We start from the raw sequence: 72,089 nt of genomic DNA, 5'->3' as shown, positions 1-72,089 counted from the left end.
CCATACAACTTCAGAGGCACGCGACACAGACCCAATACAACCGCACAGCTCCCTCGCCCAGCCAGAGAAGGGTGCCAAATCACAGCCATATGCAGGGGTCTGAAGGAATTATTTCAGATGAAAGACTGGTGTTTTGTCCACTCTGATTTTGGTTTTGTTGCCATTAGGCTCATGCCATGGAAGTCCTTTGGGGGAAGAATTAAATCTATTGTTATTCTAACAGTAGGTGAATTTATAGAGAAAATCATGAGACTGTTCCCCATTCCAGCTCACACTGCTTTTACAGTGTCGACTTCTTGCTCAAAGAGCAATATATCAAATTTCAGAAAAAAACTGAATAATCTAAGCCTCAGCCTAGGAAAGCAAGCACAAGTAAAAAGACTTGATATTTTAGGTATTCATCAGGTGCTTGCTATTATTTTTCGCTGATTTTTTTTTTTTTTTTGCTTCCCAGCAAAAGAGGATTGTGGGTGGGGGGGATTCAACAAACGCCAAGAGATCACTTTTCCATATGCTTAAGGAGTATCTCCTAATGTGAAGAAGCAAAGAACAAGCAGAAGCCTCAAAGTGTTTGGACAAATACAAGAAATGGGCAACCTACTGAACAGCAGAGCTGCCCGAAAAGAGGGAGAGATTGTTGATTAACAGCTAAGAGCTGTGATGAAGGATGAACAGCTGAGTTTTAGCTTTCTTGAACTGGAGCTGGGGATGACACATCAAGAGGAAATGCCAGACAGACCGGCTGAGATTTCATTTGGACACAAGCAGATGGGTTTGGAACAGAGAGATTGGTCTGAGGCTTGTCCATATAAAGATAGTAATTAACTTTGTACTTACAGATGAGTCAGGTACATGAGAAAAGAGAATGAAACCACAGGCAGACTGCTCTACCAGACTCCAAATGTGAGCTAATATTTTCCTCCTGTCTTTCTATGCCCATGTAATAATGTGTGCAGTTTCATGTCACTTGCTTCAGTGATTTCTTATTTTAACACAGCAATCAGATTTTCCACAGCCCTAAGCCTTCAGAGGTGTCTTGCAATACAGAAATGTGGTACTGACAACAGCACACATTTTCAGAAAAACAAGATGTACTTCAGTTTTGGGGAACCTGAAGGGCTACTGACATATGCACAGACAGTGCATTATGTATTAAATACTGCACGAGTGAGAAACATTTTATGTAACACTTTGAGAGGAGAAAAATGAAGTCTCACTGGTGTACCCTGCTGACAGACTGGGAGACTGAAGCTACCAATCTTCCTTTTTTCTGACCAGATCTGCAATATGGCTTGAAAGTTTTCTCTAGAGCTTGCCAAGAGGGCATCAAGCTGATTTAGATGACAGAGAGTAATTTCTTTCAACATAGGACTTGTGCATGGGACAGGTTCTTTGTGAAGGTTCTTTGGCTCCTGCAGATGCTCAAGGAATTCTGTGTTCCATCACAAGACGGGGCTGGACTGCTCCACGGTCAGGTCATCTTCAGAAAAACACACCTGTGTCAGTTTAGTTCCCAACAGGACATGAAAGATGTGGGATGACTCTTCATACTACCAGGAGTAGGACACCTTGACTGTTACTTGAGCCAAGGCCAACAACCTGTTCAGTGATGTTTCAACATCCCACACTTAACTCACTCGCTGGTCAAAATCAGTGCTGCAGAAGCCCTTCTTCAACAGCTTGGAGACGAAACCTGCCTTTAGGTCGGTGCTTGGAAATGCAGTCTAGTTACAGTGCCTCTAAAGATCAGCCCTTTGTCAGAAAGGGGCCCATCCATGCTGACTCCCATCATTTCATTGTAAGCTTCTGGCTGTTGCCTGGTTGTTTGGGGTTTTTTTTGCCTGAGCCCCAGTATCCACCAACAAGTAGCAACCCTCAGCTGACTTCAGCAGCTGCAGTCCTCGGTAGCCACCAACTAGTCACCAACAGTGAATATTCTCATTGCTATTAACCTTCTGCCCACCTGCTTTGGTGCCTCTTCCATCTGCAACATCTTCAGGTACAGGTAAAGCTGGTGCATGGGTTCAGTGCCCTGACCCCTGTGCAGAGATGCACCGCGCACATGCACTTGCTGTTATCCAGGCAGTACCACAGCAGCCACGATGGCTGTACGACAGGTAAGGGTATAGGTGTACGGGTGCACCTGTATAGACAGCCTGAAAGGGAGATTCTGTTGCATGTGAATTTTTCAGTGCAGGGTTGTATCTTCTAAATCAGTTTGACCAGATCCAAATTAAGCATTTACTGCTAATTTAGTTTACCATCAAGCATATTTTTACAGTAATCTTTACTAGGATATGAAACGTTATTAGAACTCTGTTGGCTAAATGTAGCCATTTTCACTCAAGTACCAGAATTTTCTTCAGCTTCTTTGTCTCATCTTTTCTCTTCAGGTCATTTGATGATTGACAGCTCAATGTACTGCAAGAACACTGGAGGGTAAGAGATTACTGTGTGCTGCCGTCAGAAAGTCCATGCCGCATAAAAATGTATTCTCTCCATTATTACCTATTTGACAAAGATTTAGGAGGGTTTTGCAGCTGAGGGCCAATGTAAAAAGACTACAGATCATTTCCAAAAGACAAATTGCAAAAAGCCTGGGTAATTTGCAGTGAGATATACTCACCTACATTAAGAAGTTGATGAAAGCACATCTTCAGGGTACGCCATTGGTGCACACCACATCACAGGAAGGAAAATGGAAATAGCGGGCAGCAGCACAGCTGGTTGAAAATTCTCAGAATTGCATATTCTTCCACTGGAAAATGGGATTTTGTTGAATTGGGAAATAGTTAAATCTCCAAAGTTTGTTTGTTTCCTTGTTCATTTTACTACTAGCAAAAGGAAAGGCATACGTTGTATCTGCAGTTGTGTGAAAAGGAAAATCTGGTGCTTTTGAGCTGCTGCAGAGCACTGCCGGAGCCATAGTTTATTTCCCCATTGCTCTCACTTTCCCTGTGCGTCCTGGGCCCCATCTGGATCAGGCATCCCTAGAGTCATGTCAGCCTTCCCAGAGATGCCTCAGATATAACATCCACCGCATCATGTCTCTCCGCAGTGACATGAGGGAGAAAACATAGCATTGGAGGCACAGAGCATCTGTCACTGGTGCCAGGAGTGAAACACAACCTCCCGCCCTGCTCTCCTCCTCTGTCCTCACTTTCATACCCTGATGGTGGGCTTGAGCACATGTAATTCATGATCCTACACGGCACAGCCTGAGAACCAGCACTTGGCCAGAGCTGGGGAATGGCAGAGAGGAGGTCCAGGGAGCTGCAAGTCCCATGAGGGTAGTTCAGGCAGATGGAGAAACTAATGACAGCTCAAAATGCGCAAAGCACTCAGAGAGAAAGCCAGCTTTACATTCTTGTGTGTTGATCCAGATTATGGGAACCCACATTAATCTCTTATTTAATGCTTGACTGCTCTGCAATACAAGCCATCAGGAGCCTCATATGCTCCCTGGTTCATCTGTATAATCCAAAGATGACAGTAGTGATCTCTGATGTCTTGAAAGGACAAGGAGATACTAACCTACAATGCAGTAAATCACCTTATATTTTACAAAAAAAAAGCAAAGTTAGCTAGTCAGTGAATGGCCAGATAAGAGAGGCAAGAAGGCATTATCAACAAGCTTTTGAATTCAAGTTGATCCCAGTGATACACACATTCTAGTCTGTGGGCTCCTTCGGAGGGCATTCCTGTGTTTCAATAACACACCAAACACAACTCTGCTCTATTAAACCAAACTTGCCTTTGCAGGGAGCTGTGCCACAGCTGCATTACTTTAGCCCATGCTGGCTTTGCTTTTAATGTTTGGTTTTGAACAGCATTGTAAATGCATCCTTCCTCTTTGTCACTTTGCAACATCAAAACAAAAATAACTGTTACAATCAATATTATAAATAAATGCAGAAGAAAATATGCAAGTAATTAGAAAATTCCCTCTCTTGCCTAAATGACAATGATTCCCCCCTAAAAGTAATTCCAATGAACAGGGTTTCCATCATCTCATTCCCTTAGTGGCTCTCTGATGTCTGTGTAGCACAAGCTTACTGCCTCTTCCCTGTGGATGCATTGTTCTCCTCCCCCCAGACACTCACTTTCATAAACCTTGTAGGAAATTTTGATCTTTCAGACAGATACAATCTGAAAGAGACCGTCTGTCAGGTATGACTGATGTTGGCAAAGGGTTTGTAGGTAGGTGGGCACGTACTCTTACAGTGTGATCTCATTTCCATAGGGAACCAAACTGAAGAGGTCAAACCCTCGAGATGCGAGGCACTTGCAGCCAGACCACGATGCCACCCCATCAGGCTACATACTTGAAGAAGGTAAGCCACTTGGGGAACCTACAAAATACGTGATAAAGGGCCAGAAAAATGCTGAGAAGACAGAATGAGCAACAATTTGGTTGTTTGCTTTGGCACATGAAAGGAAATCCACAAACTCTCCTTGCTCACAACACTGCCAGTGCCTGCACCTACAGCAAATTTGCCTCCTAGACCTTAGCTAACCGATGTTCATCTCAAAGCAGAAAAAGGACAGGTACATTCACTGCCTGATCCCATAGCACAGCTTTCCCCACTGTCCTGAGTAGCCAGACCCTGTCCAGAAGAGGGACAGTGAAAAGCTGTCAGAGATGACAACACTCCTCTCCCTCCCTGCTTTGCCGTGCCAGTGATCTTCCCCAACCCCAGCTAACAAACTGGGAAGGGAACATCTGCCAGGGGACCAATGATGAGAGCGTGATGGGCGCAGCGCAGCTGCGAGGCTACAGACCAGCAGGGAGGACTGGTGTGACAAGCAAGACAAGCTGTCAGACAGCAGCTGGCACGGCCACCAGCTCCAGGGGCTGCACAGGAGGCTCGCGTGCAGGTACCGCCTTGCACATAGATTTGTGCAAGGAATTTGCTTGCCTGGGACCTGGCGCTGTGTTTCTGTTGATCTCTGATGGAAAAAAAGAAAGTACATGAAGAGAGAAAGAAGCCGGGAAAGAAAAACACCTCTAGTGCAAAGCAACCACTGAGTAACTTGGGTGTCCTTATCCTAAGACAGAAGACCCATTCAACTCCCTCCCAAGTCACAGAAAAGGCTCTCATGATCTGATCCCCTTCTCCCTGGCTTAGCAAGCTACAGCTCTACAGCTTTCCATTCTGCAGTTTCTAGAAACTTCTCTATCACCCGGAAGTCAAATCAGCAAGAAATGAGGTATTCAGACCTTCTAAAAGCATTACCCCACAACTCTATGGCCTTAGGACAGGCAAACATCTATAGGGTACACTAAGAAGGTACTTTAACTTTCTCACATTGCCTGTGTATTTATGCCTAAGAATGCAATCCTGTCCTGCCCTTTCCCCCTCCCAAAGAGGTGCAAGTAAACAAAAACACAGAGTGGTTGTTTCCTTGGCAGGAAAGCAAGCACATGTTTTCTGTGAACCACCAAACCAAACAAAGTTGTCCAAGAAAATCCCAACAAGTCTAAATTTAGTAAGTGTCAGAACATTGCTTATGTGGTGCTCGGCTGATGGATGGCATGCTGAAAGCAGACCAGACCTCAGTGCCACTCTGATTACCATCTGCTGAATAAACCACCCATGTCATCAGCATCACTAGGCAGCTGCTTTAATGACAGCACCTTGCCTCACTGAAATCAGGGCCAAGCTTTAGTCAAATAGACAGAAAGAGAGATTATGGCCTGCAGGTGCTACAGGTAGGAGCCAGAGCCCAACACAATAGCCTTACAACACAATGAAGCAGTGTGGAGGTAATACCTCCTTGCTTCATCCCAATGCATGCTCTAAATTCAAATTATATGGTCCTAGGCTAATCTTGACAGGACTGTTTCAGCCAGGCAAAGGGCCACACTAAGACAGCGATACTTGCTCCATTATTGGAGCATGTATATAAGTGCTATGTAGAAGCAACCTCATCTTAAACAGGCTTGAGTACTCCATCGCTGCAATCGAAGGAAATCTGGAGTTTTCTCTGCACCCACATTACTGTTTCTCCTTCCGTCTTAACCCAGAATTTGGTAATAAAATGTAGAAAGACATTGAGTTAGGTCCAGTTAAAAAAATATTGAGACTTACTAACCTTTTATTGTTCCTTCTCCACCATCTTTGCTGGATTTTGAGTTCCGTGGCATACTGTGGACTCATTGTCCTAATGGTTTCCTCTGGATAGGTCTCAGAATTTCCTTTTCCAGTGTCCAAATTAGTCTCCTGAGTCGGTGTCCCAAGGGTTTCAGATGCTTCACAAGAGAAAGGTAAGTCTGAATTTATGTCTCTGGTAGGAGTAAGTGAAACAGCAATGCTATGTAGGACCATGCAGACAGGCTGAAAGGGTGAAACAGAGGCTCAGACATTGTTAGTGCAACAACTGATGTCATGTCTGTGTTGTTGCATATTGTCACGTACTCTTCTGGTTCTACAGGCCAGTCACTCGAGTGGTTTCTGATATCATCACAAAAACAAAAGGGAATCTTGTAAAACTTAGAGCTTTGCCAGAGAATAGGAGTAAAATAAATGAGTATTACAGAAGAGTCCTACTGACAATCTCAACAGAGGGTGGAGAGTAGGAATTCAAGTCAGTCAAGCAGTGAATTAGGGTGGGCTGGTGGGAAAGCATAGGCAGCTCACTTTACTGCTGATGGTGCCAAAATTGTCAGAGCATGTGCTTGACCAAACATCTGTGTCTAGGGCTTTGCTGGACCACTCTGTTCACACATGGAAAAAAAGTGAAGAGCTGGAATAAGACCAGACAAGTACCAGAAGATTAACTTAGAAGAGAAATAAAGAGCACAAACATCACCACAGCAGTGCTCTCCATTGCCTAGAAAACAGAAAAGAGATTCTTAGCAAGAGAAGTGGAGAGTTTTAAAATTATGTCAGAGAGTGTGAATGTCACGTTCTGTTTGTTAGAAGCCTTCAAGTCTCATCAGGAAACAGTTCATTAGAAATTCCTCTGCAACTAGTACAAAATGTCTGCTCCAAATGACTTAAATATTCTTTAACTTTATTAATGATCTGCAATATAAGCATAGTGTGCCTAGAGTTGCAGTGGCAGACATTATAATAGTTATTACCGTGCAAGTATGTTCTGCTTTATGACAGGCATTGTAATATTAGTAATTAACCAGGGTGCTACTAGTGATATAATTCAGACAATGTGATAGTTTGGATTCTGCTACTTCTAGAGAGCAATTCACCCTTTGATAGATAACTAGGATACCACCATCAAAACAATACACCAGCTAAAAACATCACTGTAAGTGAAATGGTAGTTGTTTTTAACCTTCTTTTTCTTGGTACCCAGTACCAGATTCTGCAGTCAGGATAATTCTCTCACTCAAGTCTCTGACAGTGCGAATGAGATCTTAACCTTCTTGCATCCAGAGGAAGGATGTGGACAGTAGCCAGTTAAGTAGTCCACATTCCCAGACACACAGGGGTCAGCCCCATACACCAGGAAGTCTGCTTTGCCAGCTCATCCTTTCATCTTCCGTCCATTCGGCTGTGAAGGACCCAAGACTCACTGCTTAACATCCTGGTACCTACCTCCACAGAGCAGCTTTATCCCCTTCTTTAGCTCTGCTGGAATCTGCCAGATGCTTCTGCTGCATCACCAGTAGGAACCTCCAGGACTGCAGCTGGCCTAACTGTGGACTCATGCATCTTTGACCTTCCTAGATAGTGCAGAAAAACAGATCTCTATTTTTTATTTGATCTTGGGCAATGAAAGTAGTGGGGAGTAACCTTCATAGGATACCGTTGATTTAATGCTTCTCTAGATTAACTTCTGTCTTACCATATTTTGGGGTTTTTTTTTTCAGTAAAATGCAGCACAAGGACTCCCACACAGACATGTTCATGCATTAGAGCTCACAAAATCAGATCCTGTTGTCATTCTTTCTATCTTTTTTTTTTTTTTTTCCCCAAAGGGAAAATACAAGCAACAACTTGCTATAGTTAAGGGGAGAATGGATTGCTATGCCTCGTAAAAAACAATTTTTACACTGCATTCAGACTTCTGTCTGCTGCAGTTTCATTAATAGCAAATACCCGTGTTATCAATGGAGGTTCATCTCATCAGCCACCAGAAAATTAAATGCATACTTACTGCTCAAAGATACAGGCCACAGAGTCAAACATCTCCTTTGCTCTAGGTAGTCATCACCTGACAATCAGAAGCCGTAGCATCAAATTTGAGGCTAACACTTTCCACACACTTGGAACACACAATGTTTATATCTCCTCCCTGTAGACAGACCACAGGGCAACAGCAACATCACAGCCTTAGCAGCCTTCACATCTTACCAGCCTCCATGCCCCAGGGTTCAATGAGCTCTGGAACAGGTTGGCACCTATGCAATGGGGCATCAGACGTCCCTTTTTTTTTTTATATATATATATATTTTAAGTGTATTCATCCTCCATTTCAAATTATCTCTAAATACAAGCATTGCATATTTTACCATCATCACTCGTCACTATCCAATTAGATTAATAGAGCAGGGGTAAATCCACCATCGTTCCTGTAACCTCTATGGAGGCTGCTGGCCAAGTTTTGCTCCCAGGTGCAAGAATTACCACACCCAACACTGGAAAATCCAGGAAATAGAATAAAACTCCTGTGAATGGCAGCTACATGACAACTATTTAGACCAAGACATGCAGAGGAAATTGGATACAGATGGAGCTCCGGGGGACGTTAAATATGGATGGGGTACCTTGAAAGAGAAAGAGACAAGATGATGTGTCACAGTCTTAAAAAATGCACTGGGTTGAAAGATTCACTGCCACAAAAGTCCTTTACAATCAGAGACCTGCTGCCATGCCTTGTGAAACCTAGCTTGACATCCTTTGACAGATTTCAGGCAAGACCTATTAGTTCTGAAAGGGTGAGGCCAAAAAACGGAGGGGAAAAAAAGCCACCCCAACCTGGAGAGCTTTTTTTAGTGCTTGCCATTTCAGAATGATGACAGCTAATTATAGCAACTGCTCTCATTATGGGTGACCTCTGCTCACAATGAGCAGTACCTTGTTACTGTAGCAAGTCAGGGAAATTAATTAAATCACTCAGTGTAAGTCCTCACCCCTTCAAAGCATGGCAGAATCTGGCCCTAGTCAGCTATACAGCCATCCTGCCCCCCAAAATTTCCACTAGAAAAGATTCATTGCACGTAAAACACTGCAGCGGCACATCTTTGTGTGGGCTATAAGTGACTTACCCGAGCCTAGAAAGCTACCAAAAAAAAAAAATCCTACCCAAAGAGAAGAGATAATCAACATATATCTACGGTCTTACTTCATGTTACTGTCAGGGATACACTCAAGGCTGGTTTTCTGCTAATGTGCTAATGCTTAAAGGAACATCTGTATTCCTGAATTGTTTTTGTCTCCATGAATAAATTCATGTCACGGGCGGCTTGGTTAGCTGGCTACTCACAGACATCAAAGGAAACATGAAACTTTGAAGGGGGGTGTGGGGAGACATCACTATGAAAGGTGGGCAAGAGACAGTTCTCTTGCATCTTTGCTAAATGGTCATGGGAATAAAATTAAAGCAAGTTACCTCTTTTCTGGACAGAGGAGGAGAGTTGTTCCTACCTTTCAGTGAGCTAAGGGATCCGAACCCTTCTATCACGATGCTGTTTGCACATTCAAACATTTCATAAGAAAAGAAAACAAAAAAACACCAAACTTTTAAACCCCAAAATATATTTTTTCTTAAAGAAATGTTTAAAAATTTATTTAGACAACGTGACATTTCTTTCTTGATTTTTTTTTCCCCATATAGAAATTTTTCATCTTGGCTGCAATTTTTCTACAGTCCATTTTGGCCTCCACTTTTTTCCCCATAAGAATCTCCATGGAGCTCAAGGCCTTACTTGCTTATTCTAAGTTAAATTAATTGAATCATATTGCAGACCTCTAACTCTTCTTCAATATGGCAAAAGAACTATGATCAAGCTAAAGCAATTTGAATCCCATCCTACTGTACACCAAATTACTTTGTTAGCAGAGAGAGGAGTTCAAAGGCTGTACAAATACGGACTTTGTTTTTTATTACAATTAATGAAATTCCTAAGAAGCTTTTTGCAATGTTCAATATCTGTATACAGTGATAAAATAGTCAAATATACTCAGACAGGAACTTCAAAAGTAGTTTCAAAGCTCAGATGGAACTCTTCCCACTTAAAAGACTTTGTGTGCAAGGAATGCAAAGGGTTAAAAGCTCTACCACTTTGACCAAAAAGGGGAACAAGAACGCTTTTGTATTTATTGTGCTGTACGGCAGCACGTCTTCTTTTCTAGAAAGGCTGGGAGTAACATGTTCAGAAAATATTAGGAATGCTATCACCACAAAAGGTTAAGAGAAGGATTTACTTATCTGTAATGATTTATGGAACTGACAAGACAGTGTACAAATGGGGCTAGGAAATGCACAGGCAGAAAATCTTAGAAGGAAATCATTGTGTCAGGGCACTGAGCAGATAGACCCCTTCAGTAATGAAACAAGGGTTCTGATTCATAAATCACACTTGTCAGGAATAAATAAAAACAGAATCAAAGTTGGTACCTTCTGTCTTTACCACACACTGAGCAACAAGGTTCTCTCCCTGGAGCATAACAGAGAAGGAAGCGTTATTTGTAGATCCACTCCAACAAGGCATGTCTGAGTGATGTTTTCCACCCTTCGTGTGGTGTTTGTGCTGTATATTATCAGCATTAGCGGCTGATGCCAAGGTCTCAGTTGTCAGCAGGTGCTCTGCTGTGACTTGGGTTTTAAGCAGTAAATTGTCAATGTCCCTCCAAGAGATGGACACTGCAGTAAAACCTGTCATTTACTTTAATGGCCCAGATGTCAGAGAAAAGTTTTGTCATGGCAAATGAAGCTGGCTGTTAATCCTCCCCCTCCGCAGTGAGACCAACGGGATTGCCATGCTTACCCATCTAGCAAAGGTCCCCACATAAATTAGCCCAAGCAATTTCCCAAAGTGTAATAAATAAGCATTAACCTCTCACTGACGTTCACTGGATGGCATCCCAGATGAGAGGTACCCAAGGACATATTATTTTGGTTCAGCAAATTTCAACCTTGGGGTGAGAGCAATACTTGACACAATGCAAGAACTGACCAGAAGAACTTCCCAGATACACCCAGGATAACCATGAACTGAGTGGCATACTTTTTACTTATTGTAAGCTATATCATCAGTACAGCTTAGATCTTGGACCAGTACTAGAACTTCCCCTGACATTAAAAAAGAGGAGCTGATAAACGACACCACAAAAAGGTATTGTCTCTCCTAACTTTTATGATCTAAAATTTAGGCACCTATGTCAAGGCAGTTGTCTGGTCACCCTCCATAGCTGACAGAGTCATCTCCATATAGCAGTTCAGGTCACCTGTTTTAGATACTTACCCCAGAGGTGCCTCCCTTTTACCTTTAAGGAGGAAAAAATTCACCCATGGTGTATGGGAGGATTTAAAATAACAATGTAATTGTGCACTTGAGCAACAGACACATTTTGTTTCTCTGAGACTAGAAGTCTTCTTCAAACAAGTGCAAAACAACTGTGCTAAAGCTGTTAAAAGCAAAAGAACAAAGATACTGGGCCAGACCAAAAGTCTAGCTAACATAATATCCTGAATCTAACAGTGCCCCCAGGAGACAGTCAGGGAGATATATAAAAAAAGACAGGACTTGGTTTAATATTTCCCTGTTTTGTTCAGCCAACATCTAGCATCATTGTACCCTCAGTACAATCTTACCTCTCCATATATGCTTTGTGTCATCAGAATTAAACCAGTGAAGTTTTAATCAAAGCATATGCAAATATTCTGTACATCTAATTCAGCAATAATATAAATTTTTTGTCTGTACAGGCAGCCTGCACCAGACCCTCAGTTACACATTCAGGTAGGACTGAATGGTGTATAGAAGTTTCTAAAGGTCCTTGCTTATGGAATAGGATTTTATTCACCTCCATGTCGTGACACAAAGCAGAGGTTAAAAAGACCACCTATACACCAGCCCACAGGGCGTTATCATGATCTCCATACATTCAGCATAATCGGCAGCGTGAAAATGGAAAACTAGTCCTGATGGAAAACATCCAAAAATGCCGCTGTCCTGCAGTGTACCTTGTTTTGGAGCAAATGTAGAGTCAAAGGCGAAGACGTTCGCTGTTTGTCAGTGTCTCAGGTGGGCTTGTTTACTAGAGAGAACAAAAAAAAATATGTCATTCAAAGTGAATCTCAGATTCCAATTAGGAAAATGATTGCATATCATGTGAGCCGTAAGTAATGGTGGAAAGGCAGGTTTGTGTCATCAAGAATGACTCTTTTGTAAACTCTGTGCCTTCGTTGGACCTGCTGTCCTTTAAAACCATAACTTTGCAGGCTTGGGCATCTATTTCATGCATTTCTGTGTGAGACAAGAGTGAGAAAACAGAGGCAATGTTTCCCTTCATTAAAGGAATACTTCACATTGACTCCTATTAGCTTTACGACAAGTCTGTCTGAGGAGTCACAGAAAATATGTGAGCACGTATGGATGTAGACCTAGCTTGAGCTGAAGGTGATGGTGCATCCCATCTTTGCTCAGGACAGGAATGTGCAGAAAAAGGGCACAGGTTTGTGGAATCACAGGGACAGCAACAAACGCCCGGAGCTGAACGACAAGACTTGCTAAGGATTGGCAATTTTACATGCAAGAGACAGTAGACAAAGGAGAAACCAGCTCCTCGTAGAGGTGGAGGTGTCCTTGGCCTAGACAGAGGAAAGGTTTGTAAATCAGGGCACCGTCTGTGTGCTGTTTCAGTCTGCTTCTTCCAGCAGCAGTGACGCAGTTCACAGATTCCCTGATGAAGCTCCCATGGATGTTTTACGGAGCTGCTGGCAGAGAGTACCAACACGCATGCATTACACTTGTCAGTGCAGGACCAACAGAGCCATCACAGAGCCATAACTGTCATCCTTCTGCAAGGCACACAGCGTTCAGCATTTGCAGTGAGCAGGTGAGAGAAGTGAGGCTTTTATTCTTTTCCTTCTTATCCTCAGGAACTTTCAGTATTTAGCAAAGCCTGTGAAAACTCACCAGGGCTAATACTAGGAAGCAGAAATCCTTTTGGTTGACAGTGAGTGGGGATGCTCCGTATTAGTCCTGTCACTAAGGTGTCACTTCCAGTTTTTCCAGCTAAAAAATAATGAGCCAGAAAACTTTTAAACCATTCTAAAAACCTGCCCTTTCCCCAGGGCCCCCAATCACACATTAGCTCAGACCATAGATCACCATCTCTCACTGGTTACACTTTTCCAAAGAGCACAGGCCAGATGCAAGAATGACTCGGCCATTAAAAATTTGGCTCAGGCTTAAAGCTATTACAATACTATATGTTTCATAGGCATTTTAGAGCAAACTAATTTAATCGATGGGGGAAAAGAAAGATTTGTCTAAAGTATAATAGTGTCTCTCTTCTACATTTCTTACATTTCATACAATACGTAGTTGTCTAGAGAACTCAAACTGCTTTTTAGATGTTAATCAATGATCTTCATTAATCCTAAATAACATAACTTTCCTCATTTCACAAAGGCATGAAAACATCAAATAAGCTTGCCCGATTTCCACTTCTGAAAGAACAAACTTGGACTATTCCAGTTCTCAATCCCATCCTTGGGCCACATGGAAATATTTTTGAACCAGAGTACAATACATGGTTAACTACCCTATATTACATCAGATCAAAACAAATCCGTCCCTGCATGTGAGGAGTAGCCTGGAAGATTATTTTGTTCCTTCCTCTCTATCTCACATGAAAAGATAAAGGAAGGCTAGGAATTGCTTTGTCTAGCCTCAAGAAAATAGTGCCAGTTCCTCAGGCTCAAGCACATGCTGACAACAATGGAGAGAAGAAACTCTCTAGGTGCTAGATTTTTATTTCCCTAATTTTGCTCCTATCCATGTACGTGTTACGTGTACAAGCAGAAAGGGGGGAAAAAGGGAATAAAACTGGTAAAATGAAAAAAAATAAAACCAAACCCAAACCTATTTTTAATATAAAGAATTGAAAGCTTTAGAATTCAATTCATAATTCTCAACTCACATTCGTTCTCAGTTTAGGCATGGTAATTCATCCATTTCTAATCCTGCCCTGTGGACTAGAAGTGGCAGAACTTGCTACTTTCCGTTTGTGGAAAGCAGGAATCAAAGCAACAGCTGGCACTTTAAAACTTGTATGTGCTCTCCTTCCATTTTATACATGAACAATGGTACATATATCATTTTTATGCATGGTTCATCAGCAAAAATAATCATTTCTTTGTTTACCTGCTCCCAAACTAATTGAATAATTAGTTTTCCAATCACAAATCCAGTTCTGGTAGATACAAAAAAGTACAGACTGAAAAAATACTAAGATGTCTCCAAATCTCCCTCTTTGGCAGGTGAATAGGGACCCTTTTCCTTCTGTAGAGACTTTTGGAGTCTTCACTAGAGGAAAATTATATTGAATAAGGCTGGAAGATACTCATAGCTCATTTTTCCCTGATATCTTTGTCATCCTTTGGCAAACACAAAGTTCTAGATGTATATTTTTATGACTCAGTCAAGGTAGTGCTCTGCTAGTACCTCCATAGAGACCCCACTCATAGTGCTGGGATAAAACAACATACCCATTAACTACACCAAAAAAAAACAACCCCACACTACCACAAAACAAACAAAACATGACAAAAACAAAACCAAACACACACAAAAAAAAAAAAAAAGAAAGAGAGGCAAAATAAACACAAAACCAAACCAAAAAAAAGCCCCTAAAAATGTAAACAGCAAATACATTTTACTATTTGCATCTCTTTGTGGACAGCTCTAAGAACTCTAAGAACACAATTCTGGTATTATTGCAAAATACTAAGGAAACTACCATTTCTGTCAGAAATTTGGTCACCCCACTTATGGCCAAATGCCTTGATGATTTTACATCTGATTTCACTTCCCAGCCTGCTGAGGACCAGTCACCAGTTGTCTCTGTCTATTGTTGAACTTAATAGCCACCAGTACAGATTTGCCTAATTAAAAAGGACAAAAGCACAAATGATGCACACACTTCAAAAGAACATTCTGTCAGTAAGTACCCTGAGAGCTGCTTTTACACATAAACTATGGATTAGTTGTCCTCAAAGACAAATCCTTGGAATGTTCTTCTAACTGAACACATTTCATACCCACCTCATCTCAGAGTTTGCTCTCTCCCTTTGGTACCCTCCACTGGAAAACCCACAAAAAGGAAAGAAGGTAAAGTAACCAGCCAAACCAAACTTTCAAGACACGTTGTACTGATTGGCGATGCACATGTGTTGGCAAAAATATACCTGGAAGATAAATAACCTCTGTAAGGACTGGTAGCATGGGGGAGCTCAAGGCAGCAGCTACCTGGGACAACTTTTTGGGAAGCTCGAGCGACTGCCACAGCTCCATTGCACCTCCTTCTGAGAAATAAAGCCCAGCATGCAACAACCACCTACAGCCTCACAGTCCCAAAGAGGCTTGACTGCCAGCAAGGTGTGTATGTGATCCATACATGTGTTGATCTCTAAGCCAACACTGGGTGAGATGTCAGAGGTGATCAGCCACAGCATCAGCCTGTTGCTTCTGGATCCTCAATTTCCTAAAACCTTCTTGTGCACCAGCTTGTGCAGCACCTCCCCAGCAATCCTCACTTCCCTAGAGGGTGCACCTGTCTTCATTTCCACGAGTAAGGGAGGTTGGGATTTAACCCTTCACATCATCCATTGCAAGCTTAGCTCCTCACATCTGGCAATAACGTATCCTTGCTTATCAATATGACTGACTCCTACCTGCTTCCCACACAAGGAATCCCAGATCAGAGACTTGGAAAGTGCTGAGTTGTGCAGAAGGGGCAAGTTTCTACTATAAGAAAATGTTAAAAAAGTATTAATGTTAAGGTATGGCAGAAGGTGGAAGGAGGAGGTTGTGGGGTTTAGTTTTGTGGCTTTTAAATCACCAACTGAAATACCACACATTGCCTAGGAGTTGCACTTCAGATGCTTTGCATCCTTATTTTCTCCCAGAGCCTGTGCTGTCTGGATTAAGCTGCAGCTCCCGTGGCTCACTACAGTATCTCTTGCTGGTCTAGAGGGACCTGAGATCATAGCAATTATACAGCATCTTTGGGAACCAGAGAACTACCGTGGTGCTAGCAAGGATTTTGGAGGGATTGCAGCTCTAATGTAGCAGAAGAGTGACATTTCACAAATGCTTTGAGTTTAGGCTGAAGCATTTTGGTTTGGAAACAGAAAGTGCACATGCATGACTTTTAACTTTCAGTTGCTCCGTTTTCTGAGTAAATAAAAGGTATTGAATGATATACATGGAACATTTCAGTCCAGCAGACAGAAATATGGAAACAAATCAATATATTTTAATAATGCGCTTTCAGCAGCTGCTGTTCTGCAACAAAAACAAAAAAAAAAAGAGAGGGCAGAGCAGGGCTGCCTTGCGGAACTCTTTCGTCAAGAGGATCATGCCCTTCCTCCTCCCTACTGCATTCCATTGCATCAGGAAACTACAACTGCTGTTGGCTTTAGAGCATCACAGCCATCACACTGAAGAAGGCAAAAGAGGGAGATACTTTCCTGAGCCTGATCCCTTCAGAGCTACTGCTGTGTCTGAGCAAACACCGGGTTCTCCCACAGCTAATCCCTGGGAAGGCTAATCCTGCCGGTGAAGTTTTACCCAGGAAGGCTGTCAGTCAGTGGCGGTGCCCTCCCGTGCGGCTGCATGGGCAGCACCATCCTGCTCTGCCCTCCGCACAGCCCACGGGGACCACCGGCTTTATTTCAGGAGCACGGCTCACCACAGTTTGAGAGGCACATGCTGCGAACCATAATCATTGATGATACATGAGCACAACTACCTCATTCGGTGTTTACACGACAGATCAGGGGTAAACCTGGGATTAAAACCCTGGAGTCCTGATACCCATTTCCCAGGCACCTGCAGTAACGCTGCTCATCCCCAATGCCAAGCACACCCATAAAATGAGACAGTACAATTCCCCATAGTTTTCATGACTCATGCAGTAAGATTACATTTAACAGCGAGTTTTCATTCATAAATCGTTGAAATCACGTACAGATCTTCTAAAGAGATGTTGCATCAGCCATGTATATATCTGTTATTACTGCACAGTTATAAGGCAAGTTTACAAGCAGCCCAGAGTGTTACTAACTTCTGTGCCAACTGACAAACTCCTGTTAAACTATCACTTACTGACACTTTAGCAATAGGGCTTTCTATGAAGTGATGAAAAATGACCTGTGGGACACACGGTTTATCTGGGAGAATTCTGGAAAATTCAGTTGCACAAAATGAACAATAACGGTTTAGAAATATTGATAAAATAATTCTGGTTTGGGGAAAGTTATGTTGCCATCCCGAGGCTTCAGTACTTAATATTTTCAAGGAATATTTCATTGAAATTGGGGTTTTTTTTAGGCAATCTAATGGCCCTTCTGGCCTCCTAATCCATGAATCAGAACTGATAGTTAGAAACTCATTGGAAAGCAAGAGGAAACATTTCAAATTAACAAAATTGTGCAGCAGATTAGAAAGCACTAGTCTCAATTAAGGTTTTGAATGGTGATGTTGTCATCTCACATTTTTCCAACTGGCTAGGATGCTAACATTTCAAAACATTTCTAACCATTAATGCACACAGTAAAATTAAAACTGAACTGTCAGGAAATATCCAGGACACCAGAGGGAACGCTGTGTTTGAAGCAAGTGGCTGTGGTCCTCCTGCGATTCCTGTGAAGGCACAGAAGCCATCAGACAAAACAAAGACTAAAAATAAAGAGGCCCAGCTCAGATTCAACAGAGCAGAGATGATTCTCTTGCCGAGCTCAGATATTACAAGCACAGCAAACCATCCTCTTTTAGAGGGTCATGCTGCTTGTGGGCCATGGGTAGCGTCACTGGACCGATCTCGCCCCTTAAGACCTTTGGATGCCCCGTGTTGCACCAAGAGTAGTGGAAGGGGACTGAAGCACACTCACTTGTGAGAACTACTTTACTCTTCTTGCTCGAGCCATTTTTCACCCCTTCTCTCCTCTTTTATGCATGGTCAGACCCTTTTCACTTCCCCTCCCACAGGGCTGTGCCAGCCACTTCCAACTCAAGGCATCCAGGATAACACACCATCACTGCCTTCCATTGGGCAAACTTTGATGGTCACACGTTGGAGCAACCCTGGGACCTGCCCCAGTGGTCTGACTGTGTTGGTGTGTTCAGATTTCTGCCTAGCAGAGCCAGGAGCAGCCAAGGAAAACCCAGGGCTGAAGAAACGCCAGCAAGGAAGCAATGATTGGAAATTTTTTCTAAACTTCAACAGAAATGCATCAGCTTCTTAAGCATTTAGGGAGACTTTGTTGCTCTGCAGCCCATGAGGTAAATACAATTTTGCTGTTTAATGCACATGTAGATAACTTGCTGAGAACAGCACCTCTTCTGCTAGGCATGAATTAGGTTCTTCCAGAGTTTTTCTTTGCAATGTTTTGTGTTCGTTCAAATAATGGAAAAGGTTATAGCCTTCATAATAATTATCTCAAACAGAGACATTAATGAATCATTCATCAAATGAAAGGGAACAAGTGTTATATAAAATGCTTTAGAACACTTGCCTTTGTTCCAGTAATTTAGCAGCTGGCAGCTGCCTCATCTTCACGCACACACACACACAGGGACTAAAACAACAGAAGAATTGGGCTTAAAGCTACCATGGCCAAAGGCTAGAGGGTAACATTTTCAAAAGATCCTGTGTGATTTATGCACTTGCATCCCACTGGAGCACAAGTTTTGAATTTCCATGACACTGTCACGAAAGGAGTGGTAGGTCAGGTCGCTTAGAGTTACCACAAAAGAGTTTAAGTGAAATAGGTTAAATGTAAATATTTGCAAATGTGACTACACAAGATTCGATGGCAGGATTCACTCTGTTACTTATTATGTGGAGGAAATGCACAGAGGTAAATCACACTGAAATCAAATCAAAATACAGGTAGAAGCAGTTTATAAAGGGCAAAGGTATTAAAGGGTAAAGATCTTCCTGCTGAGTTGCAAGGTTTAGAGTAGACCCCCTTGCTTTCTAAACTCACACAGCTCTAGGTGCAGATGGATCTATCCCTAGTCTCAGACTCGGACCTACCACTCCTTTTGTGACACACTTCTCTTGCAAAACCATTATGCAGAAATCCAATTCCCCTGTTGGCACTGCAGTCCCAAGGCACAAAGGGACATCCCCATCCCCAACCAGACTATACTGGTACATAGAAGTGCTCCGCAGAAGACTGGGCTCTTCTCAGAGGCTGGTCCCTGGAGAGGTAAACCAGTGCAACCAGAACAAAAGCACTAACACCCCATGCTCACTACTGCTTCGGCAGGCTGAGTACGTGAGCTCTCTTTTACACATCCCAAACCAATCCTGCAGCTGAAGCGCTCCTTCTGCCAAGGGGTCAAACCTGCCCACTTGGACAGGCATATCTGCTCGCTTCATGCACGTGCTTTATCATCCTTAGCTGCTCAAACAGAAGGCAGACTGCCTTTGGGCAGGTTTGGGGATTTTTCCATTTCTCTCCTTAGTGTGATGGGTAGCAGATTATTGAATAAACAGACAAGCCAGATCCTGGGAAAGGTCAGGATTCATTATGAGTAAGAGGAAACAACTTATCCCCCACATGCATATAATTGGGCCTGACTTCCATTAACACAAGGCAAACAGGCAGCTTCTGACCGGGTGCCTCGAGGGACTGTTATAAAAATAGCTGTAGGCTCAACCCAGTTTAGCCAGACCGGAGCTAACAGGGAACTGCAGAGAGGTTTAGAAAGAGGCACAAATGAAGCTGCAGGTGACTGCTTGAGCCCCAGACAAGTATTTTGTTCCATTCATTGTGAAGCCCCCCAGCTTAATCTGGAAGGGAAAAACAAGGAATCTTTCCAAGTACTTTCATCACGTCTTTTGTGACAATCTGACACTAAAGCAATACTGCTTCTTCTGGCTAGTAGTCACACATTTTTGACATTATTCTTCCCCTGCTGTTAGTTTACAGATTCTAACCCAGTAGTCATTATCTCGGGAAGATCAGCTGGTCGGATACCTGTTGGTTTTAGGAAGACGGGAGTGTCAGCACAGTTGATGTTACAGCCAACCTTCCACCCTGGTCAGATGAGGCAATTGCAACCCGCATCTCCAAAAAGTTAGCTGAACTCTTGTGACAACCCTGGAGAAGACAGGCAAGAGCAGTGTTTGACCAGCATATATCTGCTTTGAACTGAGACAAAAGACAGAGAAACTCAGGCACGACCTGCCACAGAGACCCTGTGTTGACGTGCCCAAGTCCAGCTCCAATCAGGCTAATCACACTGTTGTAACCCCCGGGATAAAGAGCTGCACCTGCTTCAGCTGGTTTAATTTAAGTTTGGTCAGCAGATGTTTCCGAGCAAGCACTTGGTGTAGCTAGCACAGCCTGGCTTTATACTAACACATCAGAATGGTTCTCGCACAGAGGAGGTAGACTCGGTACATCAGGCAGTGCAACCTGCCAGCCTTACCTTGCTGCTCCGGGAGCCACCACCAAACGCTTGAAAACCAGACCCCAGCCACCTCCTGCATGCAGCCACACCAGGCAGCCCAGGCGCCTTCACCTCCCTGCAGCCACAGCGAAGGGGCCACTCAGTTAAGCATCTGTCACCTCTCTGCACTTATGGGGTGGAGCTATCTTTCACCTTAAATTGTTCCGAGGTGTAGCTATCTTCAGTTTGTACAACCACATTGTTGAAAAGTAGATCACACATTCCAGTGGAAGCACACACCTGGATTTACTCACACACCTTGCGTAGTTTTTCACCCCTGTGCAATGTAGATGCTCTATCACAGAAGCTAGAGTTCTTAAGGGAAAAAAAAATAAAAAACAAAAAAAAAACCACAAAGCAAAACTAAAACATACGTAGTTTCACAAAATTCAGTTTAAAAAAAAAGTGAAAGACAGACACGCTTAATGAAAAACGTCTAAACTCATTTCCGATGAGATCATTAAATAGAAATCGGTACTGAATGAAAAAAAAAACCCAGTGGTGTTCTAGAACAAGGAGTGGAAGCTCATCCTACAGCTGAATAGGGCACAGTGCAATTTCCAAATACATAGAGGTTGCATCCATCATCCAAACCTCACAAGTTATGAGACCCTCCTATCTTGCAAAATTAATGTCATAATCCTCAACATCTTTACTATTAAGGACTGTGAATGAAAACATAAGAGTTTGGGAATATAGGTATATGACAATACACAGTACTTCTCAGCCTAATTATGCCAAATTTGAAGTGAGACAACTGCAGGGTTAAAGCCCAGTAGATTCACTTACTCTTTTCTTTTTTTTCTCACATACTATTTTTTTTTTTTTTTTTGCCACCCCAGGTGGCAAATACTTTCACTTTTTAGAACTTGAGCTGATGTATTTGCAAATAACTGTCCCAGGTTTTTGCAATCAACATGTAATTGGATGAATAGCAAAGCAAAGCAATATAGCTGCTGTGAGCCACCTGTGTTGGACAGTGAAGAATCTCCCCAAAAAAGTGAAAAACTGCACTAGTCTCTCTTTTTGCTGACAGCAAGAATTTTTCAGATGAAAAATGTTTCCTTTTTTGCTAATCCATGCCCCTGACATTATCAAAGCCTATTAATATAAAAGCAGAAAATGGCACCATTCAGGAATGCATGTTTGCTATATAAGGTCCATAAACACACCATTACATTTAGACTGTGCTTAAGCCTCATCACTTTCAGAATAGATTTGGGTGCTGTTCTGAATGGACACCTAAATACACAGGAACTTTTGAAGAACACCTGCATCCTCAGAGGTGGTCCGAGCTGGCTGGAAAAATGCAGCCTTCATGCAGAGGGGTGGCTGCTTCCTCACTCAGCCTGCACACACTCTGGAGACGCTGCAGAGCTGACCCGAGGGTCCACCTGAGCTGGCAGGGTCCATTAGGTACTAAACCACAGGCATCTGAGTGAGCTTGGCTCGTAGAGCTGTGACACCAGGAAAGAGCACGGCAGGCCAGATATCACTGTGGTTAGCGAGGATGGCGCGCAGGTGCTCTCTGCCAGTGGAAAGGGCTGGAAATGATAGCAACGTGTGACAGGGGAAGTTACGAACTGCCTTTGATAGATGATCATTAACTAGCACCTCCACGCAAGGTGCTAGCATTTCACCTCCCTCCCAGGAATGTTACAAAGACATTTAGAAGTGCTACTGGTGCCCTGTGCTCCCAGGCACCTCTGTCATTTATGGGAGGCCGGGGAAACTAGGTATCAAAGGCCTGGGGGCTGTCGCTGGCCATCCTCCAGGGCACATCTGCCTCTCCATTGACTTAATTCTGACGAGGACAAACGCAGAAGGCTGGCTGACCACACTGCACGTGGGTCAGAGGGCTGCAGCTATCATGGTGTGACACTGTGGGAATTGCAGGTACTCAGAGTTTACCCACTTCCCTGGGCACAGGTGTGACACCAAGGGAAAGCAGAGGCACTAATTAAATAGGCAGGACTGGTTTGATAAAATGGGTGATAAAACGATGGGACTGAAGAACGTCACCAGCAGTACAAAAACTTGCAACTGAGGTGAGCAAGGTTGTCCCCAGTGATGATGGGTATGACTAGTTTGCTTTGGACAGAGAAGAAACATTTGCTCCTGCTAATTTAGCAGAGAAAGGAATTAAAAGGCTTTTTCTATCTTTTCCATAGTTCCTTGTGAACAATGTTGCTAATGCTTTCAAATGAACAGAGACATCCCTGAAATGCAGTAAAATCCCTGACTATCAGCTGATCAGGGAAGATGCTCAACATTGAGAAACCTAGGTGAGTTTCCTGCAGGTCTTTCACCGACAACAAAATTGGTAGGGAAAAAATTATGTATATTATATAGAGATATATACATATCTCTTACAAACATACCATAAGAAATGCAGCACAGTATTTTGCCAATGACAATTGGTTGGAGACATTGTTCTGCCCTCCAAAACACTTCAGCAACTTTCCCAAAAGATATGTGATTTTTTTTTTCAAATCTTTAATGTCTCTCAAGTCACGCAACAGGCAGTTCACATAATTCATTAAGCTACGTTGCTGCCTTCCCTGCCAGCAGCAAGCAGAAAAACACAGACTTGCCCTTGCACCATTTCTGTGCCTATCGATTATATCATTAGGTAAGCAAATTGGTTACCTCACTTCAGACTCAGTGCTAAATTACAGGCACTGAGGTTTGTCATCACCTTAATAGGGTATCGACTGCCATGAAAAGAATACATTGAAAATCCCTGTATCCCAGGAGAAGTGATCATGAAGGAGCATTCCCAGCACAGATATACTCTCAAGCATGACACACATTGTAATAAATTGTAATTATATCAAGGTCAAAATTCAAGCCGTCATATGTGCTGCAAGCACTCATTTTAACAGATCAGATAGGCTACCCATCAAGTACAGATCTCCCTATAAGTTGCTCTGTCAATGGACAGCAAACTGGCGTCCCTGCACACAGAAACCCTCATGGTGTGTTAGTGATGGCTGAACTTCCTAGGGTACAGAGATGGGGAGATTTACAGGAGCTTCCCATGGCAGGGATGCTTGTCTGGTCCTGCAGGTCCAACTCCTGGGTTTTATCTCTGGCTCTGCCACTCTCTTTACTGAGGGCTTTGGGCTCTGCTCACCTCTGTCTTGGTGAGAAAAGGGGATTGTACTGTTTTCACCCACCTGCAAAACAGTCTCAACGAGGAGAAATATTGGTCAAAGTGACTAAACCTCACCAGATACAGGAGTAGCCTAACAGCGTGTCTGACACTCCGTACTCACAGAGTACATGCTTTGAACAGGAACTACAGCCAGCAAATAATCTACTCCAGCCTTCCTTCAGACCTGCTTTTCACCTTAAAGCACAGATATAGTAAGAGTGTTTTCTTTCAAGGCAGGTCAGCTTAAAACCTCCTCAGAGCCTCAGAAGGATATAAGGAGTCAGGGCTGACAGCACATCCCAACTTCAGCCGCAGAGAAAGTGCATTATCACCACTCTGCAAGGTGCCCCAGCCTGCATTACAGGGGAAAAGTCACAGGATAAGATTGTTAAAGTCCTGACATCAGAAAGGTGAGCAGAGTTGCCTCTTGTCATGGTCAGGGAAGATACCAGGCATCCCAGAGATAAGGTGTCCATCCCACAGCAGCCCATGCAAACACACACCCTGTTTCATCTGGGCTGCCGACGAGCAAAAAAGTAGATACAGTCTTCTGGAAGGACCTCTCTGTTAGCCACAAAAATGTTCATCAATTTCCATTGACTTTTAGATTAGGCTCTTAGCTACTGTTAAATTAGGCTGGGGGTTGTAAAGCAACTTAGCAGCAAAAAGGCTGGCACATACCTGAACTGCTCAGTCACCGCCAAACACCATGTCCAGGCTTAGGTCTGGAGTAGACATACAGCTTCTCACCTACTTAATGTAGGGAAAGCAGATTGTCCTGATTTTGGCTTTATTCTGTATCTCACACACATCAGTTTTTCTTCTCCACGTCCATGCGCACATTTCATGGGGTTTTGCTAGAAAAGAGAGTTACCCAGCAAGTCCTGCACATTTCCCAAGAAGGATCATTAAGAGTACACAGCACCTCTGGCTGCAGCCGTGTGGTGAAGACACACCCCAGGAGGCTGCACAAGTGGGTCACGCCATGCAAACCCCACAGAGGAAGGGCAGCGAGGCACAGGGGGTGGAGGAGCAAACGGAGAAGGGCTCCACACAGCTGCAGAGCTACAGCTGGAGGGAAACAGCCCCTTTGCCCTTCACTAGGATCTTAGTGGTTGTTTCACCTAAGGAAGGAGTGGAGCTGTGCACTTCCCTCTGCATTGGAAAAAGTAGGTGGAGGAAAAAGCAGGTGGAGGAAAAAGCACAAGGAGCTCCCCCCATGGGAGAGGCCACAGGTCCAAGGCAGGACAAAGAAACACTGACACTGGGGAGGCTTCTCATCCCCTGCAGCTTCCCTGCGGTCTCCTTATCACACCTACATAATCCCCAAGTAGTGCCAGAACAGTTCATTGCAGGATAAATATAGCCTTGGAATACATCTCTCTGGACCCCAGTAGCTGGATGATTTTAGTTAGGTTTCTTTGTAAAGATATTAAGGAAGCTTATCATCATCTTGGGCATTGAATTCAATGAAAGATTCACTCAAGGACATGCAAAAATATAAGCAGCTCCAAGGAAAACAGATAACTTAGAAGGCCTGACCAGTACCACAGGAATTAATGAGTTTGAGGCTTATTTATTCATGGAATATATGCTCCCTTAAGAACAGCCATATGTCTATTGAACTGGTGTCTAAATAGCTTTATCAATACTGGGTCTATTTAACTGGTATCTTCTGTGATTTCTCTAGAGCAGAAATATTAGACCTCCGTCCGAGGACCCATGGATACGCTTAGAAAACAATTCCATGTGGCAGGCTGACACAGATCAGATGTACTCATTCCCTGTCATTTGAATTTCGAAAGGAAATTCAGTTTTTCTGCTCCTCAGTTTGTTTGCTTCCATATTCCCAAGAAGTTGAAAAGCTCAGTTCATTCTCTGGCAGGGCTTCCTCACCCCAGAGCAGGAAAGAACCTCCTGCACTCTGTTTAAAAATGAAAATGCAAACAAGCACACCTGCACAGACAGTCTGTAAATACCAATGTCTCCCTCGAAAATATACCAGGAGAGAGGAATAGTAAGGAGAACAGCGTTACTGCCTGGGGACCTGATTGTTTCACAGGATCAGTAACACCTGCATGCCTGAGCATGTGATTTTGTGAGGAAGCCATCTAACACACAGGTCCTTGCTGCACTGGAGCTGATGCAAGGGAATTGATCCCTGCTGGAACATGGGCAAAGGCTCCCTGTGTCAATGAGCAGTTGTTCTGCTCGCCAAAATGTGAAGGGTTTCCATGGGTCATTGCCTGCAGCCAGGCAGCCTCTTCCTTGGCTCCAGCCATAGGGATGCACAGGGATGCTGCATCGCTCTGCTAACCCCATGCCAGCAGCAGCAGGGGCAGCTCCCTGGCCAGGCTGAGCTCTTTGTCTGCCAAGGGGAATGTGCCTCTTACACCCTGCTGCAGGATGCCCTAGGATGGATGGATGGTCCTCCAGCTGAGACTGCAAAACCTGAGACTGCATACTCTGCCTGTACACTGAAGAGCTCACAGCATCTTCGCTGCAAGAGTCCTTAGAAAAATCACAGTGCAACAGCACCTTGGGAACCTGAGCCCCAGTTTCACAAAGTGATGTGATTTGGTGTGTCTAAGCCACTCAGGTGCTTTAAATTATTTTATTTTTTTTTTACTTTCAGTTCCAGGAGGAAGCAGAAATTATGGCAACATGGGGCTACCTGCACCTGGATAACAAGGGGTGATGTGAACAGGATGCAGGATTCAACAGTGCTTGCAAATGAAGACCTGAGACATCTGTGCTGAGAGGGTGCCTGTCCCAATATTCACCTTGCCAGAAGGAAATTAACAATTTCAAAGTTTGCCTAAGACAAGTCAGATGGACTAAATAGAAACAGGTGGGGAATTCCCCAGAGACTTGAGGAAAGGCATCAGCGTGAAAACAAGTGTGAAATACACATGAAAATTTGCAGCAGTGGGGAGAAAAGTGGTAATAGCAGCAGGCAAACATCAGCCCAGCACTCCCAGAAAGTTAGGGGGGTTAGTGGTAAGAAGGAATTTAGGTATTTATAGGCATTAAGTAATACCTTGTAAGTGCCTAGCCCCATGGTTTATCTGTTGCATCACTAATGCTGATGCTGAATCTGCAGTTCACCAATTGCCAGTTTAGTAGATGCCCATAATGAATCAACAAAGTGCTTTGATCCTGATTTGATTTGAACCATGCCAGTCAAGCACTTTTTCCCTGTAACGCACCAGAAATTTTCCTGACTGCAGAGGAGAACATAAGAGGAGGATCAGGCTTACAGGTCCAAATCCCAAATCCTCCACTCATCTCTGAAAACATGACTCACCCAGCAGTAATGGTCTCCATCATCTGGAAGCTTAGAGCACCATTTCAGTGCCTCATAGAGTGCTTTGAGATAAAAGATGCCATATAAAAATATTTTATGTTTAACACTTTGGCAGGTGCAACATTCCATCTCATAAAGGATAATCAGAGATATATACGGAACAACATGTTTCAACTTTATCTCAGAATGAAGCCAGCAGAGCTTAAGTGCTTATCCAGCAAATGAGACAGAGCAAAACCAGAAAACACCCAGAGGAATTTTTTTTTTCCTAAATGTTATATTTGATTCCCTTTCAAACTCATTCTGTTATTTTTTTAAGAGCTGAAAGAAGTCAGATTAGGTATTTAAACTCAGGTGTCTTTTCAAATGGGAACAGATAAACTCAGAGTTCACCATGTAAAGCCTACCTAAACCTTAGGGGTTTCTGCAGCTTCAAGCAGAACTGTATTGCCATTTATGCTCCATTGAAGGCAAGACAGAGCAGTCCCAAACCCAAATATGCCTGGATAATAAAGACTGCTATAAGCCAGGCTTTTTCTGAACTTGTACAATCAGCTCAGAAACTGCTCGGCAGACTTTTTTTTTCCCCCCACAACAGCTTTATACATACAGATTAAAGGACCCAGTCCTGAAGATTTTATTCTTGTGAACTTGGGAGTACGGCTGATCTCAATCTTCATAATTATGTGTTGAGATTTTTTTTTTCCTTCAGCAAGTTTCTTATACCCACTGTTGGTTTTTTTTTCCCAGGGGACTGGTAAAGCTAACATTAAAAAAAAAAAAAAAAAAAAAAAAAAAAGCCCAGAAGGAGAGAAATTTGTACACATAGGCCAGTGTATCAGCTAAGTATCACCCAAGATTTGAAATATGATGGGAATCAGTAAGAATTGGGGGTTTTTTTCTATGTAGAAAACAAACTATAGGATAAACCCAGCTCAAAGCAGTGCCTGTAGCAACAGGGGCAGGGAGGGAGGTTTAGGAAGTAGAGGAGTATCTCATTTGTCTTCTGAAGCTTTTCTGTGCTCTCCAAGGATATAGCCAAGCTCCAGGTAATGGACCACAGCAAAATCTGTTTATTCCCAAGGTTCTTTATTAGGCTAAGAAAAACTGTATAATCCCCAAAGCTCCTCGGTCTTGGATGCACTCGCATAAAAAAATTGTCTCTGCAGAAGGATTCCCTCTAAAATGCATTCCTTGTAAGCAACTCGAGGCTGTGCATGGTCTGTAAAGCAAGCTATCTAATCCACCTCCTAGCGGTCCACAAAAGGAGCAGACCACCTACCTGCTCACAGATGATGTATGCACACAGATGCTCAGCAAATTCCCATGTTTTTATTATACAAAACCAAAACCCTGCCCCTTGTCACCACAACCCCAGCCCTGACACAGGGATGTACCTGAAACTTGGCAGCTACTAATGAACTTTGAGGTGCTGCAGTGACCTACTTACAAATAAAATCTGCCCAGCAGGTCTAAGAAATTCACTCTCATCATTCTCTTAGCCTTGACATCCAGACCAGGTAGCAACTGCCTGTAGCACAAATACAGATACTTTCTTCATGGTTTCATAGAGTTCTGGCCACTTTTGCCTCAAGGTGTGCAAAGCAAATTTTATTTCATATGTAGCTTTTTTTTCATTAAGCTATGCAAGTGAACTACTCCCATAACTCTTTCAAGAGCATCAGCAGAACATTTCTCATTAACAGTATGTTCTAGACAGGAAATTTCTTTTAAAGCAAACTACTTACCAACAATTCAGATCAGTCCATTTAGTTTCCAGGCCACCAAATCAGTGCAATTGCGATTCTTTTCAGTACTAAAATGTCCTTTTATTTATGCCAGTACCACACTGAGGTATTCCTCACCTGGGCACACGTAGGCTCCTGCCTCCAGAGGCAGCCCAAAGCAGGATTTCTTAGCCAAGCCCCTGTTTAGAAACCCCAAGACCTAAATCTTGTGCCTTTTACTGAGAAACAGCCAACAGTGCCAATGAGACAGACAAGATGCTGTAGGACTCACACCAGGGAAAGGAAAGCAGTGACAGTGTGAGCAAACCCCACTGTCATTTTGGTAGTTGAAGTTTCTGGGAATAAGACAAATATTTAGAAACCATTTTTTCATTTGCAACTGAACAGTACATTCGGTCCCAAGAACTGGGAACTCTTGGTCTGCTAGAAGAAGGAGAGGGTCTGCTAGATCCCGTAACCTATTTCCTTTCCAAGCATGATCATTGTAATTGCATTTGATTTTAAAATCTAAAAATTCTAATGATATATGTTGCTAAAAGGGATTATCTGTGAAAAACAAATCAGAAGGATGTACAAATCATATCCCATCTCAATCTGGTACCATTTTAAGTATCCAAAACATGACAAAAAAAAATAATAATGTGTGCAGGGGCTCCCTCATAGCTGGAGTTTTTATTACCAAATTCAGCTCGCCTGAGCTTTGCAAGATGACAGAGACCTCTCGTGAAAGAACGATGTAGTGCAAGCACACATACCGCACCACCTTCTTGGTACCTTCCCCTCTCTTTGCCCTCTTTCTATACTAATGGACTCTTGAGTAAATATACCCATTTCCTCGTCCCCACCGACCTCATCTGAGCCACCAGCACTGCGGTGAGAAAAATACGTCCAGGTCCTGCAGATGACAGGGTGCACAAGCACCCTGCATCTCTGGGAGACTCAGAAGGATTTACACCCTGAGGACTTTTTTGTGCTCAAATAACAAAGGGAAACACCCTCAGAGGACCTGCTCCTTCTTGCCCTGCCTGCTCTGTAAGACAGCCCTGGAGGAGGGTCAGTCTAACCCAAGAAGAAGAATGAATTTTCATTCATCATAAAAATTTCCTTTCATTTCAACAGACCTGTAACCAGATCCACGTAAGTTTTCAAAGTGCTTTACAAGCACCTTAAAGTTCATCTTTTAATTTTTTTTGCTCTTAAAGAAGGAAGAAAGTAAGAATATAAGCAAATCAGAGCCAGTGGAGGAAAACAAAGCTATAGCAACAATCAATAGACACCAAAAAAGCCAAAGACGAGGTATGGAAACCTATTTTCTCTGAAATGAGAAGCCTTTCTGCATCTTACGGAGCTTTGGCTCCATTTGGTTGATTGCAGGACTGGGTGTATTACACACTAACAGTAAAAGTGGTTGCAAGTATATCTGTAAGTCTGGCTTCCATGAGGGATTTCTGCACATGCACCCTTAGTAAATAGGAAGCTATGATAGCATCAGGTGAGCTGTCTGCGCATCAGTGCTCAAAGAGCTTGTGCATCCTGACTCAACTCTAAGAACAGCTTCATTGCTATCACCGCCTTCCTCACCAGAAGGCTTTTTATACAATGCAAGGCTCATTCAACAAGCCCTGCAAAACTTGCACTCCACCAAGCTCGGTGATGGGCCTTTCTTCTACAGGCTCAAACCCCAGATTCAAGCATGCACCCCCCGCAGTCAGTGTGGGACAAGGACATGCAGTCGGTGCCTTAGCACGGCCTGGTTGCAGCTGCGGGTGACAGCAGCAGTGGGATGGCTTAACTTCATGACTTGAGAGATCAAGTCTCAAAACTTGGGCTAAAAAAAACCAAACTAGCAGAATACCTGGCATGGTCTGAAGAATCAGGAACCAGAGGTGGCTGCAATAGTTTTACTGCCCATTGCAAGGGAAATACAAGTAGCTGAGGGTCCCCGAGTACAGCCTGAAAATAAAGGAAGAAATAACTTTGCTGTCAGGCACTGGCTGTTTGTAGGTTAAGAGCAGTAATGAACCATTAAAGGATGACTGCACACAGACAGTCCAGCATTTCATTCTGGCATCTGTTCATTTTTAACATCACCCACTACAGCAGTAGCACCAGTGGTCAATGTTTTCCGTATCGGGGCAGCTGCTTCCAGGCAGTAATTCAGAAAGGTCAGCACCATTACAGCACCTGTGCCGTGCCTGAAATGAAAGGCAGTGACCACGCACTGGGCTGCTGTGTCCTGCATCAGGGAGGGAATTGCTCACCAGCATGTCAAAGGCCTTTTCCCTGCCAGGTGCCTTGTGGTCTCATGATGATCCTGAAGGCTGTGGGGGGAAGTGGAGCCCAGGAACTTGAAGAAGCAGAATGCAATAAAAAATCATAAAAATCAAGTATTTGCTTCTAGCAGAAGGAAGAAAATGGGGGGGGGGGGGGGGGGGAAAGCTGGGGAAACGGAGGTTGCTGAGATCCCACATCTTCCTCTAAGACCCTGCCTAGTGAAAAGCCCACGCTTTCAGCTGCCTCCTGCCTAGCCCAGCAGTTTGAGCCGCTTGGAAATGGCTGGTCCAGACGATGGTACCCAAGCTCCAGCAGCACAGCTCAGCCTTACCACAGCGCAGGGACAAAGCCCCTCAGCACTGACTCAGAGGAAAGAAAACAGCCCACAGAGCTTAGTAAGATACAGAACAAAATAACTTGTTTTATCTCTAGCATCTCTATCCACCCTCAACCTATTTATCCCTCAGGGACACAACTTACAAGACCATCCGCTGTCTGTATCTGCCTTGGTACCTGATGGTGTCAGATGGAACGTCGCTGACGGCTCTTCTGCTCGTCTCAGCAACAGGCACAAATCTTGGTGTTTATCTCCAAACCAGACAAACTGAACGGCAGGTGAGGGCAGGACAGTGACCAAAACAGCCAAGCCTTCAAATTGCAAAAAACAGAAGGTGCTGTTCACTGCTGGAGGGTGTTTGCTACAGGCATAGCTTACACCAGTGAAACCATGCCAGGAAAAAATGTTGGGAAAACTCAAGGGTTATTGGTGGGAGGAGGAGGAGGAAGACTGCCTTTGCAACCACATTCAAGGTGTCAGTCCTGTTCCTGCAGAGGCAGCTGAGGGATCTAACTGGGCGTTGGCACACGCTGCTGGAACGGTCGGGACATCCCTGCCGGGACCTTCCCACTGGGACAGGGGCTGGGCAGGCTCCCCCGGGGCAGTCCCTTGGGACCAGCAATGTGAGAGAGGCTTCCCAGGAAAGCAGGTGGAGGTAGGTAAGATGGCTCCTCAGCATTTTTCCCTGGGGAAATTCGGAACAAAAATTAAAAATTTCCACACCTGCTGCCCATGGTAGCTGTGGCACACGTCCCAAAAGCTACACCAGTGCACCCAGTCACCCACTTTGTTCTTGTGCAGAAGCAGGGCCATCATCAGAACTGTCCTCTGGACCACAATTCCTGTGGAGGGGGTGTTTTGTTTCCCATTTTAGATCTGGTCTGTTTTTTTACCCCTCTGGAGACATTGTAAGAAGATGTCTATATTTAAAATGCTTCTTCTGGATTCATTTCAAAGTCAGAGGACTTTTGTGCATCCTGGAGAGAAACAGCGGCTTGTGTCAAAGTTCCTTTGCAAATTATTCTTGCAGCCAAACCCAAACCTTTTCGTGGAGCGGGTCCCGGCGCAGGGGCAGCATCCCGCAGCGCCCGGTCCCCTGTTCCTGTGCCAAGAGCACCACCCCGTGGCATCTCCGGCCTCGGCTCCCTCCCTCCGAAACTGCAATAAAACGACAATACTGGAAAGGGAAGGGAAAAATCAGAAGCCTAGGGTTGTGCAAAGAGCTGTACGAGTAAGCTGGGCAAAAGAAAAAGCCCTGTGTGTTCATTGTATGGAACCCAGCCAGTAAACGGGCCATGAACAAAACCCTGTATTACAGATGTCTTGTGGAAGGTCACGGGGTGGGTTTTGCCGGGAACAGTGGAATGTGCAGGGGTGCAGAGGCTATGGGAGTGCAAGCTCCTGTCCCACTCAAGGCAGGCACCTGCCGCCTCCTGCTCCGGCACCTCGCCTCCCAGGGGAGCAGCCCTGCTGCTCATGGGGCGCGAGTGCCACCATGCCAAAGGTGCTGCATGGCATGGCAGCCTTCCCCTGCTCCATGCACGGCTCCCCGGGCCACCAGCCAGCCAAGGCAGGCCCAGCCCCGCTGGCCTGGGTGGCCATGGGCACCCACCTCCCCTTTCCTCCCTCCCTTCACTATCAGCTCATGTCTACACGGGTGCTTCACAGGCTTACTGCATGCTTCTCAAAAGCTTTGAAGATCCTGAAGCCTAAAACTGAGCATGTAGCACGTACTCATCAGTAGTTTTTCATATACAGTTTTTTCATACCCCTGGCTTTGGACAGGGTCAGGTACACCTTGGGTTCCCTGTGGCACGCTCACCAGAGAAGACCTTCCTGAGCACCGTGGTGTTTCTGTCTGTATCCTCCAGCTGCCTGAAGCAGGAATACATTGAATAATTCAGTCCTGGCAAGGGAGACCGCCCTTTGAGAAATAATTTATACAAGTGTTATTGGCTGTTAATGGAAATCTTCAGGAAGAAAAAGAAAATGCACACTTCTATTAAGATGAAAGAGAGTGTCCATGTAACACAACTCCCAGTAGCTATGCCACAAGACCCATGTGCAAAGGGTAGAAAAGCTCCAGTACTTTCAGTATACTGCTCTGAGGAGTTTTTGTAAAAGCTGAATGGATCTGAGGGAAAATTTAAATGGATACAAGAAAGCCGCGCTCTGCCTGGCATGGGAGACCTTATCAGGCAGGCAAGTGAACTCACCTGAAATACTAATAAATAAAAAGACCTCACAACTGTATCAGCATGAAGGAGGGAAGGGTCAGGCAGGGCCAATCTGGGAGCGAGCAGCCTACACCGAACGCTGCCGAGCTCAGCCTGGCAGCGTGGCACCCGCTGATGTGCCAGCCTGGGTCGCCCGACACCTTTAGCTCCCTGGGTCACGGGAACGGTGGCAGAAGCATTCAGTCAGCTTATGCAGTTCTTTGCCTCTCTTTTTCTCCTCCCATTTCCCTTTCTGCCCTTTCCATGTTTGTTTTCCTCGTGAGTTTTGAAAGAACAGTTTCTATCATCTGCAAACAGACCAGCTGGCAGGTCACGCAGCCCTAGCTGTGACAAATTCTACAAATCTGTGATAAATACATCCAACATGTACTTGCCCTGTTTATCTTCTGGATGTCACTTTGCCTAAATACAGCCACATCATGAGAGGCATTTTTTTGCTAAACTATCGAAAGTACTTAAGATAGAATTACCTAAAAGGCTCTTTGCTTCAAGAGACACTTCAAGACACTGCAGTGCTGTAAACCTGTATCATTTCAGTTAATAGAAAAATCCTCTCAAGTGTTTTGTACTGCAAGCAGTATGGTTTCTGGGACAAGACAGCATCACTGGAAAAAAATTACATCGAGTACAAACACATACAATCATTAGAGTCAACACACACATGCACATACGTGTCGTGTAACGAAATGTAGTGACAAGCTTTAGTCTCCTAAAATTGCAAGGACACAATTTTACAGGGAGACACTGGAAAGAGAAGCTCAAACTAATTCAAAACTTTGAGTAACATTACCTGACTAGATGCTTTTTCCAGGTGTCAGCAGCCATCTCAGGAACATCATCACAGAAATTTCATCAGAATACAAAAAAAAATAAAAAATAAAAAGGAAGAACCCAAAATTATCTTTCTCATGCTTAAAGCTCTTGGGGAATTTATTCAGACATTTTTGTTTTAAAGCACCATTCCTTTGTTCACAAGAAATGGATGATCACAAAAGCAGAATTTGCTTTTAAAATACAGTAACATTACCATTACTGGATTAGACTTTGACATAAACAGTCATGATGTCACAACATGTAAAGCAACATCTTCAACAAGTTAATACAGTTTCCTAAGCTGTATCCTATCCTAAACACACCTTTTCATGTTGCTGTTTTCCCCCCTCTGAAATGCTGTAACACTTGTCAGCTTGAATCTACAGCCACATCTATTTTTCAAAGCCAAGTTTGCAGATTCTAGCAAAGGGTGCAGGCAAGAAGATGGTTTCTCTGCAGCAATTACAAAAATATTACTTGCTGCTCACTTTCACTGTGAATTTCCACAAGGATTGCTTTCAGTAGTGGAATTTTGAAGAAAGGCATTGGATTTTTTCGTTTGTAAGCTGCTGCTTACACCCTGCCTGTACCTCCCCTAGCACAAGCATACACCCTGGGAGGTCTCCAGATGCTGCCCCAGAGAAGGTATTTTAAATAGTCTTTGTAGACCTCCTTTTTCTTAAAGCTTATAGTACCGATGTAAATACTTAAAATCTTCACATAAAGTTCCACTAGATCTCAACTCTTAAAAGTATTTCTCCAGCAGCAACATCTCAAGCTATACAAGTTTGAATGTGCTGCAGCCACAGATAAAGGACTGGGACTGGTGCAAAGGGGGAGGCAAGAGCCAACCTGGAAAGTGCTCGTAGCTTACACACAGCACTGAAATGAGGTACAGCCAGCAAAGAAAGATCAAACACGCACTTCCCACTCTAGGCTTGATCACCTCAAGGCACTGTTAATACCTGAGAAAATGACAGTAAGCCTACTGGAGAACAGACCTGAGGATGTCAAAGTCTTTACCCATCTCCCAAGTACTTTACTAGCTGAAGGCACAAGCCAGCCCTGTCACATCTCTAGAGAGGTGACTGTGGAGGGAACAACCTTCAGGTGCAGAAGTAGTAAGGGAATAACCTGCTTTCCAAACTCATTCTGGCCATGAGCATAAGCAGTGAGCTAAGGTTTTGGCAAGAGAGGCTCACTTGGCAAGAGAGAAATTAGGAAACACTTTCTGACAGTAAGAAGAGCAAAATACTATTACAGATTGCCTGAGAAGCAGGTGAGATCTTTCTCTTCAAGCCTGGGATCTTTGTATTCAAGCTTTTAAAGAGCAGGCTAGCCAGTGTCCATCAGGAATGCCATAGGCATCTTACCTTGGGAAGAAGATGGAGTGGTGACCTCCGTAAATGCCTTCTAGTCCCCTGGAGAGTCCCAGAAAATGCCTAGGGGAGACTGCAGCAGATAAGCAAGGTCTTAGCTACCCCTTTTGAGCCTGGAATTTTCCCTTGGCCACACTTGCCAGTTCAGGTCTCCCATTTGTGACCTTTTCCTCCCTTCCCCACACCCCCATGGTGGACAGCCCCAACCTGAGGAACATGGGTTCACAGCTGGGCTGCAGGGATTGCAAAGGAGGGAGCTGAGCACACCAGTTCCACACTCGTTGCACAAAGTCTGGTGGATCTGTTCAGTAAAGAAGTCTTCTGACCTGAGCTCACCACTGTACCTGGCTGGCTAGGAAAGGTGAGTAATACTTGTATCTGTTCACTGTATCCATCATACACATAACACTTATAATATGCTTGACTATATGTGATTATAACTAAAAATTGCCACTTTTTGTTTGATCTCCAACTGCCCTTGAAGGCATGCATCTCAGGCAGAAGATACTCCACCTTTTGATTACCATCAACTGGCATTTTAGATACTAACCACTACTCAACACCACGGTAAGAAATGTTTACGTTAGAATCATAGAATAGTTTGGGTTGGAAGGGACATGAAAGATCATTTAGTTCCAACGTGTCAGCCTCAAGCAGGTTGCACGCTGGCCTCCTGCAAGACGTGGAGGGAAGCTGCGATTCTCTAGCAAGACAAAAGTCCAGATGAGAGAGTCTGAACCCATCTGAGCCCTTGCACAGAGCAGCCTCCCTCAGCCCCTTGCTGCTTGTCTTGCCACTGCTACTACACCTTGCTGCTACTAGGGATTTTCTCTCTGCATTTCTCTTGTTGAAAACAAACCCAGTTATGATGACTGACTTTTTAACTCCAGTTAATTCAAGCCTCTCCCAGGATACTTTGTAGCACTGACAAAGCAGCTCCTGCCTCCCTGGCGCCTTTCAAGCCCGCCACCGAGAGCTGCCATTGCCTCTCCCTGACGGAGGGTTTCCTCTTGCACCCTTCCACTGCACAGCTCCCCTCCCCAGGCTAACCTTTTTTAAACCGAATTTACTTGGGGGAATCTACCCAATTAGACATTTAAGTCAATTAGGCTGATTGACAGCAGGATTATGTCTAGCATTTTCTGAATTGCGAATGCAAACACTCAGCTGGAGTAAATACCTGCCTCATAAGGACATGCTGAGGCTTAATTAGTTAATGTTTGTGAAGAGCTTTGAACACATGAAGTGCAGCACAAGCACGAAGTGCTATTCTCACCGCTCCTAGTAGCAGAGGCTTCAAAGTTGGATCTGGCAAAGACGAGGTAGAAGCATTTCAAGGACATAAGGTGACCCTGACCCGAGGCCGCCAGGGACCACAGCTGCAGGAGTGAGAGGACAGGCGGATGGCAGGCAGGGCTTTGCTCTAACTAAACGTTGCTGCTGTTCTGTGCTCACAAAGCCCCTCTAGTTCCTCAGCAGGATGGCAGCAGCCTCCGACCTCCAAAGCTCCACACCAGCCCCTTTCGACACACCAGAGCCAGCCCAGGATCAGCTCGGCTGGCAGGGCAGGAGTGAATTTCTCCAGCATTCCTCCCAGGAAGACATTCAGGTTGCTGTGCTTTTATAGAAGGCCTATTGCAAAGCCATTCACTGAGGCATCAAGGCACTAATGCCTAACAAATAAACAAGAGCTAAAGTCCATTAAGGCCTCTGAAGATCCCCAGAAGCACCACTGTTATTATTACTAGCCAACAGATGTAAGAAAGCTTCACATTAATAAAAACCATCTACGTACCTCAGTCATACAAAAGATTTCTTTCCAAAGCAGCACATAGAAAGCAAGCATCACCTTGAAACCCTAAATATCTGTCGTTATATGGGGTTAAATATAGACCCTCCTGCTTTGCAAGATGTATTTTTCAGCAAAAAAATCACACCTGAAAACCAGTAAAATAACTATAATAGCTAATTTACCAATGAAAATAAAGAATGCTTTTTCAGCCCACACGGAACTATCTTATTCAAAACTGCCAATGTGTATGCATACGTGCACTGAAAAGCTTCTGATTTGGGACTCACAAACATAGTTTGGTCTGGCATAAAAAAAAATAATAAATAATCCTCAGAATGCAAACCACTGTAGCCTGCCAATAAGGAGGCTTCCACTTAAAAAACAAAGCTGTCCCATCCTTACCCTTCTTCTGTCAGTCCATTTGACACTGAAAACAGATTGAACAACAGCAAATCCAGATTCCTGGTGATTTACTTTGCCAGAACGAAACTGCTGAATTCTTTGTCTATTCTCTTCCAGAATCCCTCATACAGGATCTGTCCAAGAGTTCATCCGAAGCATCCTCCTGGTAATGGCTGTTTAGTGGTTGGTACAATCCATAGCACTCCCAGCACCAATTCATTAAAACAACAATCTGATTACGCTATTTTTGAAAGCACGTTTTGAATAACATATTATTTTTTTCTGCTACCTGGAAAAGTAGTAACACTGGCAGGTGGTTCCAAGAACTAACAGCAAAGAAAAACCAGCACAGAACACAGCATTTATATCATTAAAAACACGGGCACCCCTCAGGGAAGCTGCTAACCTGGAAAGGCTCGAGCAAGAGTTATGTGCAACTAGGGGGCAAAAATCTCCATCAGCACACACCCACTCAAATCCATAGAAACACCTGGGAATGCCCTCAGAAACACCAGTAGATCTTTTAATTTCAAAATATACATTCTGGGAGACAATCATGAAGGAACCTTTGTTGATGGCAAGTACACAGGAACCAAGTGACCAAGTGCAGTGTCATAGAAATCTTTCTGTTTTCCTTAAAACTGGATTAACAACCAGCAGAAAATATTTTAAATGGAGGGTGCGATTTTCAAAGCTACTTACTGCAAAAGCATAAATTGTGCCATTATTTTAAAGAAAGTGTTAATCTAAAATGTAACGTATTTTGTGGCTTTTAAGATCCCACCCTTGAAGCTTAAAATAAAGAAATTTTAAAATTTTTGAAAATAAAAACAATAATAAAAAATAAGCTTTAAAAAAAGTAAAATAAGTGAAAGAATTTCATGAGAAAAGAAACAAACAATCATTTTTTCAGTGACCATCACATTCAGTGGTCTGTTTTGGCAGTTAGAGAACTGATTCATTTTCCTGGTCATTAAGGGTCTTACTTGTATATCTTTGTTCAAGTTTTCCCCATATTTCCTGCAGCCTTTCTCCAGGTGAACTGTGTACATAAACACGGGGTTTGTAATATTCTGACTGTACAGCCTTCCCAGTCATTTGCCATTATTTCATCTGAGGCTTCATCTGTCAGGAGGGGTTTATTGCTGTCACATTCCAGCATCCAGTTCTGCCTATTTGTCACTTGAACATTAACTACCTGAGTTAAGAAAGCATTTAAAAATAAACTTCCATAAAACCCTGCATGGCTGAATAATTGCTGTTATTTACATGGTAGAGCAGTTTTGCTTTTGTTTCTTTTAAAGGGATTCTCCTCCTGTCCTGTTGTTAGGGAATTATGATCCAGGTGGGATAATGCCAGCAGTTGCTATAGTATCTGCTTGGAATCCGTTATCCCCAGACACACAGAAGTAACTGGGGAACCATCACGGGAATGTTACACACCAGTAAGGGAAAAGACATTTTATTTCACTCCTAAAGCTTTGTTACATTTGTCCACAGCATTGATTTGCTTTAAAAAATAAAACATTTGGGGAAGAGTTCAGTTTTTTTCAGCTTTTTCTCTTCTTGGTTTTTTCCCCCACTTTCTTCTTTCATATTGTTTCTTTCAAATGCTAAGGGGCTACTTCACATAGTCTCATTCTCTCTCTCTCTGTTTAAAGTACATAGAAATAATACCCTATCAGGACACATGCTGGCCTTCAGCCAAACAGCCAACACACTCGCATTTTTAAGGGCACAACATTACATTGCACTTGAAATACGAGTCAATAAATACAGTCACCATGTGAGCGTTATGTTGGCTGGTATGAATAAAATGTATTCAACCCATTCAGTTCCATCCTCACACTAGGCACACAGGGTTTTTTTCTGAGCCTGTTAAATAACAAGGTTATACGCTGAAGCATTACCATGTCATTAAAACTGTCAACATGGCAAGCTAGGTAGTTGCAAATGCTTGGGACCACAAAAACGCACTCTTTTTGAAAATCCAGCAATAAGGTTTGCTTGTCACCATAGCAGTGAATGATCATACACTTCCATTTTCTAGAAAAATTGTCTTCATTTCTGAAATCCTTGACATTAAACATAATCTAAAACGTTTCACGCTGAAATTCTTCATGAGAAATGCCTTCTTACAATACAGTGGTTGTCACTGAAATTTAGTGACTAACACTAAATTAACATGGCAACGACAATGCAGGAATAATCTGTTTTTAATGATACATTGCATTTTTCCCAATGACTAGTAGGAGCACCCCTTATTCAGTTCTGCACCCGTTATCCCATACAGCAATCTCCAACACTTTTGGAAGTTGATTGTTGCAGCAGTTACTTATCCCTAGCAATGTACTGCATGGCTTGGCTTTCTCACCAAGTCAAATATTCTTATTGCTTGAACTGCTGAAACACTTACTACAGGAATAATACTGCATTTCTCTAAATTTGTAGATGGTTCCAGCTCTTTGTTCAGCTTCTGAATTCAGAAAATAAAATATATTTCCAGTGATAGTTTATTAGCTTTACTTTTTCTGTTTTTCCAATTGCTACATTATCAAGGCAACTCTAATTTCAAAAGATAACATTCTGCAGGAATACATCATCTGTTTATAACTCAAGGCAACAGAACGAAACAGCAAATTGAATGATACAAGGAATCATCTTTTCCAAAGAAACAGCATCTACCAGTGACAACTTTAACGGACTATTTTTTTAAATAATACTGCTGGACCCTGATTTCAACTATTAGTGACATGGGAAACACAGCTGAATCCCACTCCGAAGAGCAAAGCATTAAATCAGATTTAATTAGCTGCCTATACATACCATTAAAATGCAGTGCAATCAATTTGTGTGATTATCATAAAAGTCTGCAATTCCTAACAGCCTATGGTGATTCTAAGAGTAATGAGGTGGCTGTGCTCTCTTCAAGTACCAATATGTGATAAATGAGATCCCGTACTGGTTCTCACTGGCAGCCGCTGTATCACACGTGCTCACATCCAGGGAAGGCAGCTTCTACAAAAACACCATCAATATAGCATTTTTATTTCCACTGCTTCCGCTGATACTGCAGGCCTGCGGGAAAATACCATTTTTAATAACAGAACTGAAATATACAGGCTACTAAGAAACTGTGTCCTTTGAAAAAGCCACTTTTGCAATCAACTCAATTTCAACTAGAATGCCTGTTTCCACAAAGCAAATCTTTTTCTAAACAAACTTGAATTTTACAGACTGAGAACTAATGATGGGGGAATTCAGTTCTGTGTGCATTAAGCGTCAGTGAAGCTCTCCCTGCTTGTCATGATTGCTTTAACATCACAGCAGGCACGATTTATGCAGTACAGAGACAAAAACAGGTGTTAGAATGAATCTCAGCCCCAGTTTTGCAAAGAATTATATTGGTTTTAATGGATTACACGCAGCAGCAAAGAAGAACACATCTGTAAGTATTCAAAGGACTGCAGTACTAGAAGGAGTCCTTTAAGTGTAAATGAAGGTACACACAATACTTTTGTAATTGCAAACCTTTTAAAACAAGCATTTCCCAAATAAATTGTCAGAAGGAAAAAAAAAAAAAAGTGAAAATACTTGGCCACATGATTGTTTCCCAATTTACTGGAAAGAACATTGAAATGTAACATCCACTATGTGGTCTGCCTTCATCAGGGGGAGGGAACAACCACTATTCTGCTGAAGTCTACAATGTATTTTAATTTAGAAAATGACAACTTTAGCCTAGTTGCAAATAAAGCATACTGTAGAACAGTGCTAATATACACTGTCAGCTCAGTTAAAGTGCCCATATTCCTTTCAGGAGCAAGAATGTCAACAGTAAAGTATTTTACTGGTGGACTCAGAGAGGACAGAAAAACGCATGCCCAGCCACATAAAAAGCATTTTCTGTATGTTGTTTAATTTAAGAGAAATCTAGGCAACAGAAGAAATGGTAGGAGAAAGGTTTCAGACTGATATTTACTTGTCTTTGGAAAGATCAGTTTATAAGAACAGCAAATTTATTACATTCTCAAGCAGACTTAACATTGCCCCAAATCTGGAGGAAAAGCAATCAGCCAACTCCAGAAATGTCACTTTCACAGTAGGACCATAACCCAAAAGCCCCAAGCTCTGAATAACATCCCGCTATTCCATTCACCCTACAGCTAAACACTGCAGTGACAGAGATATGGGAAACCCACTGATAATGCCAGTCAGAACAGAGATGGCAAAGTTAATCAATCTTAGATGAAGAAAAGAGGTCCCTGAATAAAAGAAGTTAAAGTGTCTGTGTCTCAGAGGAAAGAGTCTCTGCTGTACTGCCAAGTTTCAATGACAGGTCTCTTGGGCGCACTTTTTTAAATATTAGGTGACTACAGATACAAGCAAGGACCAAATTCCCATTGTTCATTTTAAGGCAGTTATGCACTATGCAGTATGAAATGCTAATACCTTTTGTACATTTTCAGATGCCTAAATACTTGCAAAAATTTTTGCTCATTTCCTGCACTGCCCCTATTCCTATGTCCTATTTCTAAGGCCAGAATTTCCTGCAGAAAAACATATTAAGAGTTGAAGATTTCACCATCTTTCAGTAATGGGAGTCACCTGAGGGGAGAAGCGAGGCAGAGGACAATAGGCAGATGATACGTGATAGAAAATAGGTGAGGTAGGTCTAGCACCAACAAAATGTAATAGACTAATAGCATACGTGAAAGTGAAGACATTGACCTTGGTGGACAAATAGCAAAGGACATCCAGGGACCACGTTATCTTTAGACAGTGGAAAATGTATCACTGGAGAGTTACAACTTAGTTTGTCAGTCACAAGCAGTCACTAAAAGCCTGGACTTTATGATCAGAAACTCCTAACACAGTCAAGGAAAGTTTATGATGCACAAAGCTAGCAACATTGGCTTTCAAGGATGCTCAAAACACTTTGTAGGACCCTTCAGCTGATGTCTGGAAGTAGCACATCCTTACATAGACCCCAGCTACCCTGCAGTGACCACTTTGGTCACTACTGTAATTGACACTTTTGACTGAGATTTTAAGTGCTGACCCAGTAATGAATAAAAAAAGAAAAAAAAAAAAAAAAAAAAAAAAGAAAAAGCAACTCTGACTGTGAGGTATGTGTGTCACTAGGAAATGAAATATTGATGACCCAGTTCTATATGATTGGGTCTTTGTGCCTCAAAAGTCTGAGAAGTCTTAGAGTCAGGGCATGAAAATAGAAGCGTGTGCTTAAAAACTGCAACCAACTACAGAATAGCCAAGTCTATGCTTAAAGATAACGGAGAGTCGCAGTCTCTGGTTTCTGAAGAGAGAAAAAATTTGTAATAGTCTATACCAGGTAGTAAGGAAAAAACCCTGGGATAACCAGAACTTGGTCAGGATCTCTGGTTGTGAGATAGGAATCAACCAACACCTTTAAAGAGGCACGAAAGGATTCATACAGAGCTGATTCACAAAAGCTTGCAGGAAACAGACAGGTTCTTCCCTTCTGTTGCCTTAGACCTAGCAAATCCTCTCTAAGTGGAACTGTTCTATTGAGGTCTGCAATATGTATTCATACTTTGCACTTAGCTTTCTGGGGGTCTTCTTTGTTTTTCTTGGTGGTATATTCTGACTTTCTTCATTGTTAGTATCTAATGAGCTAGGGACGCAGTAACTTTGTTTTACTTCTAGTGGAATATAAGGCCATATGAGAGTCTAAATCACAAAGATTTAATGAAGGGCAAGGAGGGATATTTCTTCTTCCTAATGAATCAGCAAAAACTTACTCTCTGTGAGACTTCAATCTTCCCCAGCTTTGAGCTCCCACAGACTTCCTGTAGACAAAGGAACCAAACAAGAAATGCAAGCATAAGGGGAAGATGACTCCAGAGTCCAAGGAGACAGCAATCATAAGAAAAATCTCAGGAAAGGAAGTAAAAACAGCAGAAATCCTCTCCCCAAGAGTGGGAAATTGGCTCATGTATTATAACCTGTCTTAAAGAGAGTAAAGATCAGGTCTGTGCTGAAATGTCATACAGTGGGAAGAGAAAAGCTTGAGAAAAGGCAGTAGGAGACGCGGGGACACTGGAGATCTTTGAGACCAATAAGGGATTTTCACCTTTTTTGTCCGAGTCCTCTCTAATCTTATTAACTTCCAACGTCAGCAAGCAATGCTTGAGGCTGAGCTCTCCAAAACCCTACAGGTGTTCTCATTGCTTCAAGCCACTTAAACCATGATGACTGGGGACCTGGACTCCTTAAAGCAGCACAGATGCAGAGCCAGAATGCTAGAAACAACGGGAGAAAAAAGGAAAATCTACGTAGGAGAGAGAAAGATAGAGGCAAAAACCCTGAGAAGCAGCACCTGGAAGCTTTTTCAGCGTCCAACCTGAAGAAGGAGGGCTTAATGCCATGTCTACTAGCAACAGCAACAAACCAGTCCCGCAGCACTGCCTGTACTTAAAGATGCAATGCAGTGACAGTACTCAGCACAGCCCGTGTTTAGTCTGCCTGGGACCCAGAGAACTTGAGAGAAAAACAAAATATTTGAAAAAATAATTACTTTTATATTCATTACAAGCAAATTCTCTGTCTTCGGCGCTATGAATAAGGCTGTAGACAAGTTCTTAGAGGTGAAAAAGGCAACTTGTAACACAATCTCCGAACTGTCAGATTCACTACTGATAAAATATTATTTTTGTCACTTCAAACTTTATTCCTAAGTAACTATATTAAAAATATGATAATTACAAAATATAATATTGCAAGTCAGAAGCTATTTTACCACAGTTTCCTATCCAAAATAGACTTAAATTAACAGAGGAGAAGTTATTACTGGTACTCAAAGACCACATAACACTTTTAGAATACTAGGTTACACATAGTCTTAACTCAGGAAAGCACTTAAATCCATTCTTATTTTCAGGAAGAGGGGAAGTCTTCCTGACTTAGGGCCTCTAAATCAAAGGCATGACATACCGCATAGATACTACTTGGGCATACAGTAAAGATTTGACTGGTTCGTTTCACAGATGCTTGAACTCCATAGCAAGTCTTATTCCAATATCTATTAAAAACAAGCCAGTTCAACTGAAAGTGCAATTCTCCTTTAAAAGCCAAGTTGTCCCTAGTTTCATATATCATTCTTGCAGCAAAACAGTTACAAGTTGAAACAGAAACATGATGACAGTACCCCACACTTTTTGGTAATTCAGAAAGTCCACACAAAATATTAGCACTCACCAAAAATAATATTCTGGTTCATATAATTCTGAAAATGTTCTACTGATTCTGAAATGTTTCTGACATTTCTCATTATGAAATACATAGGCAGAGCAGCAGCTCTGCAATTTTAAAATACCCTCACTCATTTCTACAAGCTATGAATTCAATGCTAATACCACTGATATTTTAACGTCAATATTATTTGCTAGCACATGGAACTCATGGATAAAGAATTATAAAACAGAAAACTCAAGTGCTTTTTGGATTTGACTAGTTAACCAAAAATTCTGAGATTTAAAAGCTGTTCTAGGTCACGGCCTTTCTCAGGACTGTATTTCCCTCCCCCAGGATCTCTTTAATTTGCATCCAATCAAATTATAAAAAACACAGGCAATAAAGCATCTGACACTTCCCTTGGGAGACCCTTCCATAGCCAACAAGTTGTTGTTTTTCCCCAAGTTGAATTTTAATGTAATTTCAACCCATTGCCCATTCTCATGGAAGCAATGAGAAAGAGTCCCTAGGGAAGGCAACGGGGCGGGGGGGGCACGGGGAGGATCAAACAATTGCTAAACTACACTGAAAAAGTGTATAGAGGCAGTTCAGCTGTGAAGTGTGTTGATGAAAGGGGAACCATGAAGGCAAGGATAACTTAAGTCACAAAACCAGCTTCCCAGCTATCTCTTCTCCATCAGCATAGAAGAATCACAGATGCATGTGGATGGCCTCTAAGAAAAAAAATCAGCACGAAAAAAAAGCTTATCTTTTCATAAATACACCTTTGGGAAAAGAACCAAAGGTCCCTTAGAACTGCTTAACTTCCTGCTTCCCAGAGTAGGAAGAAAAGCTCTTTGAAAGTTATTGCAGTCTTGAAAAGATATCAGCCATGGTGTCTTCCCAGCTCTTCTCACAAACGAAACTGCCATATTACTTGGCACCACCATCATTTAACAGAAACATTGTACCACCTATTACCAGATGGCCCAGAGAACATCCCAAGAAAGATGTTGCCACATGAGATATCATAAAACAGCTGATTTAGTCTATAAGGATTTTTCTTCTTTCACAATTTAATAAATAGTATCTTGCTGCTTATTTAACGTACCCTACAGCTAAATAATATATTTACTTTTTTTTATTCTTTCACCTTCTCCATTGCTAGCAGGATATGGTGAAAAGACAGTTTAGTGAATTAGTTTAGGATGTGTATGCAGACAGCTATTTTGAAAACATTATAAACACAAAACATTATAAACACAAAACTCCTGGAAGATATCATATAAAAAAAGACAAGAGAAGAGTCCTCACTAGGGCCAGCCATAGAAGCAAACATTTCTCATCTAAAATAGATATACATTTCGTAATGTAACAGCCCAAGTCAATATTTAAAGAAAAATAATAGGGACCCTCCAGGAAATATCTATGCTGTCAACAGAGAGACTCCCAAGTAACATCAGAGGGAGGTGGATGCAAATTTAATCTCTGTCTTTCTTCAGAATCTCAGAACCAAACAACAACAACAAAAAAAGGTATGGCAATAGCCAGTAACAGCTATACACTAAAGGCCCAATTCATTTAGAAAAGAAAACATAAATAATTTGTTAATCAATAGATGATGACAAAACGAGCTTGAAGAGATTTCATGTGTCCTCATCAGCAACTTCCTTTCGGCGCTGGGCCCGGAAATGACGTTCAATATTTATTGTCACTTCCCGCTGTAAATTTCGGCTGTTATTTTTTCCAGCTGTTCTGATCCAAGGGTGCTGAAGTACTTGGCGTGCTGTGTAGCGCTTCTGGGGATCCACTATCAACAGCCTGGTTATGAGGTCTTTTGCTGCTATTGTGAAAGAAAGAAAAGGAGAAGAGGGAAAGGAACAGTGATGTGATGATGCTGACAGTTATACATACACAAAATGTCCTTCTTATTTTTTATTAGTTTTACCCTAGAGACTTTTGTGACTATACCCAGAAGATATTCTAACAACTGGATTTAGAACTAGTGACAAGAGATGTTAAATCTCCAGCATATCTTTTCCTGATATCATTCTCCCCTTCCTAAAGGGAGGAAAAAGTGAAGGGAATTTAATCTTGAAAGCATGCTAAAAGCATAAGGCTAAGTGTTCAGATTCATAGGAAATAGCATTGGCTATCTCACCCTACAAGGAGCATAAAAGTCGTAGATCACTGTTAAGCATGTTCTTTAAAAGAATGTATACGGAGAGAGGGTTTTTAGGGTTTCTGATTTTGAAGAGTTCACAAAAGACACTGTACTAGCCCGTGAGAAGGAAAAAAACCTACCACCCTATTGATCTCAATAGAAAATCCACACTGTGTTCTGCAGAGCAAGGGTTTCATTCTCAGTTTTGGACGTCTGTGTAGCATACTTCTTTACAATCTACCATAACCCTGGAGATTGTTTTGGTACCTTTTTCTACAGGGACAATTCACATAAGCAAGGTGAGGAAAACCCTTGCTCTTGCTTCAGAACGGGAGCAATCCACTAAATCAGTCAGACCCAATATGCTGACTCGCAGCCTTCGATACCACCAGAGGACTAAATTCACATTTAAAGCAAACACAGAATCGCCCAAAAGAGACCTGTGAGACACTCTCAACTTCATTGAGCTCACTGTCCTGAACAAAAGGGAGTTCTTCCCACCCTAAGGAAGAAGTCCGTCACTTCTCAGATCTGCTATATATGCTGAACCTTACCTGCAGAAATATTGTCCCAGTATGGGGAAAGGAACTCGTAGTGACCCAGCTGTATGATCTGAAACAGTTCTTCTTGATCACGGTCCTGACTGCGAAAAGGGGGAAATCCGCAGAGCAGAATGTAAAGGATCACACCAGCTGCCCACATATCTACTTCGAGCCCGTAGCCTAAGGAAGAAAAGACAAACCAAAAGTCCTCTTTCAGAAAGACAACTTACAACTGGTAGGGAGCTGTTTCCTTTTCATTCTGTTTTCCAAGGAACACAGCTCTGCTCAGTTTCTCAGAGAGAAGAGGTCAGCAGAAGAATAAGTGGCTGGTACACCACACTTACAAGCTGAACTGCTCTGCCTGGTAATAACCACAGCTCTCACAAGTGCCTCTCTTCAACATGTTTCACAAACACTGTCTCACAAGGCCAGTGTCAATTGCAGCCTAATCAAGAAAACACAGCGTGTTTTTCTAAAATAGTCCTCCTCAGATTCCCTTCAAAAAAGCACTAAGAAATTGCCAAGTTTCCATTGAAATTGGATATAACTGGAGACGTGCAACCCAGCTCCACAGAACCCAGAAATAGTTATACTTGAGTCATCAACAAAACTGACTCCTTTCCAGGTCTGAATCTTTTTGGCTACGAAATCTCCAAAATTTCTTCTCAGGCAAAACACGTTTTGGCCTGTTACTTCAGTTTAACATATATGTTCACAATGTTTCTGCATCATTAGGGGCCTTGGAAAGCCGTTTGGGTTATGGTCATCAAATGGGGCTGACCACCCTCAGGTTGCAACATGAACTCTTGCTCATTTCCCCACACCAGCCATGACTATCTATGATATTTTTGGTTTGGCTGCTTGGAAAACATTGTTATATTACCATAGACATTAATAATGCAAACATGACTGATGTCATGCTTCTGTTTGTCAAAAGCTAAAAGGTTTCATTTCCTCTCACAGATTACGCTGCTAGCCAACCTCCTACCCTGCAAAGACGTATCAGGAGGTTGAAATGTTCTGGAATATTTCCATGATCAGAAAGTTCAGAGTAATTGTATGATTCACAACAAATTATGAATATATATGCTCACCTTTCTCAGCAAGTATTTCAGGGGCAACATACGTTGGTGTCCCACACACAGTAAATATAGGTTTCGTAACCTGCTTTGCAAGGCCAAAATCTGCTAGTTTCAGTGTAGTAGATTTATCTGCATTATGCTGAACCTACATGCAATGAAAAATACATATATTTAGTCCAGGTGCATTTTAAGACAGCAAAAGATAAAGGAAGTAGTTAATAATAAACAGTAAGACATTCTAATAACAGCACCTTCAAGTGAAGCAACATCAAATGGAAACAGTATTTTGATAAACAGTATTCAGAAAGTGGTTTTCCCCCCCCATATATTAAGAGGGTACATATAATTAAGAGGACAAGCAATAATGGGAAAAGAAACCTTTGCTTTACAAACTCTGGCACACTGTAATTTCCAAGAAATTAAAAGGAGGAAGACAAAAAATAACCAAGAGTCAATTAAATGCTATTATTTCCTCTTGGGAAAGTAAACTTTTCCTTCCCCCTGGGAAAGCAAAGAAGAATGCTGTGGGTATCTGTCCGCTTAAATGCGGTATTCCCAAGCAAGCTACTGACTTTACAGCGTCACTTGAAAAATATCTCCATCATACTGGTCTAACACAAAAAAAAACCCAAAACACAAAAACCCCCCCAACAAACCAAGGCTTTACTTTCTTTGCAAATTGCTCTGTTACTCTATCTGCTGCCACGCAAATAATAAATGAGTCACAGTCATCACACAGTAAGAGTTGGAGAAATGGAACCCTGCAGAACATCCTTCTAAATGGGTCTTTTCAGCAGTTCCCATCTCCTGCATCCACCTGGAAAGTAATCAAAACACTTCTCCCCATTCTAATTTTGTATGCATGAGTCTTTAGCATTAATTTCTAATGCAGTTAATGAAACATTATTTTAAGAAACAAAATATGTCAGTGACATAGTTGGATAGAGTACATCCTCAGCAAGTTTGCAGACAACACCAAGCTGGGGGGTGCAGCTGACATGCCTGAAGGACGAGATGCCATTCAGAGGGACCTGGACAAGCTCGAGAAGCAGGCCTGTGTGAACCTCATGAGGACAAGTGCAAGGTCCTCCACCTGGGTCAGGGCAACCCCCAGCATCAATACAGGTTGGGGGATGAAGGGATTGAGAGCAGCCCTGTGCAGAGGGACTCGGGGATACTGCTGGATGAAACAGTGGACATGACCTGGCAATGTGCACTTGCAGCCCAGAAAGCCAACCCTATCCTGGGCTGCATCAAGGGAGGTGTGGCCAGCAGGTCAGGGGAGGTGATGCTGCCCCTCTGCTCCACTCTGGTGAGACCCCACCTGCAGCACTGAGTCTGGTGGTGGAGTCCTCAGAACAGGAAAGAGAGACATGGACCTGTTGGAGCGAGTCCAGAGGAGAGCCACAAAGATGATCAGAGGGATGGGACACCTCTCCTATGAGGAAAGGCTGAGAGACTTGGGATCGTTTAGCCTGGAGAAGGCTCCAGGGAAACCATACCATGGCCTTTCAGCACTTGAAGGGGGCTTATAAGAAAGATGGGGACAGCCTTTTAGTAGGGCCTGTTGTGACAGGACAAGATGTAATGGCTTTAAATTAAAGGAGGGTGGATTCAGACTAGATATAAGGCAGAAATTTTTTACGATAACAGTGGTGAAACACCAGAACAGGTTGCCCAGAGATGTGGTAGATCCCCCGTCCTTGGAAACATTCAAGGTCAGGTTGGACAGGGCTCTGAGCAACCTGATCTAGTTGAAGATGCTCACTGCAGGGGGCTTGGACTAGATGACCTTTAAAGGTCTCTTCCAACCCAAACCATTCTATGATTCTGTATTAAAAGGCCAAGTCATGAAGAATGTAGCAATATAATTAAACACATGAGTATTCATAACACTGGTGACTGATATTCAAATATCCTTTAAGAGATAAAAAGCGTTATGAATTTGCTTTAAATGAAAAATGGTCTGTCTCTGGGACTACGAGGAACAGATCAGCAGCTAAAATGTCTACAAGAAAGCCAAGGAAATCTTCACCCTGCTTTTGAATGGACAAAGTGGAGTATAATGCAACAGGTATATGCCGTGCATACTCATACGTTGCTATCCGACAGTGCTTTAGAAAGCCAAAAATTCAAGCTAGTCTCTATTACAAGACAACTAAGGGCACAGATGGGACAAAATTTCCTCCTATATTACAGGTGACTAATCCCCGTTTATCATCTTTCTAGTAACTGTAAGCACTCATGCAGTTTCCATTAAGCAAAAAGTCCGGGGTTTTGTCTCTCTTTTCTTTTTTTTTTAAAGAAAAAAGTATTACTTTATAATACATTACAGCCTGCTAATCCATTTTTATCTTCTTTATAGAAAATATAAGCACTCTTCTAGTTGTGATGAACCAAAACATTTTAGGTCTTTCTCTGGTTTTCTAAGAAAAAAATATTTTTCCTTATGAAACTTAGTTTACTACAATCATGTAGTCAAAACTTCTGCAGGAGAAAGCTAAAATGGCACAGCCATTTTCTCTGTTACACTAGTCAGCTTCATGATGGTGGGTTTTTTTTGCCACAATGCACTGTGGACACAACAAGCTAACAAAAATGAAAAATAAATTACAAAGGTAACAGTTACTTCCTAGAGCAGCATGTATCCACAGGATTTATAATCTAACAATAGGGGTCAGTGGTAGAAAGCTACAAAGCCTCACACTTGAAATGCTCAATTTTATATGCACTATGAAAATATAAACCTGAATTTATTTTCCTATCATATAAATAAAACTTTTAAGATGATATAAGAAAATGGAATTTCAACTAATACCCTGCATGCTACTGTATTCAGATAAATAACACTTAAACGTTTATATACATTTTTAGAAACCAGCAGTGGGGGTGGGGAGGGTGGAGAACACACTGCTCTTACTCCCAATCCTAAAATCAGCAGGAAATGTCTTGCTTTGTAAAAACACAGTGTTACACTTTTTCTTTTATCAGGACGCCAGACTCCTTATCTCTCACCACAGCACAAGGTGGCAACACTGCATCATCTGTTCTTCCAGGACAAACCCACTGAGCTTTCATTTTATTTAACAACTGAACAGGTAGGAACAGCATGCACCGTAGATATATTTTCACAGCTTTGTGACAATCATTTCAAAGACAGCATGTAACCTGTCAGCCCGCCTGAAAACCTCAACCCAGAACTCCTCAGCATCTTCACTAACACTCTGCTCAAAATAACTCAAAGTCAGCTCAGGCAGAGTAAGCATTCCCTTCATCCCCAACTTTGTACTCTCCAGTCTACCTTTCCATCACCTGGCATCACACTGAGCATGCAAATAAGCTTCACAGTAGAAACAAAAGCTTCTCAGGTTGCTTTTATTCCTTCCTGAGGCCACGGCTACTTACTCACAGCAGCATCACAGAAATGAACAACCTGCTCAAGAAAAATCTAGCCTCTGACATCTGCAGTATGCGCTCTGTAAAATGGTGAGAATAAAGCACATACGGTAACATTAAATGAACGTACTAGCCTTACAGTGACGCCTAAAAGACAGCTATTACTCTTTCTGCATTCAACACTACAAAGAATGGTTCCAAAAGTCCATTTAAGAGTGTTGCCTTGTCTTACATGCCTGTAGAGTTAATGAGATAAGAAAGACCTGTATTCAGTACACTTTCTATAGACGGTCAGTTTAGGTCATACAACTGCACTTACGTACTTCAACTGCAAGGGAAGCCAGTATCTGGTACTCTTGGACTAATGCAGACAGAATTGCTCGCTACCCTCTCAAATACAGATGCCAGAGCAGGATATTAGAATACTATCTGAGGATTTCTAGCTATCCCAGCCATACATCCAGAAAATTATAATACACTAATACAAAGCCAAGTTCACCGTCAAAGAAGGGATAAATTGATATCGTCCTTTTTGCCTGTCTGTTGATGACTCCCGCTACTTCATGCACTTGTTTCTTTTCATATCTACCTTGTGAAATCTATCAGGGTGTTTAAGATTATGATTTATAGATTAATATCTCTGTATGCACATATATGTGGTAGCACAGGTTCTTCTTCTAGACATCATGAAAGCAAGCTACCCCATGTCATGTTTTGTATATTTGAAACAGATAGAGCTGAAGAAAAAGCACTGCTTACGTGTTTTAAGTTTCAGACATCCCTGCTAGCTAGAAGATTCTCTATGAAAAACCTTACAGAAAATTCCCTATGTAGGATTATCATACTGAAAGCTCTTGACAGGTAACTGGTTAAACAGGATTTTAATTCAAATACACTCAGAAATCTCAGACAGTGCTTTGTGTACATGTAAATAGTATCACAAAAGCAAAGTTAAAGGACAGAAAGGCACTCAAAGTGCTCATGAAAACTTGACCGAAAGAGAAGAGAAAAAAGGAAAAGAGCTCAAATGAATAAAAAGCTATAACACTTATTTAGGAAGCTGAGTGTTGAACAATAACCACATTCGTATGTTTGGGAAGCATAAAAAAAGATAAGCATACCATCACAAATACAATCTTTCCTCCTAAGGGGGACAAGGAGGTGACCTTGTGTCTTCCACAGCTATAGCCTGGAAGAACACCACATTTTGAAATTAATTTCTCATGCACAGGTCAAGAAAAGCCAGCAACTGCAGAATTAAACAGCCCCTTAGCTAAAGCCCTTGGCCAGAAAATTCTGCTCCTTCAGCATTAAAAAACTGACTAGCTTCCTTTGTAGGACCAAACACACCACATTGCTCATCCTTGGTAGCAAAGGTTTTCCTGCTGAACACCTAGCCCTAAATGAGGTGATTCTGTTAGCAGATGGGAGGGAGTCAGAGCAGCTGTCTTCATACCAGCTGTCAAACAGATTTTGTTTTTGTAGCGCAAGTCACCACCCTTCTGCCTCACAGTTACGCTGCAAAGAGTCTCATCCTTGTGAGCAGACACAGTAGTGAAAGAGAGAGAGGGAAAACCAAAAAACAATGATGGTGGACTGTTACAGAAGTTTATAAGTAGGGAACAGTGCCATAAGAGGAACAGTAGTGCAGTGAACTAATAATTAAATCAAGTTTCCAACTCCCTCCTGTGTCAATAATTTTGCAATTCACTAGACATCAAAGTGTACTTCCACCTTTTCCTCTGTAGGGACAGAAAGGGGTTTCCTTCTTTCTCCAGCTGCTTGTTTTCGTGAAGATTATGGAAATATTTTCTTCCCCGCTTTGCTGCTGCTCTGTCAACTCCAATGAAACTTAGCCAGTATGTTCAGAAGTCATTAGGAACAGGACAAAGCAGGTTTACAGGAGACAAATGCATTTCCTTAGTAAAATAGACGAAAGATCTTTTCCCTTCCATTTCCCATTTGCTCTAAAGGGTTACAGAAAAACTGTTGACAAGAAAAAGGACGAGATCCACCTAACTAAAAGAAGACCCCAAAGTAGGACAAACAAGTCGACAACCTAAAAGCAGATATCTGTTTCTGTCCTCTGTGTACCAAGAAAGTCTAGGGAGAATAATTCAAACTTAAACATCCGTAGTCTAGGAATGTGAAGCGAGAGGTATACCACAATCAAGGACATCCCTGCAGGATCTTGCAGCACCGCGCTTCCTCTACAGAAGGCTGCCTCCAGCCCCTGAGCCACCAACAGCAGGTGAACCCATGAAATTTGATTCAATACCGTTTGTTACTGTTCAGTACTGGCTGACATCAAGACTAGTGGCAGTCTTCTTCGTGCTCTGCTGCTACTGCTCCAGTCCCTGAGGAGTCAGAGGCAGCATGTTAAAAAGTAAGAAAAGCCAGAATCTTGCTCAAATGGCCTTTATTTATAGGGATGCTTATACGATAGTATGTGGGCTATCCAACTACCCAACATGTCAACATATCAAGAGCTTACAAACTCATTTGGCTTGTTGACCAGACTAACTTTTCAAAAGGATGCCTCATGTAAATGATACCTAATATAGGTGTTCACAGCCAATGAGCAGCAAAGTGAAACTGGAACAGGTACAAGTTTCTTTCCCATAGTGTTTGAGTAACACTTGTTCTTGTATGAGAAAATACCTACAGGCTGGGGGCCAGTCTGTCCCTGAAAAGTATTTTCTGACTGTCAGAATGGGCAATGTGATTATTTCAGTGCTACGTAACTTCGCCACTGCCCAGCAATCTGTTTTGCAGTGCTGTGAGCTAAATGTGAAAACAACCATAACAGACCTGTATCTTGCCTCTCTTGGTTTATCTTCATCACTGTGATGATTACATATTATAGAGGGAAATGGAGCATCTGGTCTCAGGTGTTCCACATGCACTGGTTTGTTTTTAGCAAACAGGAAAGACAGAGCTTGGTTCATAATGGAAAATTAGCTTCTGGGAAAAGCCCTGCAGTTTTAAGTGAAGTTTTTTTCTAATGGCAGAATGAGTCATGAAGGCTGGGCCTACAAGCCTACTTATTCCTGCAAACCAGGCACTTGCACTCGCCATCTTTTATTTACACACAGACCACATACCAAGGATTGTCATCAGACTAAGCAGGATGCATAGCAAGACCTAGTATAGATGATAGTGGTTAGTCAAAAAGTTTGGGAGCAAACCACTCAGGGCCAGCTTTGTTCAACCTCTGCATGTCCTACAGGCTACACTGCTGCTTTTCTCCAGAAATTCACACTGATGTCTTCCCAAAAGTAATTCCCTTAAAGAACTGAATGGCACATAGGACTAAATCATTCATTATATTTTTTTCTGGCTAACTATGATCTTTCACCAGCAGATCAAATCAGATTTCTTAGAGACTGGCAAATATTTGGTTTCTATCTATCAGGAAACTTGGAACACTAGTACAAGAGTGTGATACACGATTAGCAAGGGAGAATTGCCTACTGTTAGTGTTCTACAATGGGTGTCTTGTCAAGTATCAATACTGCAGACGTTTCTATGCATATCACACATGTGAGTAAGTCTATTGACTTCAGCACTGGATGCAAAGAATGTAGCCTCAGAAATGTGATGGAAAAAAGAACCTTCCTCTTTGGCATGAAGTTAGTATTTGAGCTGACTTTAGTGCTGTATTTCACCAAAACACTCAGATTTTACTGTCAGATTATTTCAATCAACTGCATCATACTTCTGCTCCTAAGAAAATAAATTGTCACAAGATAGAAATCGCTACAGTAGAGGACTAGCACAGCATTCTGCAAGATGTGTGACTGCAGTGGACAAAAATTCCACCAAATAAATAAGCTAAATTAGCAATTTTAATAAATTTTGGTCTGCAAGGAAGACGCCTTACGATTCAGTGCATGCCTCATACAAAAAAAAATCATCTTTGCATACCTAAAAGTCAGATATTAAGTAACAGGCCTGATTTTCAAAAAAAATACAAATGTTCACTACCGGTGAAAGCCAGGTCATTTTTATCTGAATTTCTATCTGCAAGCACTGCTATCTGCAATGCACAGCAGTTCTACATGAAGCAAACTGATGGTAATTTCACTTCAAAATTGTATCCATTTTTCCAAGCAGTCCTGCCACAGCACATTATCTCTGCATAGTATTTGCTTAAAAATATTCAAAGATCCATAGCTAAAAGGAAAATAAATTCAGCTCCTGCAAACATGTAATTTGTTTGTCAATACTTACCAAAAGATTCTCTGGTTTGAGGTCCCTGTGGACAATGTTCTTACTGTGAATATAAACCAGTGCTTCACACAGGTCAGTGATCATGACAGCAGCATCATGCTCTGTGAACTTCACACTTTCTATGATTGCATCAAATAAGTCTCCTCCCGGGACATACTCTAGGATTAGGTAGATCTCAGCTTCTGTCTCATACACTTCAATTAAGCTTACTATATTAGGATGAGAGAGACTCCTAATAATCAGAATTTCACTTTCCATCATGTCCTCTTTCCCCTTCAGCTTGGATTTATCAACAATTTTCATGGCATAGATCTGATTGGAGTCACAGTGGCGACATTCTTTCACCACTGCAAAGTTCCCATCCCCAATAGTTCTGCCGATCTCATAGTGTTTTTCCACATCAGTTCTGGTTTTAATGGCATGCCTCCGGCTTGTGTTTTCCAATCCCTGAGCCTTGTTTTCTTCTTTATTCAGTCTGCGGTCCCCTGTTTTTTCTCGCCGTGTCATGTCACTCTCTCTACGTATGATATTTCCCTCTCTTCTGGCACCCTCCTCTTTAGCTCTTTGTCCCTCTCTGCCATCCCTATGTGTTTTAGATGGTTTCTCAGCATCCCTCGGAGTATCTTTCTTTAGCCAACCACTTTGGCTCATTACACAGCTACTTCCATTCTCTTCCTTCACTTCACAAGTTAGCTGCAGCCCTTCTACAGCATTCTTCTTGATTTTTACTACTTCCTTCCCGTGGTTTTCATGTTTCTCCACACCCCTTTCCTTCTCAAGGCTCCTTTTTTGCTTCTCTAGCCCTTCGTTAACATTCCTATGTAGGGGCTTCCATGTCCTCCTACAGCCATTATCTTTCCAAACAACTTCCTCACCTTCCAGACAAGTTTCTGAAGATTTTCGGCAATTCCTGATTTTTGCATTTCTTTCTACGTGGTACCTCTGACATGCACCTGCATTCAGGTCTCTGTTTTCAAATGAGGCCTCAGCCCGCCTTTCCCTTTGTAACCTTTGTCTGGCCTGCCTTTCCTGTTCACACTTCTCACACCTCACCACCTCTTCTGAACTGTCTTCTAATCCCTCCTCAGGGCTCCTCTCGCGGTCAAGGTACCTTTCGCTTTCTCGGGCTTTTCTAGAAGGCTTCACTCCTTGCTCACCACCCCAGCTCTCTCTAGTCCACTTTTTTTTTATTCTCATTTTTTCCTCTTGCTTTGTCTTGGCTTGACTTTTTCCTTCACGCCCAGCTACCAGTTTGGGCGACATAGCATCGCTGCAGTTCTTGGTAATTTCTGTCTCATCAAAGCCACTGTCCACTTTCGAAGCCTTGTCATATAGCCTGCTCTTCAGTTTTTGGGACTGCTCCTCGTTCTGCTGAATGGCAGCACTGGCAGCATAAGGATTTTCAGGATAAAGTTCTTGTAATACTACTTCCAGGTTCTTCAAAGTCAGGGGCTCCCTACCCATAGCTATGAATGCATCACCTTCCCTGAAGAAGTCCGAAACACTTCGGATTTCTCTACCTCTCAAATTGTAAAGCTTTCTCACACGGTCATTCTTCCAGCGTGGAAATCCCAGAGCTTCTGAAATGTCAGCCATCAGCTGTTCAAAGGTCTGGACTGATCTCCTGTTGAGAAGCAAGGTTATTCTTCTCAGTGTGTGTCCACCAGGTTTCACCACCGTAATAATCCTTGGCTTCACGGGACTGTGCTCTGAATGTATCGTGTGAAAACCATTATGGGGATTAAAAAATGGGGACCTATGACTGCTTTCACTCAAACACGGTTTTCCATAGTTTCCATGACCAACAGGAGGGCAAGACCCTTGAAGTTTCCTCTCTTTTACTTTTGAGCTTGCATTGTGGGACGAATGGCCAAAGAAGCCTCGGCGTCCTAAAGCAAATAAAGAGCAGGCATATTATTCAGTTTGCATCATCAGATCTTTCGAGTAATAGTTTTCTACATATCTGTGTTTGTGACCTCAAGAGTAAGAGTAGGAGCACTCAATGCTTATAAAGGACTTTAACTGCCAGTAAGGAGTAACTACATATATGTGCAACTACAAAAGTTTTCAAGTTTGTGAGAAAATGTAAATGCACTCGGTGCTATTAAAAAAACCAGTAATATTGGAAACAAATAGATCCTTCTCCTAAATCCTCCTATGTTCCAGAAATCCTCAAAAAAGCGGGGTTACTTGCACCAGGATTGCATCCAGATTGTTTAGCATTCTCTTATGACTCTGCCTACCATGAACTCACTTGATTCCCTTCTGAACCCAATTACAATTTTGGCCTCTGTAAACCCTGTGGCAACAAGTTCCACAATTACATTGCATGAAGTAAAAGAAACTAATTACTTCTGTCTTAAAATTGCTACCAGACAGCTATGTGTGTGCAACTTTATATTCTTATTAATCTCCTCTTCACTTTCCCTGGACCGTTCATTCTAGATTTCTACAACAAAATAACTAAATGATATTATTCCTAAAAAGCATTACTTCTGCTATAATTTTACCGCAAATTTTAATTACATTTAATAGTAATGTGATTTATTTTTTCCCTCAAAGAAAAGCCATCTTATTTTGTTTGATAATTGGAGTCCTGGTTTTCCAATATTTTGGTTTGACGTTTTTATTCTAAAAACTATGTCAAATCACACTGAGTCCTGACTGTCTTCTAGGGACATTAACAATTTTCCCTCTCATATTTCACCTTCGAACATCAACCAAAAAGAATACCACCATTCTTTACATGTAATTCTGAAAAGGAAGAACTGAAAAGAGAACGCATGGCTATGGGCAAACCAAGTGATAATATAATTCACTGTCTATGAACACAACAATAAGCTAAGAATAAAAACACCTCCTTAAACTTCTCTGATTTCTTGTACTTAGTAAGATTAAAACTTCATTACAATGCAATTCTTTTCAGCCCCAAGTAATAAGCTTTCAGAATGAGATCAGATCACAGAGTGCTTCCAACTCCATTTAATAGTCCTGCAGTTCAGCTGAGAACAAACATTAGTATGTATAAACTAACAGGACCAAGCCAAAAGAAAGCACTCAGAATGCTTAGTGAACCATTACAAGGAAATTCCCATACACAAATGACTTATCTTCCAGAGAATCCCACCCATTTTCATACATTACTGTGATTACAGTGTCACAGTGCAGTGGGCAAATCCACAAAAGACAATGTGCGTGCATGAGCGTTCCTCTTGGTGCTAGGGTTATCTACATTTTGGTTTTCAACTGCTGAAAAGGCATTTTCAGTATTTCAAGCTATGTATTTTTATGTGTCCTTTTCATCAAGGCACAACAGAGTGAAGAGGAAATACGCCTCCTCACCTAGAACAACAAACAAAAGAAAAAACTACAAGTGCTGTCGCACTCGCTCTGCCTCAAAACCAGCATCTCTGAAAGGCCAGGGGTTGAGTCAGGAAAGCACATGAGACACTGCTGCTGACCTCCGCTCTGCTGGTGACTTTGATGTACAATGATGGACACTTCTCAGTTGCAATACTTCCACCAGCTAAGCGCTGCGTGCCCCCCAGCACGTCCCTTAACTCTTGGCTCCATTTTCTTCCTCTGCCAAATGAGACACATACTACTTCTCCAAATATATATTACAAAGAAGCGCAGCCGCCCCCCCAGCACATCCCTTAACTCTTGGCTCCATTTTCTTCCTCTGCCAAATGAGACAGATACTTCTTCTCCAAATAAATATTACAAAGAAGCGCAGCCGCCAGCACACTGATTGAAGATGTAAGCATTATATAAGAGCTACGTGTGACTAATGCTTGGTGGTTGTACAAGTTATTTCTGTATTCATTCTGCTTTTTGAGGATGATCTCTTGTTATCAAAAGATGACTACATATGTGTTAGTGATTTTTCAGCAATCAGGTATTTACATTCCACCTAGAACAAAGCCTACTCTGAATGGGGGAGAATAAAAAAAAAATCAAAAAAAATCTGATGTAATAATAATTCTCTGAAATCTAAATCAACTCCAGAACATGTTGGTTACCAGGAACTGCTGAAGCTCTGCATTTAATCAACATTTCCAGATTCTTGCGTACCCACTGTCATCAAAGCATTATCTTGCTTATGGGAACAGTGTGTGACATTGTTACTGCTTATAATCTTGGTACAATATAAAAACAATGTGGCACTAATAACAACTTTTCTCGCAGATTATGTTTCTCTCAGCTATGCTGCCATTATCACACCTTTCTATAAACCATTCATTTTAAGTGCCTTGGCTGCACTGGTGATTGTTTCAATTACCCAAATATCAATTATGTTTCCTTTCTTCACTAAATCGGCTGGCTTTAAACAGAAATAACAAGTTTATTTTTTAATTCTATAACTAACAGAATAAGAGCATTTTATGTAATTGCTAAGAACAACCCAGGAATGGGGTTTTGTGCTTTTTAAACTGGCTGAATCGCTAGCCAAAAACAGTTTGACACAAGCCACATGTAAGAATTTAATACTTTTAGGAACAAGAATAATGCTGCATGATTTTCTAAGATGAAAAAGGAAGTCACATGAATGCTTAAATCAATGCATAAAGGAATTAATTTCCCAATGTTTTCTGAGAAAAGGGAAATTGTCAAATTTTGTCAAAGGGCTGGTCACAATGACTATATATTACATAAAATAAAAAATTAAATTAAATTGGCTGTTACAACTATTTCAGTCATAATTCCTGTTATTTTCCAGTTATGCTATATTTATTTGAACTGATACACATGAAGCTAGTCTCAATCTGTCACGAAAGTGCACACAAAGCAGTAACAAGCATTTCTAGAAAGCCTTCAAAGGTCACACACATATACAAATCCTACAGCTACAATTTATATTGCTTCCAAATCTTGTTTCCATATTTATATACAAGTGGGAGAGGAATGAAGAGGGAGGTGGTATCAGAAACACACTTCAGTGTGTCTGAGCGCTGGCAAATTATACATCAGAGAATAAAATGCATCTTTTTCTTTTACTGTCTTACTGAGAGCTAATCGTTATCAAAAACACATATTTCTTCTAAATGTTAATATGGATGGATGCATGCATCTGTCTTTTTTTATCCATATACACATCTATCTATATATGCTCATGTATCACCAAGTATCAATATACAGGATGATGCAAAAGATTAAGGAAGCAGAAAATTGTAGAGGTGGCAGAATTGTACTCCAATCAATCCATCTATATCTTAATCCAATTAATCAATCTATATCTTAAGGAATTGCTTGGCCACACCCCTTACAACGGCAGAGTAACAGGGTTTGCCAGAGGTCAACCTATTCTTGCAATTAAAAATGTGCTGCTGCCATTTGTCCTTCAAAACTTATCCCTTCCTTTAACCAGTCTATAAGGTTTTGTTCATTAATTAAAATATTGCCATTCATCTTGCATCCTCTCTTGGCTCTCCTCCTTGAGCTCAGAGTTTCAGTAATTAACTGAATAGTTTACCCAGCAGCTAATTCTGCTATCAAGTCACAGGTTGCAGTGAAATTAAATTTTTACAAGGAGTATTACAACACAATTTAAAACAGAAGGCAACACTGAAATAGGATCTAGTTATGGCATTTCTTCCTGTGAATAAGATGGTGTTATTTAAGCCCTGCAATTTCTTCAGAGGGCCTTGGATCAATAGGAAAGCCTCCACTTACAAAAGCAACGGTGAAAATTCACTGAAACATTAGCAGCATTCTTCATGCAAGCGAAGTTGCACATGACAGAAACTATGTATCTGGTAGTCTTTTTGATATATTGGTCCCAACACAGGATAAACAAAACACTGTTTCAAATAGGAAGAGAAAGAACTGCACTAAAAATGTCCAGTTTTTCCCTTACCCCCTAGCAATGCCTGCTGAGGGCATGCAAAACAAAGACCATAGGGGAAAAAAATTAAGCTTAATTGGAACCCAAACCATTTAATTCATGTCAAAGTATCAAGTATCTTAAGAGTACTTGAGGGTGAACAATGCCTCTGGCCTCTAACTCGGAGCTGCCAAGCATGTAGTTCACACGGGTTACCGGTGTGCATCAGCAGCTGGCTCGGGGATGGAGCTGAGCCCTCCGGAGGCAGGCCATCTTGATCTCCTCTGCTTGTAAATGATTAAATTTTGCAACTTTCATGGCTAGCGCACACCATTAGTGCCCAAGACTGAGGTAGCTGCACGACAAGTCTCAATGTACTAAATTAGTTACACGGAAACAAAATATGATCACGGGCATCCTTTTACACCAAGTAAATTTTACATGAGCATTATTTACAGCCCTGCTGTTGGAAACACTGCTGGTGACTTTTTCTCTCAAGAGCCACAGCTGTAGCACCCTCTCTTTCCTTCCCTCCCGCTCATCCTTGCCTCCTTTGCCACGCTTTACAGGATTTCAGTGCAGAGATTTTGAGTCAGGACTGGTGATGATTTCAGCAACAACAAAAAGGTAGTCACACTCTGTCAGTTTTGTCCAGATAAAATCCTCAGTAGAAAAAGAAACTCACATTTCACAAGGAATGGATTGAGACAGTGTCAAACGTGGCAGGACAGTCCCTGCTAGTTCCAGCCTGAGCAAGCTCCAAAGGCTCACACAGCTCAGAGGTGAACCCTGAGGACCCCAGCGTGATTCAAGCCAAGTCTGAAAAATGGTTTTTTCCCCCATAACAGCTATGTTAGAAACTGCTAGAGGAGACTCAAGCACCAGAACTGAGAAGACAGCTTGTCTCTCTGTCCTCTTGGCAATCCCACGGTGCTCCTCTGTGTAGGAGCTGTTTGATTCGGCCAAGAGCAGACAGAGCAGGTCACAAAGGAAAGGAACCTCTGGAAACGGGGCATTCAGAGGTATTGTACAAGCTATTTTGGTGGGAGGTCAGTGTCTGGTTGCTTTCAAAAACCCCATCAGCTATCAGGCCAAGACAGTAATGTTACTATGAAAAGTGGAAGTTGAGCAGTTGAATCAAAAGTTTGGGACTGTAGTAAAGGTGGCTGGGCTTCTCACACGGAGATGGAGAGTCAATAAGGAAAACCCAGAAGACCGGAAATGGCCTGTCAGAAGGGAGACTGGAAGAAAACATGGAGCATGGGGACTTTGGCACCAAAGAAAACTAAGACTATAGACAAACATGTACAGAGACAGACAAACAGGACTAGGGAGAAGGGGTCACTGTCCTCCCATGCGTTCTGGAAGACAACTGGCCCAGAAAAGAGACAGGACTAGACGTTTCTTCTAAAACAGGGTACGGCAAAAGGATTAAAAACAGTAGTTGGTTGGGGAAACGCCAAGGAGACACAATGCAGTATGAGCTGGGAGGGGGAGCTGGAACTTGCAGGGAGAGAAGATGAAGGGTGGGAGTAGGAGAGGGAACTGAAAGGGTCATTGCTTTTCTGGTATCACTGTCCAGAAGCCAGCCAGCATGTAGCAGGGCCAGACACTGAAACTGAAAAAGGAAACCTAGTGAAGAACTGGACTGGAAGGATATGAGAAACAAAGTTATAAAAGGAACTGTGACAGACTGCAGGGAATGGAGCAAATAGGGCCACAGTTAGAGTCAGTTCCTATGAACTCTGATATTGGCTGATAGCAATTTCTATGAACTTTGCTGACACAGTGGAAGCTGACAGAGACTGTAATAAGGAAGCAGTAAAACGTGAAGGTGAGAATAAGTAAGAGTGGGTCAGGAAGTCAGGCTGGATGCTGAACTTCAGCAAAAGGACAGGATTGGGAGCCAACAACAGAACTGTCCTCACATGATCTGCTCCTTTCAGCTCTTCATAAAGAACATCTACCTGCTTTTGTTGTCACTTACCATATTAGTTCACCTTGACTTTTCTTTTTTAAAAACCAGGAAAACCTACATGCACACAAACAGGTGACTACATGAAGAGAGCATTAGCAAGGTCATCATTAAGACAGGACAAAATCAAGACTTCAGTATAACTTGAATTCACTTCCTCCTTGCAAACAAAATAGTTTAGAAGTGCCTCCAGTTTTTCCTATGTCTACTCCAGGGTACAGTGGACCCTTTTTTACAGATAAACTGGAATCAGGACTGTGCCATGTGAATAGTGAAAGAATACAGGAAGAATCGTTTCTCTGCGTAAGGCAGTGAGTGCACAACCCCAAAGAACTGAATTTTCTCTCAGCCAATTCCATAGAGTTTAAAGGCAATCAACTTAATCTAGATTTCTCGGAGGGGATTACGTTCTGGTGGCCAAAACAATATCCTGAGACCTGATCTGCAAACCTGCTCAGTGCTCAAGCTGCAAGAAAATATAGTGGAAAAGGTACTTCAGACACAAGGCAAGATAACACAACACATAGATAACACTAAATTGTCCCAAAATTTAGGACCTGGGCATCTCAAGCTGCATTCTTCCCCAAAGTAAAGTACTTTTGACTGGTTTTTGCACCTTGACTCCCACTGAATGCAGTCCATGCCATCTCTTTACAGGCATCACAGCGATGCTAATCTATGTTTGTTGCTGTAGCAATAACCATGACAGAGAAGCCCACAAGTTAATAAGCCTGTATTAACAGCAGGGTTCAAAAAGCATGCAGTGAAAGGCACAAACAGCCAGGGTAAACAGTAAGTAGATGCTCATTAAGTAAGCTTTGTCCATCATATGGACTGATGGAGCCAGAGACCCTGGGGGGGGGAAGCAGCATCTGATAGTGTAATTAATGTTTATATCTTAATGCACAGGAACATGGGTTGGGGGGATAGCACTGCTAATCAATAGTCATAAAGGCTTGACTTTGTAACCTGAAAAATGTTACATTATAAGTACCTGGCCTTGTAGAAGTTGTGGTTTTTTTAATACATTGAACAAATCTTACATGTTCAGAATATATTTGATGGTAAGGCAGTTATAAAAGACACTATGCAATAAAATATTACTGTAAATAATAAGGTATTAGAACCACGGTTTACTAAACCAAATAAAATATGCACAATCTAAGTGTTTTTAGAAGACTGAAGTGTACTTTATCCAATTACATAAAAAAAATAACTCATCATGATATTTGCACAAATTCTTATCTTCATTAGCCACTGGTGCATAAGGAAAACAAAACCATGTTCAATATTACAAATACCATTTATTACCTGGAATCTTTCAGGAACAGTTTTTTAAAAAAGGGAATCAGTTTGATTTCTGTGTTATTTCTGCTACCCTAATGGACATCTTCAGTCATACTCATGTCAGGACATCCATGTCTGATTTGCACTAGTGTATGGAGATCAGTTGCTGACCCAGTCTAACCCAATTTGCAGAAAATTAAAAATCACTCAGCAGCTCAGGCAGCACCCTTAAATTCACCAAAGATAAACTAATACAGGCTCATTGACAAAAAAAAAAGAAAAAAACCCCAACAACAGAATAGCATCTGTATCTCATAAATATAAAGTTTTAGCCCTAAAAGATCGTATAAAATTAGTATGTTGGGATTCCAAGTTCATTATCTTTCACAATTTCACATGAAGCACGCTTAAATTCACATGTAATATTATTTTTCCTTTAACTGCCAGCCCTGCAAACTCAGCTATGTGTCAAGTTGGGTTCCTTCTGTTCCACACGTCACTAACAGAACTACAGTTTCTCCTCGCCAGATATGTCTGGTCCCATTAAATGAGTGCCAAAGTGTCAGCTGTGAGGAAAGAAAATGTCCTTAATGGCTCCTCTGAGAGTGCAAGAGTATGGGAGATGCACACCTTTGGACCTACTCCCTGCCCTCATAAGGGCAGGCAAGATGACTTCAAAACTTTGCATCATACACCATATCTTCAACATATCTGCTTTTTCTTTTAAGAATAAAAACTTTTTCTTTTAAGAATAAGCATCCATTATGTCATACAAACTGGAAAGTAGAGATCTCCAAATCTTTCAGTCCCATAAACACCATTCTTACGGAGGAAGGGACTCTACTCCCGTCTCCCTGCCCCTTTCTCTCACTCCCTTTTCACTGCCAGTTTTGGAACATAGACCTCTGAGTTTTTGGGAAATGCTAGACGGTAAAGACTACCAGAGCAGCCAAAAAGCATGAAAATGCCGCAGCAAAGGAGTTCCTAAGATGGGAAGGGCTGTCTGGAGGGACACCCTTGGTGGAAAACCTTGCAGCTGGCTGGACTTCAGCAGGGAGCGGGAGACTGAGCAATGGCAACATTGGATCTCTCACTATGGCTAGACAGGCTCTAGATTTTTCCATTCTGAAAATTGATGGTGCCTCTGTGTCTCCCCCAGCCCCACTGTGCGTTCCACCCCGCAGTGAAATGCATGTAGGAGGCTCAGCATGCAGCAACACGTGACCGTATTTACTGTTTGAGAACCATGAGAGATAGATGACATTTAGCAGCCACCTTTCCTTCTTTCTCCTCAAAGAAGATAAACTCAAGGGGTTCCTTGCCTTATTTGTTTTTTTCTCCTCCTTCCCCTTTCTCCTTTGCTAATGTTGAGCGCTCTTTTGCAGCTTTCCCTGGCCCTTCCCAGCCCAGCTCCCCGCAGGATGGAGCAGCAAGGTCCAGGACAGCCTGGCTTGCTCTCTCAGTGTTACACTCCCTTTCCAACCTGGCAACAGTGGTTGCCCAAAAATTACCTTCCCAGGTGTTCACTTCCTTCTCCTGCAGGCTCACAGTCACCCCACTGTACAGTTTAAGATTTTCTAAATCAAGCCATTTGTAATTAAAAAATAAAATATTTACAGCAAACACAGATGGCTATTGCCATGTGTTAGTGTTAAACTGCACTGAATCACCCCAGAGCAGCAGATGAAAGTAAAAGATTTCATGTAGTCTGTTAATGAGTCACAAGTACCATGATTTTTACTTTTTTTTTTTTTTTTTTTAGAGCAGAACCCCACTTTTATTATCTTCTTTCTGACATTTTAAGGGTAGCAAATCAAAAAGCAAGCATAAAGCCCTTTAAAGAAGTATACAGATGCATACTCTGTAAAGACTAAGTGAAACGTAAGACTGCACGTGAAATGAATCAGTGCCTTTGGAGGTGTGAGGATCAGTTTAAGTTGTTATCCTGCATAAAACCAAAAAAAGAATATTATGAAACTACTCATTTACTTCATTTCTTTCAAAGATGACAGGCAGTGTGTTTTACTGGGAACAGCCATGGCTGCTTTCTGCAGTTTGACAGCTTTAGGGTCTGCCCCAGTAACCAAAAGAAGTGAGGTCTGCAGTGCGAGGACCTTCCATCAAGAATGTTTCAGCAGAGGGACAGAACCGACAGAGGGAAACAAAAACATCTTACACAACTGTGATATTTGCCAGGATCCATCTGGCAAAGCCCTTCATGTGTTTCTCAAGGCTCACTGTACAGGGAGTTTCACTTTCATGTTGACGCTTCTGACTCCTGAACTACCATATATTTCAAATTAATTATTCAGTTTCACCACAAAGTAAGCTTTCACTGCTTTTTAATCCTACTAGCCAACGTTGCCTCAGTCAAAGGAGCAGGATTTTGTTTCTTCTTGTGGGAGATTTTATTTGCATAGCTTCCTAAATCTCAACTTGATGACTAATCAGTTGCAACTGAGCAAACCCAATGAAAATAAAGAGAGTTTGCAGAGGTGTCACTGTGGGTTTGATTAGGCTTCCAGATACTTTATTACCAATAATCTTATTGTATAACTAAAGGAAAGACCCAGCCAGAGCCTGATTCTCTATCTGGTTTGCAAAAGGGTTGATTACCTCAAAGTTTTCTTTGGAACTTAGTATGTTTAAGAGAGGTTAACTTGCATATCAATGTAGAATTTCCAACCCCGTTATCACAGAACCACTTTTCAGCAGAGGCTCATCTATTACAAAGTCATCAATGCAAAATAAAATGGGCTTCTCAGGGAAAACTCTAAGCAAACTAGACCTAAGAGCATGATGACAAGCAGAAAGATCAGGATTTTCACACCACCAGACATTTGTCAGCATTTCCATTAGCTACATTACTTGGGATGACAAGAAAACTAAAAAGTTGGAGTACATACACAGGCTAGCAATACTGATTGAGTGGGAGGTGGTGTTTTCAGAACGATTACTGAGTGCTTCTTCTAAGAATATGACATAAATAATTGTTTTGCATTCCTACAATAATTAGACTGAGTAAACTATACTAGCAACAGAGGGAAGATGGTAGATGTGCCAGACTTTCATTTGCAGTGAAGGCAAACTACTGCTAGGCAAGATAAACAATTTGCAAGCATTACCAAAACTCCAATTTATATTAGAACCTATCGAAGTAGTAGCTCCACCTTCTTTTTTCATTGTTTCCAATATGTGGTGAATATTCCAAAGGGACAGACCCCATACCCTGAAAATGAGAAAAACTTAGAAAATAGTATATGGTTAAGAAGTGTTACATTCACCTCATTAAACTACTACATTTTCAGCTCTGACCCAAGTTGCACCGAAGCCAATTAAAAGATTCACATTATCTTCAGTGAGATCTGGATCAGATCTGAGTCTGCTAAAGTCACCATAATGTTTTGGTGCTAATTATATTTAAGAAAGTCTATATAATGCTGATTTCAAATATCGTTGAATGTTCAGAAATCACCAGGTCAAAGGAAAAGACAAAAAGCAGTGACAGGAACCAACTCAATTAGCCCTAGAGCTGTTGGAAGAGACAGGAGGACCATCGGCTTCCCCAATTTCTACAAAACTATAGATGTTTCTGCAGAAAACAAACTAAGCTAAGTAATCTTAGAAATGGGGAAATGAATCCCACACAACTTCCCTTAGTCACCACATGCTGAAAGTCCTGTAGATGCCAAAATTGTGAAGCTCCGCAGAACAAGACTAGAAAAAGCAGCAGTGCAGACAGATACAAAGCATATAGTGACACCACCAGATAAAGATACATTCCAAACTCAAGTTACCATGCCCAAGGTAATTAACTTGAGTATTAAAAAAAAACAACAATAAAGACAAGGTAACTTTAGCACAGCTCAAATTCAGAGGCTTGAACAGCTGCCAATATCTTGAATTAAAACCAAGTTATCTTTGCTGACAGTTTAAGTCCAATTAACTAATTCAGGTTAATGAAGCACAGATGGAGATTTACCAAGAAGCTAGCTCTTAGCTGATGTGTTCCCACAAAAATTTTCATGGAAAGAGTCATGCCATTTCAGGGAGATCCATGCCCATTACACTATAAGAAAGAAACTCTGCAGGATCAGTTTTATCCAGACAGCCACAGGATGGCTTCCTGAAATATAAAATGCAGCCACCTCTTGAGAAAACCACGACAGAGTTGCTGTAATAACAGCACTTCTACTACATAAAGTTGCAGTAATAGGTTTTGTAAGCTTGGTTCACTTGCTGACTGTTTTGGGACTCTGCCGGTTTTCAACATTTCTAAGAGTCACAACTGCCTTCAGACCATACAAAAAATACAAGAAGCATCAAAAGGAAAAAGGGAGGGGGGGCTAAAGCAAAAGGAGACAAGGGGGTGGGAAGGCAGATTTGCATGCAAACATGCGTATAACATACATTTTCATTTCTACATAAAGCTAGTAGCAAAACCATGCAGGATGAACAATCAGGTTTGGTGCTGAACTCTTAGATTATCCCCCTCCCTAAACACAGGCTGCAATCTAAACACTCAGAGGAAGAAGCCAGAATATTACTAGGGGTTGGTCGGTTTGTTTGTTTAAAAGGAAACCTATTCAGTGCAGCAAAAGTTTCAGTTTATGAGGTTCTGTCCGAAACGTGAAAATTGTTCCATTAGCTCATATCAGTGTCCCATCCAGTCCTGCTAACATTGTGTACTGAATGTTCCCTGAGGAAGGCAGAAGATAACGCTGCACAGTGAAAAGTGATGGAACAGTTTTCCTATAAATATCTGTTCTGTAATTCAATAGGAGAAAACTTAACCAATATAACTACAGAAGTCAGGGGATACGAGGGCACAACCGGCATTCTTCCCCAGAGGTTTGGCTACCGCATGTCAGAGCATCCCCACCTGACACAAACAGCCCTTGCCACCCTTTGTGCCTGCACCTGTAATCCACTTAGCTCCACCTGCAGGGAAAATTCACCACCCTTAACTACGCTTTAACACACAGCTGTGCAACAGCTTAAAATCTTTCCATGGCCCCCTGAGCAGCCCACGAGCGCTCACTCCACACAAACTGGGCTCACACCGTCTATGGAGAGTGCAAGTTACTTGTAATCTTCAATCTTTTTATTGCAGTATAGCCGACACTGTGCGTGCCTTTCAAAGCAGTAACACAGTGACTTCGCGCTCAGGGCTTCGAGGCTTGCCGCTGTACCTCGGCCGGCTGCTGGGGTGGTCTCCCGGCCTGGGAAGGAAGCGCAGACCGCCCGGCCCCCCGGCCCCCTGCGGGAAGCCACAGGGACTGGCTCTCCACCTGGTAGCAGCCTTTCGCTCCGCTACCCAAGGGCTGGGCCACTTCGTTAGTTTCCGCTACGAGGGAAGGGGATGGGGAAGGGGAGCTTCGCTTTAGTCGAAATTACAAGTAACTGAAGGAGCACGGTGGAATGACCACTCCAAATTCACACCTTCGGAGACCTCCTTTTTTTTAAAAGCCTTCCCTCCTTCCCAAAGCCCTCGCCTCAACCCCACCGCCGAGCGGGAATCGCCCCTTCCCCCTCGAGCCCCCGCTTCAAGCCCCAACGCCACCGAAAGCTCCCCCAGCTCGCCGCGACCCCACAGGCGCGCAAGGACCCGCGGAGGAAGTTTGGCCGCCGCCTCACGCCCCCCGCAGCCCGCCCCGATCCTCCCAGCGTGACCCGCCGCAAGGCGCACTGCCGGGCCGGGGGCCGGCGATGTGCCCCGGGAGGGCCGAGGGAAGGGGGCACTCACCCGCGCAGTGGCCGTAGGGGCAGCAGGAGCCCGCCGCGGGCTGGAGCGGGGGCGGCGCGGCGGCCGGCATGGCTCAGCTCGGCAGGGCGGCTCGGCTGGGCCGGAGCTGGGGCCGGAGCTGGGGCCGGGGGCTGCGCGCACCGCACCGTGCCCCGCCGCACGCCGGGTCCCTCCGCGCCGCCTCCCGGCTGCCGGGGCAGTGAGAGGGAGGGGAGCCGGCGGGGAGGCGGCGCCGCGTAACGGTCACACCAGCGGTCACACCTCCGCACCCCTCCCCGGCGCAGGCGGGAGCGGAGCGGGGAGCGGTCCGCCCTCCGGGCACCCCCGCGGGACGGCGCCGAGCCGCCGCCATCCCCTCGGGCGGGCCCGCCCGCTCTCCTCCCGCTCTCCTCCCGCTCTCCTCCCGCTCTCCTCCCGCTCTCCTCCCGCTTCCCGCCTTTCCCCGGGCCTCCGCGCCGCCAGCTGTCGGCTGAGGCGTCGTGTGCTCGGCCCCTGCCACCCAGACGTCCCCGTGTTC

General features: G+C 42.6%; 1 protein-coding gene across 2 annotated transcripts; it reads right to left on the bottom strand.

Moving 5' to 3' along the window:
* Positions 1-44,650: 44,650 nt before the first annotated feature.
* DCLK3 (doublecortin like kinase 3) lies at positions 44,651-71,813 on the bottom strand. 2 transcript variants are annotated; one of them, XM_055709550.1, is made up of 5 exons: positions 71,573-71,813; positions 56,741-58,629; positions 49,124-49,256; positions 48,042-48,209; positions 44,651-47,163 (listed from the first exon to the last, which is right to left on the bottom strand). In XM_055709550.1, exons 1-5 carry the CDS (start codon positions 71,640-71,642, stop codon positions 46,970-46,972), a joined length of 2,454 nt encoding a protein of 817 aa, XP_055565525.1. In that variant the 5' UTR covers positions 71,643-71,813; the 3' UTR covers positions 44,651-46,969. The 2 variants fall into 2 exon arrangements, with proteins under 2 accessions (XP_055565525.1, XP_055565524.1); XM_055709549.1 differs by having other exon boundaries at positions 44,651-47,166; positions 71,573-71,803.
* Between the last annotated feature and the right edge of the window lie 276 nt (positions 71,814-72,089).

This window comes from Falco cherrug, chromosome 4 (assembly GCF_023634085.1).
Source record: "Falco cherrug isolate bFalChe1 chromosome 4, bFalChe1.pri, whole genome shotgun sequence".
Taxonomy (NCBI): Eukaryota; Metazoa; Chordata; class Aves; order Falconiformes; family Falconidae; genus Falco; species Falco cherrug.
The sequence above is the reverse complement of the archived record's forward strand: the minus strand, read 5'-3'. Positions and strand labels throughout refer to the sequence as shown.

What these genes read in the sequence shown, in the direction of transcription:
- DCLK3 (XM_055709549.1), bottom strand. Translation starts at nt 71,642, where the DNA reads ATGCCGGCCGCCGCGCCGCCCCCGCTCCAGCCCGCGGCGGGCTCCTGC. An exon ending in CCCCTACGGCCACTGCGCGG is followed by an intron (nt 58,630 to 71,572) that starts GTGAGTGCCCCC and finishes TATTTGCTTTAG; the next exon opens with GACGCCGAGGCTTCTTTGGC. An exon ending in TGAAATACTTGCTGAGAAAG is followed by an intron (nt 48,210 to 49,123) that starts GTGAGCATATAT and finishes TTTCTTCCTTAG; the next exon opens with GCTACGGGCTCGAAGTAGAT.